Raw genomic sequence first — 72,089 nt, 5'->3', positions numbered from 1 at the left:
ATGTTGTAAAGCACTTTAGGTATAAGTGCTCTGTAATTATTCCTATTTATTATAGTCGAGGGTCTGATTCTACTCCTACTGAAGCTAATAGCAAAGTTCCTAGCCAAACACAATAAGCTCAAAATTGACACGCTAGGAAAAAATAGGGAAAAAATTAGCGTCTCTGGCTTATTTCCAATGATCAGAAGTAGTGGTAAAATTAAACTGATATAGTAGAGGCTTTGTAGAATAATGTTAAAGCAAAGTATGGAATCTGTTAGTTTGTTAGTTAATTTCCTTAGGGTCAGGAGAAGAATTTCAGGATTTTTTTCCCCCTTCTTGCAAATTGCTTGTGAACAAACACTGACTTTTACAAACTGTTTTCCAATTTTCTAATTTTAAAAAAGATTTTTAGCTTACAGATATTTGGTAATTTTTTTTCACAGCTCTTCTTTCAAGACATTGATATACATGGGTGGGATTGGTTCCATTCATACATTTATATTGCCTGACTCATTATAGTAAACAAACAGAAATAAATCTGGAGAGAAGTCTTTTTTCAAGAAATAGTAAATATGGGTTGACCTGATTTTTTTTATTTTTTTTCCTGATTGGTCATTAAGCTAAAATATCCATCATTCACTCAACTGTACACTGAATAACTTAAACTTCCATACAGAATAAGTTTTGCTTTGCAAGAAAACAAAATTTCATTATGTCATTAAAGAAATTTCCTCTAAAATATCTTGCAGCAAACAGGCACAAAAGTTTCTAAAAAAGACTTACTTGTATAAAAACGTACATTTGTGTGCAGAGAGACGTTACATTTAGATCTCCTTAACGAGGTTAAGGCAATCTTAAGTGGCCAGGCATGGAGGCATTCACAGGCCTTAAGTTGCTCTAAAAATGGTGCATCCAATCTAAAATTAGTTCACCTTTAGATCAATACAGGCTTAACCCAATCTACAACACTGAAAACCTGCAAGTGTTCACAGCATGGCCCTGGGACTGGCCAAGCCCAGCCACTCACCATAGCCTGGAACCACGCTGTTCTTACTTTTGTGACCCAGACTGGACAATTCTCCACCCCCTTCCTAGGATTATTTTTCCCATAGACCTGTCAACTTCCCCTTCCCCCCCATCCCAGCTGACTTAATTCTGGCTCATAGAAAATGCATAAGTGTTAACAGTGTGAGGGGTGGGGCGGGTAATTCAACACCATTGCCCCTGCTGCTGTTGGGTACTGGCTCCAGCTGGGCTGCAGCCTCATGCTCTGCCATCAGTGCAGAAATCTGGTGTGGGGGGGCACATGTCCCCCATCCTTCACACACATTGCTTATGCTCTGGCTGCCCTTATCTCTCCTGGAAAGCAGCAAATGCTTGCTTATGCTGCTCCTGGCTCAGATTTAGGCAGCTTAAACTAAGCCGCCTAAACCTGAGCTGGGCCTGGGAACGCATGTTCACACCCTTAGTTGTAATTTGTGAAAAAATGAAATTCAGTCAGTGTAAATGGCAAGGCAAATAAGAAGTGGTCCTGAGGAGGTATGCCAATTGCAGGACAGGGGATTTTCTGGTCAGTTGACAAGCTCACAACTAAAGGATATTTGGGTAAGTGAATTATATGAACTGTAAACACTTCACTGTTGACATCCTGTCAACATATCATTATAGTTGTGGCACATCTGTTTTATGCATGTTATTTCTCTGTTCACGATTATTTGATTGTTTATACATACATATTGAATTAGCATGGTAGCATTATCAACCTCTGTCTGCTATTCATTTATTTAGATATTTTTTTACTTCCATTAGGTATAGTGGGTAGTGTTTCAACCTGAATATTTCTCTTGGTTATGTTTAAATCAGGGAAAAAATGTTATTGTTGGTACAACTGTACATAGTAATAAGGTTCCTTAGTGCATGTTCTTTTGTTGAATGGCACCTTGCATATTAAACCTCTTTTCCTATTTCAAGTGAAGCCTTTAAGTGCCTAAAGTCCTGGGCCTGTGCATGCTAAGTGTAGTACTCGGTAGAGCAAAATGGGTTTCCTGATTGGCTGGCATGCCAGATATTCTCTGAACAACAGGAGCTTTGATGCACTATTCTGTTTGAAACATGTACATATACCCCTCATTAAAATCAATGGGAGATATAGGAATGCATCCAACTGGCTCCTAAGAGAAAATCAAGATATTTAAGATCCTAGGTATTTTTTAAGTATCCAGAACTGTAAAATTTAAGAGAAAATAATAGACAGTACAGATAACTGCATTTGTAGTTAAAGCTGTCCAATGCCTAATCTGGTTTTTGTTGCTTAAAATCTCTCCAAATTATTTTGCTGGTGTTTGGCTGACATTCACCTGCTGAATGTTTTCTGGAGGCATTTGCCATGGTATTTTTTATTATTTGTTTCTTGGGGGAGAAAAGAAATTCTCCCAGAAGAGAAGGGAGAATTACAGATAAAATGGTTCAACCATTGCTGACCCTATAGTCAGGGGAAAATAACTATTGCCTATGTTAAATAACTATTTCATTGATAAGTTCTAGCTTCATGCACATTTTGGGATAGGGAATTAAAATTTGGCAGGCATGACAAAAACATACCTTTCACTATCCCTATAGAAAATTGCTTAATTTTGATCTCTAAAAAGACTTGGTTCACACATGCTCCAAAGAAGCTTGTCAGAATTTGGCTATTATAGTATTGCCCACTACCAGTAAGAAAAGTGAAAATTAGCCAAAAAGCAGAGCAAGAGATTAGGCAGGGAGCATGGAGTAGGGAATAGAAAGCAGAGCAGCAGATCAGGATAAGGAAGAGGATTGGAGCAGCACTTGGGGAGGATATGGGGCTAACTAGTGGCACACCTGCACAAAGATTGACCTTCACTAGTCTAGAGGGTCCAATCTTATGGTAGGGATGGTGGTTAACAACTTATCCAATGAGTAGTTGCTTACTGACGTAAATAAAAATATTTAAAGTATTTTTTTGAGAATCTGGACATCCCCAAGTTCCATTAAATCCAAGGGATTGGCAGATACTTATCACCCTAAAAATTGGTCATTGATCTGCTTAATAATATGTAGCAAGCACTATGTGTATTCTTATTCAGCTAATAATAAAAATTGTAGTTACTCTGTTTAATTATGGGGTAATAACAATTCGCCATTTCAATGTGTTGTTTAATTTAAATGTTAGACTCATTTCTGGTTCTAAAGATTATGCAGAGCACTATTAAAAATCTACCTTACAACTGGATTACTTCTTTGGATACAGCTTCAAGTAGGAGTACAGGGAATGGTATTATATGCATTTGCTTTCCACAAATTAAGGCCATCTGGGTAAATTTCAAGCATGAAAATGTTATTACAACCTACGTATGTTTTCCTGTGTTTAAGATTGATGGCTAGTTTTCAGCAGAGGGGGCATTGCTGGTGTTTTTAGTATGTCTCATGTGTAATAAGTCTATAGTTATACCAGATAAATTGATCAAAAAAGAAAATACGACGGGAGCTCTAAGAGTTAAAAAAAAAAAAAAAAAATCCATTCTTTTCTTCTACCCTTCAGAGTAGACTAGTGAGCCAGCACTTCATCCTCTGGTGTTGCTCAGTTTCAATAGCTACTTCCTTTTTAACTCGTATTGAACTAAAGCGTTGATAAATTGAGGAGATTGAAACATTTTCCTTTAATCAATTTTAATAAATGAAGACATTTGACTGCATGAGTAGTGGATAGCCTAGGAAACTGGTAATAATGGGATGCTTAGCATTTCATCTCTGTTATTTGTTTGAATCCAGTGTTGGTCGATATTATAATAACCAGATATTGTTAGCCTTTGTTTGGTTATGCCTTCTGTGTATTGCTTGCATTGATGCACACGCAACATAGTTTTCAGCATCCACAATCACCATGGCATCTATTGACAGCACCGTTTACCTCTGTAAATAAGCCAAGTATTGGCTCAGTCTGGCAAGTACGCTTAGCTCTAGAGATGGGCCTAACCCTCATTCGGGGTTGAGGTACTCCTGGGAGACCCCGCACTATTTCTGCACATGTTATGCATGCTGTGCTAAGTTATCTGTTGTGAGCTCTTTAAAAAGAAGAACCTTTCCAATGCTGTCAATCTTTCAGCTCTGAGATGAACTGAGACATTTGAGTCTCCTTCTAAATATATAATTAAAAATAAACGAATGGGAAAATGAACTTGCATTCAAGTCATTTTAGATGTGAAAATAAAAGAGGTAATTCCATTACAAGAAAAACAGGACAGAAGCAATCTGTAAGTTTTCTTTCTTTAACTAAACAAAAGCACATTCATTCACATGCCAGTACTTTAAGCTATTCTGTTTGCCCATCCTTTTGCATAGTCATCTGTTAGTCTAGAAATCCAGTGCTATTAGGCAGTGTTATGGTGCCAGGGGAATGTTTTTTCAACGAATCCCTCTTTACTAACTTTTAGCTTCTCCTCTTGAAATGACATTACAGGCCACTCAGCAGAAGCTGCATCAATACAAGTAGGCACCATTTTCTGAAAGTATAGCGTCTAACCCTAGCTGGAGGAGCGTCAATCATTCATCTCCCATATTTGGATTTACCAATCACTCGGTAAAAAACCTCCTCAGCTTAATTGAAATGGAAATGCTTCCTGAATAAATGCTGAAATGTAGACAGCTTTGATATTGGAAAATAGTAATGGAAGAAGCCAGATCATGGTACTAATTTCAGAAAATACGCAAGCAGTCCTTCCCTTGGGTTCAGTGTTGTAGTATTACACAATTTCCCATGGGGCTATTGTTGTTCTGCAGCAGAAGAAGCTGGAAATGTTACATAACAGTCTTTTTCTGCTGGGAATCTGAAAGTAGCAATAGTTTAATTATCCCTTTGGGTTGTAATTTAGAGTATGTGCTGGTCTTAATGGAGATGGCAGTAGGCAGAGGAGGCGAACAGCCATTTCAGGTTGGTCCCCTCACTGTCCGTTCCATTCTCTGTTTATTAGCACATCAGACTAACAAAGTCTTCGATCGGCATACGTTTATATTTTTACAAATTGGCCCTGATAAGAGGTGAGATTTCAGTGTTATTTTTCAACTGAACAAGGGCAAAGGCGGCAAAGTTGTCAATGGGAGGACATGTTCATAATGGGAAGGCTGTTGCTTTTAATCTGTAACTCACAAAGCAGCCCTGCTTCCTATGAGTGGCACATCACTGTTCTCCCAAACATGTCTGGAATCCGGAATTTTTCAGGATATTCTTCTCAAGAACGATGGCTGAGATGAATGCCAGCTGACGGGTCTTTTGCTGATGATATACATGGACTCCTCTAAATGAAATGCAAATCATCTCAGCCATAAATATTCACAAGACAAACGAGGGCTCAGTGCTAGCACCACGCCATACCTCTGTTAACCAAGGATCAGCCTTGCACCTTTTATTTGGAAAGTTTTCCTAAAGATATTTGAAAAATAATTCACTACATATTTTTCCCTGACACATCTTTTGGTATATCTGGGATCCACACACTTTAGAGTTATCTTTTGGCTTCACCCGGTTCCTTTTCTGGGAGACAGCCGTGTATGATCAACATTGCAGCTTTATGCTGTAGGTTAGCCATTGGTGAAATCCTGGTCTCACTGGAGTCTGGAAGAGTTTTGGCATTGACTTCAGAGGAGCCAAGATTTTAACTGCATGTTTTTAAAACGCTGCTGCTGCTGCAATACCAAGCAACCCATAGTTTCTGTTATCAGATTAATATTCCTTATTCTTTTTTGGGCAGCATTCCTATGGGATGTTTCTCCAGCAAGTTTACAGTTCTAGTTCATAAAATCCCTCTCCCTTTGACTTAATAATGTTTACATTTATAAAATATCTCCGCTGGGTACTGTATCTCCAACAATATGAAATGCAACCAACAGTTTTGGTTTACAAAGTAATAAAAGGAGGGTGGTTCAAGTGTAGTAATGCAGAAAAAAATGGGAAGTGGGGAGGTATTAAGAAACGGGTGAGAGGAGTCCAGTTAAATGTCCTTTGGTTCTGCATAATTTGGGTTTGTCACTGTAAAAGGGCATATAATATCAGTTGGCCCTCAAACCAACAATTATTACTGTTGTTTTACATTTGCTGATACTTGTGTCCATAGCATGTAGGTATTCTTATTATGATCTCAGTATAATTCATATTCAGTCTTTGGTCTCATTGTGTGGGGTTGCATATTAAAACATGGTCTCTGTAACACCTCTGCTGAAGTGAAAGTGTATTATTTCATGAAATCTCCCAGAATATGAGGGGCTTGAATTTGGAAGCAGTATTATGCTCAGCATCTCTGTGGGATTGAGAGCACTGCAAACTCAAATCCTTGTATAAAACAGAAGTAAGGGACTGATAGAAGTCACCGTGGATCATCCAACAATTCTGTGTTTGTCCCATATGCTCTACGTTTCTTAATATTTACATAAGAAAGCAATGGCAAGACATTACTTCATAAACAAAGGGCTACATGTGTCAATAATATATGTGTATTATTAAAAAGCATGTACTAATGCACCACCCTTGAAATGTACCTTTTTCCCCTTCTGCTAAGGTCTCAGTTTGTTGGTTTTCAATCCATAATGCAAAGCAACCTAAATGGTTTAATTTTTTTTTTTTTTTTTTTTTGCTGCATTATTTCTTCTTGGGTTACTTTGTTCCCACAACTGGGCAATTAACATTTCCTTGGAGGCAGCCGTGGTCATTTTATGTAACTCATTGTGGGCTGCCTTTGTAATTTATGGTTTAACTTCTGTAAAACAATGCCTAATCAGTAAGACTATGGGCAATATATAAATCATTAGATAAATCAATATGAAAACCTAATAAAATCAAAGAGCTCATTAGAGTATTCAAAAAGAAATACTGCCTCAAATATTCCTGCAGAGAGATTAAATGGGAGATAGGCTTGAAACAGCAAATTTCCAGTCCAGGTCTAAACTTTCCTGGAATATGTGGAGCTCAGGGGAATCTTGATTTTGCTTCAGGGCCTGATCTAATGACAAATCCTCCTTTTTTCACTACAGCTAAAGACCTATACTGTTGGCATTAAGTCCCAGCTCTGTATTAGGAGTGTTGTGGAGTAACATCAACTCGTAAAAAGCTCCAAGATGCTCTATTGCTATAATGCCTCCTTGAATTCCCAGAGATCACAGCTACTGCATCTCTTGAAAAGTGTGCAGAACCTGCCCGGAAAATGTTTTGTACCCCCAGAATGTTTTCCATTTTGCTTATCATTTTTGTTTCTATCATGATGTTCTTAAAAATAGGAGAATATCAGATGATTCAAACGCTAAGGTAAGGCTTGAGATACCTGGATGCTTCTCCATAGTTTAATGGAATCAGATTTACAATTGTCTTGGAAAATTCCTAAGCTCTTGGTTTTGGTCAGTTTGCAACTTGCCAGCAGTATGGCCACTTTCTATTTCATTTCCGTTTCTGAAAGCAGCAGAAAAATGGTCAACACAGGGCACGTCTACATGTTCATCAATGCATTGTAATAACAGCACATTAAAGTTTAGCACCTGTGGGCATTTATACACGTACATTTTTGTGTCCAGACGCGCCAGAGATTCGGCATATCGGAGCAGACTCGATTAATCACTCTTCATGCAAGCTGATGCACATGGCTCGGTGTTGCTTGCAGTTGTATAAGTGACAAAATGTGCATCAGCATGCAGAAAATGGTGACTTTCTGTGTGTTTTAGTTCAAAAGCATGTCACCACCATTTTCTGTGCCACGATGTGCATTTTGCTGCTTATGCAACTGTAAGTGATGCAGTGCTGGGCACTGCTCAAAACGCCCAGTGCTGTGGTGCTTACATGTGTAAAAATACTCTGTAATAACAGGTGCTAACTTAATGTGCCATAATTGGTGCTACTGCACAGTAGTGCCAATGCATCTTTTTTTGTGACTAATGTGCTGTCGATTTAATTCTACTGTGCATTAGTGCATTAGCATGTTTGTGCCTGCTGTGCTAATGTGCAGTAGAATTAGACTACTGCGTATTTAGTGTCTCATGTAGACGTGTCCACAGTCCTTGAAACAAGTAGATAAAGAGAACATCAAAAGCAATTTGGATTTAAGTTGGCTGAAGAGTGTTGCTTCTTACTTTGCTTAAAATGGTTTGTCCATCACTAGTTTTCAAATCTGACTTTCAAGCTATATTGTGAAACCCTTAGTCATCTCTTAAGTCAAAGGGACCATTATTGCTAGTAAATGCTCACTTGTGTTAGGACTCTAGCACTTGAAGATATTCAGGAAATTTGAGAGATCTGTACACTGAGCATTTCACAGTATGTCTAGCTGTGTGAGTCATGAATCACCCCCCTGCATTTTATACCTTGTAGCCTACGTTGAAATTATCCATATTTTGCATCTTGTTAATGGAGTGGAGTACTTGCAGGAACTGTTCTGTGGGCTGCTTGTCTCTCCTTCTAGGTGATGCACAGTAAAGAGAGAAATGTAGAGTTTAAAAGGTCATAAATGAAGAACGGTGAGATATGCAGTTGCTTCTGGAAGACTTCCTGCATTTGAGGCCTGCACACCTAGGTATGCTTCAAATACAGTGCAGAAAAGGGAAGCCTAGGATGTGACTGGCAGTGGAATGAACCTCATATCCAGAAGTTCAGCAGGATTGCAAACAAGTTTTATCAGATGGATGGATGGAGGGCATGTGCTATAGGGTGACCCTATTTGTATTGCATCCAGTTTTGGGCACCACAATTCAAAAAGGATGTGGAGAAGCTTGAGAGAGTCCAGAGAAGAGCCCCCGCGTGTGATCAGAGGTCAGGAAAACAGACCTTACAACGACGGGCTGAGAGCCATGGGGCTCTTTAGCCTGGAAAAGCGCAGGCTCAGGGGTGATCTAATGGCCACCTATAAGTTTATCAGGGGTGACCACCAGGATCTGGGGGAACGTTTGTTCACCAGAGCGCCCCAAAGGATGATGAGGTCGAACAGGCATAAACTACTACAAGACCACTTCAGGCTGGACATAAGAAAGAACTTCTTTATTGTCCGAGCCCCCAAGGTCTGGAACAGCCTGCCATCGGAGGTGGTTCATGCACCTACGTTGAACACCTTCAAGAGAAATTTGGATGCTTATCTTGCTGGGATCCTATGACCCCAGCTGATTTCCTGCCCTTTGGGCGGGGGCCTGGACTTGATGATCTTCTGAGGTCCCTTCCAGCCCTAATGTCTATGAAATCTATAGGGTGCCCCTATTTGTCAGTGAAAGCATAGCCACATTTTCTTCTCAGAGCAGTGTCAATCCATATTACTACTGAAAATGGTGGAGCTGCTTTTGGGTAGATTTGGGGAAAGCAGCAGAAGAATCAAATCTTTTTCCTTTAAGTGCTGATCCCTGTCCCTTTTCTTAACCTGGAAATGCTCTACATTTTTGATTAATGTATTCACAGTCATTTTGTGTTTCTGTACAGTGTGAGCTTGGATATTAGCCAAGCTCAAACTGAACCTCTCTTGGCTTTGGAAAGACATAAAGCAGGCGCATGCATTCATTAAGACTGAACAGCCTTTCCTGAGGGAGAGATGGAATTGGACCATGTAGAGTTAAAACTGTCTGACCTGAATAGATATGAATGTCAAGTCTGCTTCATGTTCACCTCAAGTCAAAAGTGTAATGCAAGGTGATGCCATTTATAGATTTTTTTTAATTGAATCACTACTGTATATAGCTATCATTACGCACGTGGATAGTGTATCCTTGACTTGACACCAAGTATAGAATATCCATTTCATTGTTTCAGAGGAATATTTTGCACATTTTTTAAAGTCTGAGGTGGAGAACTAACAAGGAATTTTTTAAAAAATTGCTAAATGCTTTAACAGATATTCTGGTTCTTCCAAAAGAAAACCGCCTGGAAACTTTGTAGAATTTTTCAAATGTCTAATCATTTGGCAGCTGCATTGGGGAAAGGGTATCAAGCTATATGAAATCTGTTCAATAGTATTTTATTTTAATGGAAGTGTGAAAGAACTTTTAAATTCCACTCAGGAAACAGTCAAGACAATTGCGTAGGGTAACCAGAGCAGGGGTCTTTTTAAGGATTAGTTGGTAGACCATTAAAGGTATCATTTAAAGCCAGAAATATACACCAGGATCTGTGTAAAACTGTTTTCTAAGAAGTAACCATTGCCCTCAGTGTCAATTGAAGCCCTAAACTCTCATTTCATCTGCTGTGATCAATGGGATTCGAGGGTACATATCGTCTCTCTCAAAGATGTTTGGTATCCTGTAGTATCAGGCCTTGATGTTGTGCTGCTGGAACTTAAGTGCTCCAATGGACTAGCATAAGCTGTATGCATATGGCGATAAAAATGCCTTCTGTACAATAGGCCAGGATCTATAACGGTCTACCATTGAAATCCCACTTAAATGCTGCGCAAATGGGATCTGAGTGCTGTAAAGGCCTCAGTCTGACCCTTGGTAGAGAAATGAACTCTTTCCTGTGGAAGGAAAGGACTAGGAAGCTGGGACACATCACCAAATATATTTTTCTCCTTGTTTAATTTGGCGGTTGAAACTAAGTTTTGATTATTTAGAAAACTTACTTCAGCAGGAGCTAAGGCATGCTCTTGAAGAGGTGGAGGCAACCTTTTCCAGCTGCATGCTAGAATGACCCACCCAAGGTTTCAGAGATTTCATAGACATTAGGGCTGGGAAGGGCCTTGCGAGATGATTTGGTTCAACCCATTTCCCAAGGGCCAGGAAGTCAGCTGGGCTCAGAAGACCCCAGCAAGATAAGCATCCAAACGCATCTTAAATGTATCCATTTAAGAAGGTACAGCCTGTTGGCGCACCACATTGAATCTGGCCTGTGGGCAGTAGGTTGCTCTGGAGTATTTGGAACAGTAACGAAGTCTTAGTAATCACAGCCAAGTAGACTCTTGAATCCTGCTGCAATAGATACAGTGGAAAAAATGTAGCTAGGTATTACTATAACAACTTAATATACCCTCTGCTCTTCACCTTCGCGGAGAAGGGGATAAAATTGTCTCTGAAATCTGGAATATAGTAAGTGCTTGTTGGTTTGGATTCTGTTCTATGTAGTTCTCCAGTCATTCTTCTCAAAGAAGTATCTGAATCAAGTTCATGGATCATTACTGAGAACTGAATCCAATGCCTCCAGTATCTAAGCCTTTACTACTTGAGGGGTCTCCCTTACTGCATAGCTATTATAGTCTAATTTTGCCTGTAGCTCAGCCATTTGTAGGAGAGCATATAATATATTCTGAACAGTGAGTTAAATAAGCACATCTTCATCTCATGTGGCTCTCAATCACTTACCTCACATTATGTTTTAAACTGATGAGAATAAATCAGCATTGTGTAAAGGTAGAGATTATCTTTTGGTCCGGGTTTTCCAAGAGCGTCGATTGTGGGATTATGTGGTAGAGAAGGTAGTTTATTTGCATTAGTTAATATCAGAGAAGCTGGTGTGTTGATGTTGATTTGAAATACTCGCGGCAGTTGATTAATAGCTGCATTTTAATAAATGGGAGAATAAATAATAACGGTGAATAAATATGATGCAGTAGCATAGTCCGAGGAACTGTAAACACCACTAAGGCTGAGGGAGCTGCCAATTAAAATAGGTTTTTTTTAATTATACGTATGTTTAGGTCTTGTAGCTTAGTATTTAAATCATGGGACAAGGGAAAAGGGATTATGTAGTAGAAGCAAATACTCTCCTACTATTGCTGAATGTCTGATTTCTGATTTGTATGGTCAATGTTCTAGTGAAATGTGTCCTAACTGGCCTTCATTTAAGGTGTGGGATATCAATGAAGTCTGCACTTGCTGTGCTGTCTATTGCACTTTCCCAGGCGGTACGGACTCTTAAATGCCTTGTCTGGCATGCCTGTTCCTTTAGGAGCTTTCCCATCTAGTCCTCCTGAATGGGTGACTAGCCAGGTAGAACGGTGACCGAGTGCACCAGGACGTGCTAGCTGGGGACTCTGGAAAGTGCATCTAGCACAGGGGTGGGCAAAGTGCAGCCCACAGACCAGATGCAGCCCGCCAGGCCATTCTATCTGGCTCGCGGGGCCCCTAAAAATTTAGAAAATTAATGTTCATCTGCCCTGGGCTGCCTGTCATGTGGGTCTTGATGGCTTGCCAAAACTCAGTAAGTGGCCCTCCGCCCAAAATAATTGCCCACCCTGATCTAGCAGGAAATCTTGGCTTAAAGGGCAGCCTGGTATCCCCTGAAGGCTTACTGGAGCACTGCACAGGACCCTCTCGGTGTGAAGTTCCCAGGGTTCCCTGATGAATTCTGACCGGATCTTTTGTGCCTATGATCAGAAATTTACCTCGTCATGGCTGTAGCTCTTCCCCACCAGGTAGTGCTTAGGTAAAATTAACATAACTTAACCTTATGGCAACTCTTTGTTGAGTGCATGCAAATCTTCGTCTGCTTTCCCTCGGGGAGTCTGTTTGATATGCTTCACATTTGGCTGGATGTTTTGAGCCAAATTTTGCTGTGTTTTACCCATACAACGGTACTGAAGTCAATAGCATTATGCTTTTGTTTCCCTTCTTTGTGCATATCTGAAATTCCCTACAGGCAAGGAAGAAGAGGGGATGATGTGTCCTGTGTTTAAGAGATGAATTTAAACTGCTGTCTTGGAGCCACAATGGCTCATCTCCAATATGCAATAAAACTGAAGGCCAGAAAAGAATAAGCAAATAACGTTCTCTCTAAGCATCCTTCATTCCAGTTCTACCTTCCCCTTCAAATGTTTCTTTCTCTCTTAACCACAGTTCAACAGATTCAGTTTCTCAAAGAGAAAAAAAAATAAGAGAAAAACACTGTGTGCACTTTTCATCCTGCTTCTGTTCTTTGAGCAGGATAACCTGGGAAAGATGCCCATTTTTGTACTATAAAAGACATGACAGCAGTAAGGTTATCCAAAGAAAAAAGTTATCTAAACACAAATAATTCACTGCATTTAGTATCTATTTTCATCACCTTTAATGAACCCACAGTACTTCAGACTTTATGGATACAGTGTTTGAGCCTAGCAGTTCAGCCCTGAGAGACTCTGTTCTTCTAACTTGTGAAAGCTACGGGGAATTTTGAGTCATATTTTTGTGTTATTTTGAAGAGTACAACTGAGTTTTTTTTAAAGCCCTCTAAATGAGATATTAGTAGACGATTAAGCAAGAAAATGATTTTTTAAATGTTAAAGAACTGTGTATCGGGTTATCAACAGGCCTTTAAAAAGACTTCAAGTAATTTCTTCAGAAAACTCTGTAGACCACCTGCATTATTTAAACAGCTAATAATATCTCAACGTCTCTAAGGCTTTGAATAGACTTTGAGATTTCAAAGTCTATTCAAAGCCTTATATATATAAGCCACAACATACCTGCAGCTTATTCTGTAGGCTTCCTTAGCTATTTTGAGGATCAGGGGCCAAATTCACTGTTGGTATGAAAAAATGCATCTCTCTGAGTTTGGGAGTCAGTGCTGATTTTGGCTCCAGGCTGGAAACCTTGGAAACCATCTCTAGCAATCTCTTTGTAATGTTCTTTCAATTATCTATTTTCCTCCAATCTGTAATTGCCCATCTAAAATTTCTCTGAACTGCTAAAGATGTTTTGAAAAGTATAAAATGTTGCAGGAAATTGAAGAGGTTTTCCGTTTGTTGTTTCAAATGCAACTTTCTCCACTTTTGTGCAGCTGCAGAAATGTCATACTCATATGATTTCTACTTGTGGGGTCTGAACCTGGCACTTTCAGTACCAAATCCACAATCCCCTATGGCTTGAGCTAGAGGATAAAATTGCTACCACCTTGTAGCAAAGTCATTAATCCCTAATATGGACCATCTTGTTAGAGAGGGAACAAAGATCCTTGCTGTTGTAGCACAGGGCTCATAGGGGTGTTGAAAATCATTTTGCGAAAAAAAATTCTGTACTTCGAATAGAGATCGGTGGATCTTCTCGTCCTGGCTGCACTGCACCACTTACTCGTTCTAAAGGCCTCTTTAGAGAAAAGAATACAGCGTGATCTATGCTATATGCTTTTTCTACCTGGGAGCATTTACACGTGCAATTAATACAAATGAATATACTCCGGCTCAATTTGAGCCGGAATAAACTAATCCCAGTGTTCCTATCTACATGTGTGTTTAAGCACAGTAATCTGCTGCACTGTCAAATACCACTTGTGTCTGATTGGACTATCTGGCAGCACAGTAAATTAGTCTACTACATGCTAATTGCTGTGCAAGTGTAGACAGTGATACTTTACTGTGCAGCAAATTTGTCTGCTGCACAGTAAAGTGACTCATGTAGATATATATGCCCACTGAATTTTACTTTGCGTGTGCGCATCTACATTCAGAGCTCTCCCCTGACCACAGGATGCCTTTTTTAAAAATCCCTTAAGGTTATGCCTTTTCTTTGACTAAAAGAAGTCTATAGATGCTGTCTGGCAGCTGGCATAAGATGCAAATAGACATTCTAGTGCCTTGTGTTGATTGTTAAGGTCCCTTAAGCAGCACGATGCCGTCTCAGAGTGTATTTGTTGCCCTGTTGGCACAGCTTGGTGGTGGAGGACCCCCAGCAGTGCATGGGTATTGATGTGCTCTGGCAGCTTGGTGGCATCGACTACTGTCTAGGGCCAGAAATTTCAGGTGGACAGTTGGTGGAGAGCCTGGCAGTGGCAAAGATGAAAGAACTTATGATGTATGTACACGTGTGCCTTCACAAGTTCAAAAGGACTGTGGAAGGAACTCCTATGCCTCTCACTCAAAAAACCTAAGCTGTTCGTTAATGAGCGAGTTACTTGTGTCCTGAAATATATGAAAACAACAGAGGCAGAAAGGTTATGCATGAGCTTCTCTACTTTCCTGTCTATCGGCAAAGGTTAACAATTGTATTTATCTGGCTATTTCTCTACCTGCCCGAAATGGTAGGGCTATATATATATAAGCAGAAATCATCTCCACTCCTCATATACTGTAAATTTTTGGTGCTGGACAAATAATATGTACTCCATAACAATACATCCTGGAGCATATGAGTAATAGACAGTAGAACATATCAATACAATGGCAAACCAAGCCTACAAAATTATAACAAAAAGTATCAGTAGCAAGGAACAGTTACTACATACTCGTATCTGGCTGCTCTAATCCCGGGGAAATGTTGGGGTGTTTCGGATTTCACTGGTGATAACTGTCAGTAGCTGCTGACTTTTTAACAGCGATCACCGTAGTTGGTAAGTGACATTATTCCATCATACACGTTGAAGTAGAAGGACAACGATAACTAAGAGAAAGTGCTAGGTATATTTTGTTAAGTTTGCCTGGTGGTTTTGATCACACCAGACCCCAGTTATTAGAAAAACCTGTCATTAGAAGTAAAGCCTATTCTCTATAATTAAGGTTTTCATTTTCCTTGTGCTAATAGGTAAAGAGCTTTTTGCTGTGACACCTAGCTGTGAACTTCCTGTAATTATTTTACAGTGGGAATTGGTCTCCAGCAATTCATCAGGAAATATCCCGGGACACCTACTTCATCCTCAGGCAATGTATAGTTTGTGAGGAGGAAATAGCTGCTGATTTGCAGTTATAATTGAGGAAAATTACTTGAGAGGATTCTGACAGTACAGAAAATAGGCCAATTAGTTACCCAGCTCTGATCCTCCTGTGATTCATGATTACCTCCATTTAATTTTGCTGTCACTTACGAAGCAAGGTTAAGAATAGATTAGCTTCTTTTAGCCACCTCTTAGTTTGCTCCTTCCTAGACTTTTTTCCCTTCCCTGTTTTTAAATAGTACGATTTGTTTGAAAAATCAAATACCCTCAACAATGCATTTAATGTTTATGCATTGTAAAAGAAGAACTAATGATAAAAATCTTCTAACACAAAGATTTAAAAAATAGTAAGGAAAAAAAAAAGCCCCATCCAGCCAGCCAATTACACTTTCCTGACATTGGCTTGGAACACTTTCCAGTTACTACTATTAGCTCATGGGATATAAAGGGAAGAGTCACAGATCAGTAAATCTGCTGAGTGGTAAAGACTGGACCACACCCTGATGTAATGCCCAGTGGCTATAGTACTGTGGGAGTGCCACATTTTTATGTCAATGGACACAGCCGGTTAGCAGGCCACGCGGGGGACAGAACCTTCTTAAGAGCAGGCAGGTTCTCACCACTCTCTGCAAAATGCAGGGAAATCTGTAGAGATCTGAAGCAAGGAAGGAGTTTGATCCATGAATATATGTCTAGTACAAAATCCTTGGTTTTATGTCAATATAGGAAGAAGCAGCATGGTATATGTGGGGTGCCTCCACATTGTTGTGGAAGTGTTGAAGAAGAGAAAAGGAGGAGAACCACCAGGAGATGTGCAATCCACTCAACCACTAAGCCAGAGCCGAGGGAAAAAGGATCCACTCATCCTTTTCCTGGCTCCTACCAAGAGTTGGCAGCAGAGATAGGGAAGGGACAGCCTAGAGTAATGGCAGAACAGGTTAGGGACTACTTAAAGAGTTAGGTGCCTTCAGGTTTTCAGGTTGCAGTACTACAGAGAAGGACCAGGGAGTTATGGTAGACTATAAACTGAAAATGAGCCAAGAGTGTGCTTTTGCTTCAGAAAGCCAATACAATGGATTGTATTAGTAGGAGCATCACTTGCAGATCAAGGGAATTGGTTCTTCTGCTGTATTCAGTAGGGCTCACCTGGCATAACGTGTCTATTTTTGGGCCCCACACTTCAAAAAGGACGTAGACAGTTTGGAAAGACCCCAGCAGAGATCAACAAAAGTGATCAGGGGCCCAGGAGACACGAGTTATGAGGAAAGGCTGAAAGAACTAGGGTTATTTAGCCTGGCGAAGAGAAGATTAAGGAGGGATTTGGTAACAGTTTTCAAATACCTGCAGGGTAACTATAGAGAAGATGGAGATGGGCTTTCTCTGTGGCTGTGGGGGACAGGAATAGGAACGATGGACTCAAGCTGCAGCAGGGAAAAATTAGGCTAGAGATTAGGAAGAACTTTCTGATTATGAGGGTGGTCAGGCATCGGAACAAGCTACCTAGGAAACCTGTGGAATCTGCATCCTTGGAGACTTTCAAAACCAGGTTAGACAGACACTTGGCTGGGATGGTTTAGTCAGGGATGATCCTGCCGGGAGCAGGGGGCTGGACTAGATGACCCTATGATGTCCCTTCCAGCCCTGCTTTCCTATGGCCCTATGAACAGAGGTATCATTTTGTATGGCGCATTGAAGCCATTGGGTCAGTGCAACTATGGATGCCAGAATTCCTTGGTTGGCTTGTTAGTAATGCATTCTGCATTGAGACACATTGAGACATAGAAACTCCCTTTTGGAGGACGTAAAGGATGCAGAGGCCCATTTATGAGGCTGCTTAGCACCCTCATTACCAATCATGATGTCATGGAAGGACTTGAATGGGGAATGAGCACTGCACTGAATGGAAGAAACCCCTGTCTCTATCGGTTCCATTCACTCGCACTGTGCCAGGCTTTTTAAGTTTCATGAGCATCTCCCTGCATTATCGTTTTACTGTGCATAACAAGGTGCACATCCACTTCTGTGAGGAAAAAAAACCCAGCTAAACATTGATTATTTCCCAATAGGTAATTTTTTGGCTGGTAATGGCAAAGGGAGCTGTGGGTTTTACAAGATCTTGACAGAAGGAGTTGGGAGATGTATGCCAAAAATCACTAAGCCAGAGTCTTATATTTCAAATTCAGTTCACACCAAGACTGGAGGGGAAGTGGCAGATGGGTTGATGGCTTTGTTTTGCATATAGACTGGTCTAAAGCAGACAGCCAGAGGAAAGATGGATTGGGCAATGGGAACTTTAGCTCAATGTAGATGTGACCAGAGGTTGAAGTAAAGGAAAAGCAGTTCCATGCAGAACTGCTCTTTGTGATTTCACTTCTTGGTGATTTCTGAACTCCTCATGTTTTGAGTTTACAATATTAATATTCGGTTTATAACTGGGGCCATTGGTGCTTATATATCTCATGTGATTTTCATTGGCTTATTCTATATACTATATAATAAAAGTTAAAGAGTAGAACAAAAACAACTTGCAGTTTGGAGCAAGTTAATAGTATTTCATTAACAAACTGTAAATAGTAACAGCATAAGCTAGATGTGAAGCTGCTTTCACAGGCCATAAATGCTTAATGTTTATTACCAATAAAAGTCAAAGGAGCATTTAGTAAAGCAGTTTACCAAACAAACATTAAATACTTTAATGCATTAGCTTCAGTGGACAGAATCAGGTTATTTAATTAACAATGAGTAATCCGTTAGGGCTTTATTCACCACAAATGATCTGCAGCTTTTCACATTAAAAGAGCCCATGAAAGCTGAATAGTGGTGGAGGAGCAGCTCATATTCAGTGGGTGCCTGCCTCAGAAAGCCACAACGGGTGAAGAGTTCATTTTAACTATTACCTCTATCCGGATTCAACATGCTCCCAAGGGGCCTTGGCAAATCCAGGGCTGGATTTTTGGTTGCTGATGGTTAGGATGTCAATTCATTTGCGGATCTGGAATATCTAGTGTGGGAATCCTGGCTAACTGCTTGCGATAATGTTTCAGAAACTGCGGTTATTGGAGTGCCAGCTATGTTCTCTGACTTTGGCTTTATAATTCTGCATGGTGCCTCGCTTATAATGCCACTGTCAACAATAATCACGTAGGCAAATGACCAATCAAAGGCTTATCTAGATAGCTGATAGTTAGAATGCTTACCCTGATGGTAGAACTTCCCTAACTAAAAGCAGTGACTTGAAATAACTCAGAAGAAATCTTAGCCTTTTCGAAGTCAAAGGCAAAATTTCCATTGATTTCATAGGGGTCAGAATTTCACCCATGGATTAAGTCTGGTGCAAAAGTTTTCCCTAAATATTTGCTTTTGCTGTGACTAGATGAGCACACAGATGCCACTAAAATAATGAATAAGAGTAACTATCTGGGACTTCTGTATATACCCCATGAAGGAGAGCCAAATGAAGATGAAACCCTGGCTTCAATGAAGCCATGGGAGGTTTGCTGTTGACTTTACTACAGGATTTCACTCCACATTTAATGAGAGTGGAGAATTACACCTATAGCCTTGTTGCTTACAGATTCACTATGAAAGCAAATGTATTTTGTGACATATTGTAGCTCTGATGACTATGAAGGATCCAGTATTGAGACCACTTAGACATATGCTTGTGTTTACATGTGTGAGTACTCTCCTGTAAGTCACTGGCCTAAATTTTAAAAGATGGGGAAGCGGGGTCAATGTTTGTTGGAACCGAGTTGCTTTTCATGCAAAGCCCATGTACTCTTTAATGTATATTTCTACTGGAAGACACTACGTTCTAAAACTTTTAATATAAATTGGGTGATAGGATGCGAGATAAACAGATAAATCAAGAAGCATTAAGTATGGCTTCTGAGTTTGGGGTTTTATTTCACAGACTCTCATTTGACAGTACTTTATGATCATAATAATCATGTGGCTAATGTTCTGTAATTCAATTACTGCTCTGTTGTGAACATTCACAATTATGTAGCAGATCTGAAACACAGTGGGACAAACTAGCAATATTCATATTTCAGTTAGTTACAGCCTATTGCATAATTACTACAGATAAGTTAACATTCAAACCATAACAACATAAGGAATGAATTACGGCAATAATTATAGGGCTAATATAGCCTCTTGAAATGAAGAAAGGTATAAAACTGAAATTATAGCAGGACGAGAGATTATTTACCAGTTCTGGAAACAAGTACATTATTTATTCAAAAATATCAGGTGTTGGGAAATGTTACAGTAATGCCATTTGCCTCTCCAGATCTTCGTTTTTATGAAATTATGTATAAACCTTATTTGAAAACTTTTTAAAAATTACTGATCAAGAAATTTTTCTTAGAACTCGAACTTGTTAGTAAAGATCATGCAGTGAAATGTTTTTGTAATACATTTTGTGAGAAATAATGATTTAGAGTGAGCTAAAATAGAATTTGCTTCTATTTTAAAGATTCTAATTAGTTTTGAGCCTGATAAATTGATAGGCAACAAGCCATAAAATGTCAAAATGTCTTTATTATGAGGCGTCTAATTAAATACTTTATTTACACAGGAAACTTTCTGATCTCAAATGATGGATAGTCATCTTTTTAACTAAACCCAAATGCATTGAACTTGCTTGAACAGCTTAAATTGACACTTTATTCGCTTAATTGTGACACTTAGCTAAGTTTCACCACTTTTCCATTTTCCCCTTAATTATTTGGCCTATTTCTCAGAAGATAGAAATTGGGATAACTCCATTAACATCAATGGAGTTATTCTGCTTTAAACCAGCTCTTCTTTAAATCTGAAAAACTGACTGCTTATGAATTTCTCTCATCATAATATGCCTCTGACGAGCCAAAGTGTTTCTATGGTGAATAGAATGTGATTTATGTAATTTGGTAAAACATGCTTAGCTTTGTTTGATTCCTATGTGTTAAATTGTTATTACTGGTATATGACCATGGTAAACCTTGGGTGAAACTGGAAATGTGCAGAATTGATTGGATGGCTTGGCATTATTTTCCCCTCACTTCTTGTAATACTACATGGTCCTGTTCACAAATAAGCTAAAGGTGTGGGCAAGTTACAAATGAATGTGGCAGTAGGTTCTCCATTTACTGTAAGATGATTTTTGTCTCAAATTTGCCCTGATTCAGAAACTGTCTTTGTTTCCTTAACAATATTTCATAAATGTGATTCCCTAACAGAATCCATTTCAAGACCTTTTACAATATCTTACCTGGCTTATTGTTGACCATAACTCTTAGCTGATATCGAAAATGATAGGGATTTTCAGTGGGGCTGCCCACTGTGCTGTGGTCTCGCTTTCTTGAGAGATCTTTGAAGAAACACCTTCAGCAATATCTGTGCTTTTTTCATTCCCTTCCCCTCCAGTGTGCTTATTTCACTTATGTCAAAAGAAATTGCATTATTGATACTCTAGTTTATCAAGGAATGAATAAAGCCCATTTTAAAATCAATATTTCAGAATATAATTGTGATGGCCTAGCTGGCAATGACTTAGCCCAGGTGTTTTGAAAGGGATTGGAGGCCTTGGGATCCCTTTCCTCACCAGTCAGGCCCAAGAGACTCACCCTCCATGTCCCCTGATTGGCCCCTTGGGTCACCTGGAGGGGGATAACAGGGGCAGCGCAGCTGACTCAGGAGAGACCAGTGAGGGACCACAAGGAAGGAGTCTCAAAGAGCTGGTTCAGCTGGGTGGGAGCAGTTGCCCCACAAGCACCTGAAGGAGTGGGACCTGCAGGCAGCAGTTGGACTCTCAGCAGTGTGGTGCGCAGCCAGCAGGAGAGGCTCCCCCCTGGGCTCCAGGATCCCCTACTAGAGGGTACGGCCAGCAGGAGAAGTTCCCCAGCTCCAGCAAGGATCTGAGCAGTGACCTGAGGGATTTCCAGCTCTGCTTCCAGCTCCTCCACTAAGAGGCCAGGCAGCTCAATGTGAGGCTGGGGCTCCTGTAAGGTCAAGACCCCTCGCAGCCTGCTGTAGTACTGTATAAACCAGGTTTATACTGGTTGTGTTCCCACTACTGTTTGCTCATTAAAAGGTATATGGTTAAGTCCCCGTTGGTGGTCTGGCTCTGCTCTGTAGCGGGAGGAGAGTCCCTACACCTCCCACAGTGCTTGTGCACCTGCTTTGAGCCCTTCAATTGGAGAGTGGGTACTCTTGTAGTACTGCCCAGGTTACATAATCAAACTAGAAAAATGTTGTTTCATCAATGTTATAAACATTCTGGCTAAAAATTCACCCGAAGAAACAGCATGCACACACAAGCTTGCCTAAACTCACCCCCCCACACACAAGCTTGCTTACACTCACACCAATGCCCACACACATAATGAAACTAATTGAACAGCTGTTTGTGGTGACCCAGTGTGGTGTGCTGTCTCCTCAACTTTGAATGCTTACTTTTTACCTAAGGAATGGGAAGATGGCAAGGTAATTAACAGCAGGAAAGCAATGTATAGCAAGTATAGTATATTTACTAACCACAAAATTATGGCACAATGCATTATAATAGTTAGCAGACGAATGAATTGCTTCGTAGAATCAGCAATTTGGACATAGACACAGCTTTAAAAGGTTTTTCTACATACCTTGAAGTAGCAGGGGTGGCTCGTGATCGCTGGGGCACATGGAGTGTCCCACGAGAGTGTGGGGGCCCTCCATGTGCTCAGCGGTGAACCCAGAAGTGGACTGGAAGTACTTATGGTCCTCTTCCGGGTTTGCTGGGGTCCTGCCTCCCTGGCTTGGTGATTGGGACCCCAGGCGTCCCCTCAGACACAGGAGGCACCAGTCACCGAGCTGGGGGAGGTGCGGGGGACCCCACCAGTGTGCTCCCTGGCAGAACCAGAAGTGGACCAGAAGTACTTCTGGTTCACTTCTGGGGCTGCTGCTGAGTGCACAGTGGAGCCCGCTGTGCTCCTATGGGATGCTCCATCTGCCCCAGCATAGCAGAATTCATGGTACCTAGAGGTATGTAGAAAAAACATTTAAAGCTATCTGTCTGAATCTCTGAATCTTTCTGAATCTCTCCAAATTGATTCGGAGGGTTCTGATTGAATTGGCGTGATTAAAGGGTCCTCTGATTCAGTTCGGATTCGGAGATTTGGCCACTGAATCAGGCCGAATCTCCGTCAAATTGAATCAGGGACAGAAGCTTCACACAGCCCTAGTATCCAGGTTATAGCTGTATTGGTCTAGAGGCAAAACGAATCTGAACTCATGGTAAAAGTGATATCTTTTATTAGACCAAGTAGCTTTTGCAAAAAAAATTCTTTAACTGGAAGTTTGCCGAAAAGCTTGCAATTAAAGAATTTTGTTTGCAGAAATCTAGTTGCTTTAATAAAAGATATCACCTCTACCATGCATCCTGATTTCTTTCATTTCGTTAGTTCACTTTTACATGCAAAGTGATTGGAGTCATATAGATATAACCTGTTCTTTTTGTGGAAAGAGGTAGCACATTTACAAATACTAAAAATTGGCCTTAAACAACCACAGACCCATTCCTTCACCCCCAAAATGCCCCCCTGTCCCCCACTCAGCCAAAACTTCAACTAAAGCCATTGTGGTATTAGCCTTGATTAAGGATGCAGGACTGAACTTTTTGGATGAACCTTGTTTTCCCAGTTCTTCACTAATGAAAAAGCCAAAATACATTAGACCTATTCGCAATATGAAGTCATGAGTAAGAAGCAGAAAGACCAGAAAGCCACCGTTTTGAGACACGTATGTGACATGCCACTTCCTGAAGAAGTTCTGCTTATGTACAGGTTCTGGATAACCATATACAAACTGTCCTGCCTCAAGAACTGTAGCAATTGCTGTAGATTGGTTACCTGGTTGTTCCACAACATGGACGAGGCTTTTTCCAATGTCTGCCTTTCTGGTCCATGCAAATTTGGTATTCTACATCCATAATTATTACCCTGTGCAGATCTACTGACTTAATCATTTCTCTTTGGTAAGTTAATTACTTGCACTGTGACTTCATGTTTTTCAAGATTTAATAAAAAGTTAAAGCCATATAACATTGCTGCAGTACCTGAATTTTAAGGAAGGTGTAACATTATTATGGTTCGTTATTACTCTATTTAATTTTTAATTCTAGCCTAAATGTTGGAAATTGAACGTCTTGTCTTTTAGTATGCCCCCCACTGACAATAAAATTTCAGGTGCATGGGCATGAAGGAATAAAGTAATATTTTTATTTAATAGTAATCTCTGAAGATACTCATCCTTGGCCCCAACATGTACACACTTATACATGAATAATGTGTGGGCCACCGCATTATTCATATGCATAATGTTTGCAGGGTCTTAAGTTTTCTTCTTTGAGGGGTTTCCTCCCAATATTTGTAAAGTCTTCCCCATTTCGTCTTTTTTGGAAGTCCCAGCCTTCTGCTCATGGCTAATTCAAGGTCAGACCAGAATTCACAATTTATTAGCAGAAATAAATTCAGCTTCTTTGATGAACCTTACTGAGACACAGATCTGCTATGCTGTGAAACTCAGTACCTCAAAAATTAAAACCAAAAAAAGTCCACTCCGAGTACTCCTTCCATATACACCTACTAGCCAACTTCATAATTCACCACATGTATTTTAAATGGCAAGGCCTGGCTTCCTCCTTACCCGAGTAGCTGGATCGCACAGACCAGTGGTGCTCAGCTTTTCTGGCCCTGCAGGGCTGGTCTGCAGGATCTGTGCTGGTACTAGAAATGTAATATGAAAGTTGATGTAGATTCTCAGAAAATAAAAAACTTAGTGAGACTAAACCTTAATGAAACACCTTTATCATGCCATGAATGATAGACTCTTTCATCCAGATGTGTTACTCATATAAATGACTTCTATCTCTTGATACTCCACATATATTGCAATATTACCTGGGTATGGGGCCTGGCAAAACATAAGTTTAAGGGCCAATCCTATGTTTGAGTTATAATAGTTCATCGCTTGGATTATGTTAATTGTTTTTTCACCCTCTATTTGTACAGGCGAATTTATGTGCACGTAAAAAAGTCAACATAGGTCTGGGATCCATAGCTAAGTCATATTGTTCTGGTTATAGTTGCCTCAGCAGATGTCATTTAAACTCAGATTTAGCAGTGTTGGTCCTTCTGGAGCAATGAAAGTAATAATAAGGAACCAAATACACTAAAAGCTATGTAGCATGTATTTAGAACAAACCCGGTTCAAAGAAAAATACATCTTAAAAGCAATAGGCATTATTACAAACCTGTTCAATGTTATTACATACATTACAAATGGCAACCAGGTTTCAAAGTGTACATAAAATATGTGTTCCTAATTATTTTCTTGGAGAGTATGTTTAAAGAACTTGTTGATATGTAGCATTCTTGATGTGTCATGATTGACACGCAATTCGGAGTTTACAAGGCCATCAGTCAGAAAGATGAGAAGAGAATTTTTATTTTGAACAAAGACTTTGAAAGTCTAATGTGAAAGTTATCTGTGGCGGGTTTTTTTTGAACTCTTTGAAGAGCAGGTTTTAATCTTGTATGTACATGTGACTTGCATGAAAATTCATCATAGCTCATTGGACAAAAACCCTTGCAATATATTTTTCTCAGTTTTTAAAAAGATCTTGCTCCAGGAACAAAGATTTTTTTTTTACCAAAATAAGATTTGATAGGTTTTGAGTGAAACGGTTTGTACTGTGTTCATTTCCACTAATGTGCATGTGCAGTCATCATACTACATTTACTGCCCACGCTAAACATATGGCAGTGATGTTCGCTGTTAAGGCACATGAGTGTCTGGCACAGGAGTATAATTTTCATGCTGATAAGTAGGTGGATATTCTATAATGAAGCAACCTGCCTTACTTAAATTCCTACAGGCACCACAAATGAGGAAATCAATTTCTTGATGGATACTTTTAATATTGCACAGTCTCCAAAGTTCTTTCACAGAATGGGGTCAGTATCATTACAATTGCGAGATAGCTATAGCTAATCTATAAAAGATGTTTCATTATGGTTTAAATTTATATATGGGTGAACATTTTGTTTCTTGGAGATGTCTTATTTGGGATGTATGCGGGCCCTGAATTGTTTAAGAATGGTTTTTATTCACATGGATTCAAAGCTTTGCAATCCATTTGCATGCACAAATTTTAGATCCCTTTGGTAAAAAAAAAAAAAAAATTAGATATGCAAGTATTTTTAGACCCACATGTAGGCTCTTTGAAATCTTAACCACAGCACTTTTCTTGCAAGGAGTAGTTAATACTTATATCACTGTCACTAAACTAATATCATCAAAGTTTGACAGGCAATCAGGATTATTTTGTTAAAAGCTTATTTTGTGGACTAGGAAGAATCCTTTTGCTATTCTCTTTGTTAGGACCTGTCTGATTAAAAGTTTGTTGCACAGTCATTGTTCCATGGGCAATGTGTGCAGTGCTTTCTGAGTGACAGATTAAAGAATCTCTGTATTTTAAATACATTTCTTTTCTTGACAATGTGAATCACATAATCCCCCTCTTATCCATTTTAATAAGCTGTGCTTTATGCTGATCTCGTGACTGAACATTTGATAAGGATTATAAAAATGTGTTTCGTTTAAGTTAAATCACCAGCATTGCTCTTTGAATCATACTTCAATAAAATATATGGTGATAGACATATTTCCTTTCCCAGGCCATTTTAGAAAGCACTGATCTCTCATCTAAGTCAACTGTACCTTTGCTCCCAGTTATATTACACCTTGTTAGAATTAGACCTATTGTGACAGCCCTTGTGAATAGATGCTCTAAATGTTTGGCTTCCTAGGATGTAGGAGCTGTATAAAGGAGCAGTATATTTGCATACAGAGTAGTAGCTATTGACAATAAGAGAGCCTTTTCTAGTTAGCTTTCAGGATGAGTCTTGGAGCTGGAGTGGAGCTACACTCATCTTCAGTCTCCTGTCAATGATGCATGTTGGAGCTACCCTATTACAGCTTTAATTAGTGTCAGGTGCTTTGGGAGCAGGGAATGGCAACTGGCACTCCAGTAGTTCTTTCTTCTACTGTTTGTGTCCAAAAGTTCCAGGCCCCTTGTCTGTGGCTGTCTGGGTTAGTCCTTTGCACTGTGGCACAAGACCAGATTTTATCCTTGATTGGAACCCTCTAGGGGGTTACACCATAGCTGATTTTGGCCCATGGACTGTAAACTTGTTGTAGCCATAGGGCACATCTATATGTGCCGCTTAAAGATGCTTTACCCTGATTTAAAGCACATTAAGGGCACGCGTCTACAAGTGCACACCCTTCATGTGCCTTAAAAATGGCAATTTTAGGCTATTTGTGCCTATCTTTGATACCTGCAAAAACAGGTATCAAATTAAGGTGCAGATAGCTAAAGCAGATTAATGCACACATAGACACGCTATATGGACTGACATGGGACCAACTTTAGTTCCACATCAGTCTGCGCACATGGTGTTAATGCACTTTAATGTGTGCATGTGTAGACGCGAGCGTAAATTGCCTTAATGCGCATTAAGCTAATGCACATTGAATTTAGGTGTGCCTAAATGCATGTGTAGACATGCCCATTGTGATGTATTTAGCTAAGAGAATAAAGAGATCTTCCTACCATAAGCATCTCCTTATTTGTTTCTACTCTTCAATCCAGTTTGTACATACTGCTCTCTGGGGGGTAAGATTTCTCTGCAGTGAAATTTATAAGTTTGGTTTCCAGGTTTCTTGTGCAATCCGTCTTCAGGCAGAGAGTACTGAAATGCAACCTTGAAGAACTCACGAATTCAGCCAGGAAAATGAATCTACAAGTTCCAAGCTAGGAATGTCATACATAATATACTTAATTAATCCACCAAATATAGAGGGACAGAAGCCCCACCACTCAGAAACCCGTTCCTGGAATTGTAGGATGCCATCAGTGCCGTAGCAATGAAGTTTGGTGCCTGGGGAAGAGCCCACAGTGGCAACCCATTCTCACCCCATGCACAGATCTGGGGGGCACATGACCCCCATGCTTGCCCAGGAGTGCATGCAGCTGTGGGAGCTGGCCTTCCCCTGTCACTGCGCCCTCCCAAATGAGCCACTTGCGGCTCTGTCCCACACCCTGCCCTGGCTGGGCAGCACTTGTTGGTGCCTCTTCACTTTGGCACCCAGAACAATTGCCCTGCTGGCCCCGCCCCCCGCTACAGCACTGGATGTCCTAGCAGTAGGATGTCATAGCAGTAGTTTCATACCTTCCTTCAGGTGACAGGATAGCTAAATAGAATGGCTAGAAATCAATGCAGCAACAATGCATTTAACAACAAAGAGCCAGAGCTCCCCGTAAGGAAGACAGCGATAGAAGAAAAGAGATCTGGACCAGTATTCCCCTATTCATGTGTGCTTTTTCTCAAGCAAGCACCGTGTTCTGTGGAACTGCAAATGATTGACATAGGAGCAAAGGTTTTGGGATGAAATCTTGAGCCTGTCTGAAGACCATATTTATCTCACAAAGCACTGCATGGATCCAGCATTTATAGTGATGCCCTGTACAACCCATAATTAATAAGGAATAAACCTGTCATATAAGCTCCTGCCAGTCAGTCAAAAGTAATGTTTATTAGGTCTTTTAAATGTGTGTGTGATTGCTCAATAACATAGAGTGCTTAATTCTGTTTGAGAGAGAAACCTGTTACAGGAATATAGGACCCCAAGGAAATGTATTGAAAGATGTTTCCGGTGTAATGCAGTAAGCAAAAATCACTTCGTTCCAAGCAGCCCTGTCTCAGAACGTGATGCCTTTGGGGAACTTGCTGGCTTCTTTTCACCTTAGCGTTTATAAGCTGTGATGCTTTATTCTGCTAGGGCTCAAAGCATCACAAACAAACAAACGAAACCCCTACACCGAGCAGTGCAAGAGACAAATGTCAAAGCGGGTGCCTAATTCTAGCTCACTGCCAGAGCAAGCTGACTTTTCGCACCACTAGCCTTCTTCCAAAGGCCCATCAGCTGTGCCAGAAACCTCGGTAATGTATAATGCTGGTAGGGGAAAGATCTAAGCATGTCCGTGGAAGTCTCTTGACAAGTAATAGATCTGCCATGGCTGATTGCCGGATAGATTAGAAAAGTGCAAAAAAATAGCAAACAGAGAAAAGGAGGAGTCAAAAACGACAAAGCCGTGTTTAGGGAAAGAAAGATGTGGGGTGTGTTGTGAGCCATATCCTCACCTGCTGGAGGTCACGGTGGAGTCATGAAGTTCAATAGATTTTAGTCATGTGGTGTCATTCTGCAGAAATAATGATTCGGATATGACTCTGCAACAATATGATTTTGCAGACTACAGGATGCTGAGAAAAGGAATTTTGATTAATCAAGTTCAGAGGCAGGTGCACACAAGCCACACTTTGCTATTACTATGCATTTATTTATTACACCACCCTATTTCTGGTTTACACCCTTATATAATGACATTCCCAGCTTTTCTAATGGCAAGCAAACCCCTGGTTGGAACTGAAATATTGGATCCCAATACTGCATCTCACTGCATACAGAAAAATAGTTCAAGTAATTTTTAGAGGTTTCTAACTGTATGTATAGCTTTCCCTTCCTACCAAGACTTGTGAACTTGGACTAAGGCCAACTAAGAGAATCGACCTTCTATAACAGATACTGGTAATATCAATAATATTTTAAAATAATCCTGCACTTTTTGAAGATTTTATATAAAATTTACAGTATATACAGGATATGTGATATATTGGGTAATAAACAAGCACTGCTGTCGAATGACTTCACTCTGGCCCAACCCGAGCAAATGCAAACTTCAGGCTTCCAATAAACATAAAACCAGTTGAAAAATGTCTTGAGATTTTTCAGACTAAGATACGTTGAGGGCCTCCTTCTGACTAAGCGTGCAGTGCCTGTGTGTTGTCTGTTTGCACTTGTGCATGTCTCTCTGCGTTTTATATGTATAAAGTTATGTGTACGGCTGTATAAACATTTTGCAGTCTTTCCACTACAAAAAGCAGGTTGAATAGGAGTGCATCTTGCCTTCACCGCAGTGAATAGAACAGTGCCTATAATATGGTGTTAATAAAGAAAATAATGATGTGAAAGACATCCCTATTATATTGCTTCCATCAGTGACAGAGTACTTCACTATTCTCCTGCTAGCAGTGTTGCGGTAAGTCTGTTGCTGCATTTTCCTATGTTGCTGACTTTTTTTCCTGCAGTGATTAATAAAAGCTATCCTTAAAGTTCATGGGAGACCAAAAAACAAAATGGGACTGCTGCTACCCAGGAAGTCATTTTGCAATGGATAAAAGGTCAGGGTACCTTTTTGTCAGTAGATACTCCTGTTGGGAATATTTATCATCTATAAAGCACTGCATCGGCAACCTTTGTGAGTACTTTATCAATAACAAAGAACTGAATAATTCTACCATTTTTGTAAGCCACTTATCTATATTTAAACAGTATTGAAAAGAGAATCTATGTGCTGAGAGCTATGGAGTTAAGTTGCAGGCTGTAAGTGTTGTCTCTTATGGCCATAGAATAACTTAGTTGCTGCATTTTTTTTTAACACTCCATATACTGTGTGCATAATCTCCATGGTTTAACACATCCCTAATTAATTCCATTGTGCTCAGAGATGCCATTATGTTAATTTCAGTGTTTTTCCATCATTAGTAGTATATATAGCAATTATTCCCACGCAGTCTGTTATCAAAATACAGTACACCATTTACAGAAAGAGTGAGCCAGTGCAATGTAAGGGGCAAACTAAGGAACTGTGATTCAGGCCATTCCTATTTTTTACTTTGCGTCATTGTGAACTTGGGGGTATGTCTGCTACTCTCTGGGCACATCTACATGAGACGCTTACTGTGCGGTTGACTAATTAGTGGCACAGTAAATGTCTTGGTGTCTACATGTGTTTCTCCATTAGGCTGGAATAACCTAATTTACTCTGTGGCAGGAGTAAATTAGTTTATTCCACCCTAATAGGGGTATTTACAAGTACTATCCTGCTGTAGATTAAAAAACTCTGCAGCAGCGCACGTGTAGATGCTGCCCAGCTGGCTAGGGCACTAGGGTGCTTCAGTGTAGGGGCTGCCTGCCAGCTAGCCCTGTGCTGAAGCTCCCTTATGCCCCAATTGGCCCTTCTGCAGCAGACTGAGCTGGCGGGAGCAGCTCTGGGCTGGCAGGCTGATCCCAGGAGCAAAAAACCCTAGAGCAATAAACTCTGTAGTTTATTCAAGCACCATAATAGAACTTGTAGATACACCCTCTGAACCATAATGTGCCCATCCACAAAATGAGTGCCATAGTACCTTTTTCCATCCAAACACTGTATTGCTTTAAGTTCTTCAGATGCAGGTACTTATGGGTGCAAAATGTTATTTATACTCCTCTCTGATTGGATGGAGGATTCTTTACAAAAGAGTTTCTCTTATTCAATTTATTAAGTTACTCTTTCTGATGTATATAATATTTTTCCCTCTCCTGGCTTGAATATATTTCTTAGACAACAGATTTAAACTTTATGTCAGGGTAGAGACATTACAGTTTTACTAGTATAAGCGATTGGAAACTGGTCTATACCCTTAACAGAACAGAAGTTTAGGACAGAAAACCAGTCTAGTTCCATAAAAGAACAGAAGTTTCGTACACACAGATGGGTTGAAAAATGGCAGAACCCCCTCTAAGATTTGCCCTTGACACCAAAGAGCGAATGTGTGTTCTGTTCACTGCCGCTCTAAATTATGCCGCATAAATTAGATCTATTCTGGCTCAGGCCTTTTCAGTGTCTGTACCTAACCTATATGAACATTTGGGGCTGTATGATCTCTTTCAAGTGCAAAGTTCACACTATGGCAATAAAAACTGCAAAATAGGTATTTGTGGGGTTTTTCCCCAAACTTACCAGGAGGCAGAGGGGCAACTTACTGCCTACTAGGGAATGAAGAGTGGTTTATGTCTCTGAAAACCTAGAAAATACCTATTCCTTAATGGGAATCAACCCATCTTGGCAGCAATCCTGCCCAATAGTTCGATGCAGAAGGCAGGACATAGTTATACCTGTCTAAACTAACTCATTCAGAGAGGCATTAGGTTTTGTAGGCTACAGCCTACTTCATCATAAGCTATATTACATGTGTACACATACACGCATCATTTTGTATTTGAAATCCTGTATAAACTTAACAGAGAAAGTGCTTTACCTCACTACTGAGAAACATCTGTCTTAGGATAAGAAAAAGCAGTTTGGTTTCCAGTATGCAGCAATATTACACAGTAGCTTGAGGGCAGGAAGTGAGGAAATATAACATACTCAAATAAAGCCACAAGATAATTTTGGGTAAGCAGAAGGTAATTAGAAGTGGAGTTTGGCCAGGACAGATATACAAGTGGGGATATATATCACATACTGAGAACTCCATGATCTTGGTTAATAATACAAACATTCAAGGACATGAGTGTTACCATTCATTTGAAATAGGGCCTCCAGCAATTTCTCATACCTTTATGTAATACTGACTTGGTTTTTAACATTTTAAAAAATATTCCCATTGAGGCTTGACACAGGTCCACATCTAACATGGTGAAAAAGAATTAGGTTTACCATGAAGATCTTTGGCAATAACCAGCTCTCTAATCTTTGTAGGGACCCAGAGCACAAAGGGGTGCGGTGATAACTCTTATATCAGTAGAACTTGAGATAGCAAGGGATCGCCCAGCTTTGGGTTGATGAAAGGATTGCTTCCCAGATGAGACCTATTTGAATTTCGCTTAAGGCAGTCAGAAGTCTTTGAACCAACATTTTGAGGAATGTAATTAATCAGGTGGCAGAGCTGAACCAAGTTTCCTAAAGGGTGAAAAGTTTGATGGGAAAGGAAAAGTGATAGGATAGATTTAATGCTATGGAATCTGTGAGGGATTTTTTTGGGATGAAATCCAAGAAAGTTTACTGGCAAGGGCAGCCAATTCAAAGGAGTGTTGGGGGGGCTTTATTGAGAAAAATACTTGAACTCTGATGAATGTGTTTTGGAAGTCAAAATATGTGTTTGTGCGGAGGGAGGTGTACACTGGAAGACTAATTAAAAGACTATTTGTATTATTAATGATCTGATTAAACAAAAATGAACACTCAACTAATTCTAGTTGAGTTCTAGTTTGTAATTCTAAGATTAATTACACCGGGTAACTTAATTAGCTGGCACTGAATAAACCTGCAAGACTGACTGGCTTTTTGAAACTTTTATCAGAAGGAAGGCTGACGTGGAATGCAGATCTTATTAATGAGGTACATTGCTACAACCTTTTTAATTTAGGCCTCAGACTGATGGATTCAAGAACTGCATGAACAGGAATTATCAAAAACTTATAAGGAGCCCATTTTCCTTAACGAGACCAAGTTGTGCTAGCACTATGCACCATGACATTTTTTGGCTAATACGATTGGTCTGATAGTAGGTATGAAAGGACAGTTGTGAGGATAAACCATTAGTGTCCATAAACATCTACATTTGATTTTGATGCCTTCTGGCTGATGGGAAAGCCAAGCGATATTTCATTGCTTATTTTAATTGAAGGTTTTTCTAAATTCTTTTTTTAACTGTCGAGTACTTTGGTTGACTGCACTACATTTTCACATCTGCATCTAAATCTTTAGTTAATGTTCCAAATAGGAGTGGCCTTCCTTTCACATGAGAGACCATCAGATGCAAGACCTATGGGGCAAGACCTTGACACTTGAAGGGACAGTCCAACAGATACTTCCCTACAATGTAGAGGGGAGCCCGCATGGTGTGTGCTTTATGTGGGAATTGGGACATATGAAGAAAGTTTGCCCCACATGAATTTGTTCTTTGGGGGAACTCATAGTTGGCTGAGGTCACTGTATGCAGAAGTATACTGTTTGTAAAGCTGCAAAGGAAATCCTATCGGGTTTAGTCAACTGGAGATATTTTATTGCCCACACTCTAATACGGTGGAAGAAGAAGTTCTACGATTGGCAACATCTGTGGGGATACTCTGGTCCATTGAACAGATACAAGATGGAGGGGTGCCATGCAAGTTTGCCCTAGGGTCAACCAAGTTGTGTGTGATAGCTTTGGCTGAAATGTGGGCTACTCTTGCTGGAATTACAAAGGAAAACAAGTGCTGAAAGGGGGTGAGTTTGAATTCCAATTCAGCGTCTGCTGTCGAGAACAGGAGAAGGATGTGGCCCATTTATTACATAATAAATCCATATTGGCATGGTATCTAAGGTAGTGGCTACGGGAATTATGATGTATGCCTGGTTTCTCCAGCTCAAGTATTCTGAAACATTTATGTGAGCATCAAGACTTAAGTGACTGAACAAATCACCAGGCAGTGTATCTTGTTAAATGTGCTATCTAAATATGATTTAAGAAAGTGGGTGGTTGATTCCTTCTTCTTAATTAGTCTTTTAAGATGGGAGAAATATTCAAGTGAGCACATGAGGGAGACATTGATAGCTTAGTCAAAAAAAAACCCAGCTTGCTTTGTTGCCAAATAGAAAACTGAAGTTGCAGGAGGCAGCTGAGTCCTCTTCTACTTTGAGCCAAGAGTTGGAGGAGAGCTTAAAGTTGAAGGATTTCTGTGAAAACCACTGGAGCAGTCAATTTTTCACCCTCCATTGGAAGCAGGTCTAGTATTTTAGATTTTTTTCCCCACTGTTCCATTCAAAAGAATGACACTATTTTAATTTTACGGAAATGTGTCTTAAATATTTAATCTGGAGAGATCCAGTGATTACATTAGGAGAGAACTAAGCATATTCTATAGCCTTTTTAGAACCAGTACCTTGGCAGAATAACAAATACATCTCATTTTCTGTTCAAATAGCATAATTTCTCTCCCCCTCTTTTGTATGTATGTCATATTATATTTGATATTAAGTTATTTTCATCTTTTTCCTGTTTCTAAGGAGAAGAACATTATGAGCGCAACAGACAGAACATTAATGAATATAAATTCGCTGCCACCGACTAAGCACTTGTAGTGAATTATAATGCTTTACATGCAATATTAAGTTAGGGTTGCCGAAATTACATTGAAGTGGCTCGTTGCTAATGTTTGAATCTAACAGCCAGGGTCTGTGCTAAAGCAATGGCCAGCTGCACTTATTATCACAATTTGGGCTTTCAGTTGATAAAATCCTATCATAAGAGGCTTTTAAGGAAAACAGCAAGAGCAAAATTCAATAAAAAGGTGATTTTTTGGGAAATGATGATCGCCTCCTGAAGTGCAGCACCACTATCTTTTTGCATTAGAAGGAGAAATTATAGCCTCTAATGTAGAAATTCTTTAAAAAATGTAAGGGCTGTTGATCACTGATAAGCAGACCAGGTCAGGCTGGAGACCATTGCCCAAATTTCACTCTGAATCTAAATCCAGGTTTTTGCCAACTGAAAAGTTTGGTTAACTTTCCTCCTGTGTTATTTCCATTGTTTTTGTGCATATTTGCACAGCCGGATTCTAATTGGGTCTAAAAGTAAGTGCAGAAAGAATACTGCTAGAGAAGCTATTTTTACAGTATTTCCAGGCTGTCTTGAACAGACAGTGGTAGACACCTTGCAAGATTTCTAATAGATTTTTTTTTATTTAAGGAGTCTGAAATGAGATTAAAAAACCCTCTTTTTTGGAAGTGTTTAAGAGTACTGTCTGTTGCAATTTGCACAATTATAAAGATGTGAAAAAGCCACAAAGGCTCAGTTGGGTCCCAAATAATCATGTTTACTAAATATATGTCAACATGCAAGGCCTAACCACATATATCCTGCTACTAAAATTCATTTTCATTGGCTTATATGTCAAGTATGTAGGGGAATCTCCATCCCTGTAGAATTTTAAGACTAGAATAGCCAAAGCCTTGGCTGCTGGGGATGATCTAGACTGGGGATAGTCTTGCTTTGAGCGGGGGGTTGGACTAGACGACCTCTGGACGTCCCTTCCAGTCATTTTCTGTGATTCCAGTAGCGATGCATAGGGGTGCATGGGGTGCACATGCACCCTCTAAGAGCACTGGTGCACCAGTCGCCCATGTGTGATTCTATGTACCATGGTAAGCACCACCACCAGAGGGGTCAAAAACTCTTTAAAGGGAGACTCATTTATTCCTCTGCTGAACTTCCAAATCTGTTAAATGTGTGCTCATAACTAATATAGGGCAAAAACTGCAAAAAAGCTTTCAGCAAATCAAAAGGTCAGAATTCCAAATGAATATGAAACACCCAGATTTTTCCCCAGTAGGTTTTCTGCTACTCCTTATGTGATTGAGTTTATCTGTCACTGATATTTACAGAAAACTAACCTCAAAGTCACATGATAGATCATTTACAGTAACCATGTATTAAAAGCATTATTCTTCCTAGTGGGGCAAGTGTCTGTATACATGTATTAGCACATAGAGAATGACAATCTTGTTTAACATATATCTGACTCCCCCCCACCATACTTGCTCCATAATTTCCTCATAGTTTTTTCATTTGCTGAGTTTTGTTGAAATTCGATTATAAGCTCTTCTTGAAAGGAATGGTCGTATATGAACATGAGTCACCAGGGTGAATGAACATGAATCACCAATGTGAAAAGGTAATAAGTAAAGCTAACCGCACCCTTTCTTGCATAAGTAGGTGCATCACAAACAGGTCTAGGGAGGTGATCCTTCCCCTCTATGTGGCATTGGTGAGGCCGCAGATGGAGTCCTGCATCCAGTTTTGGGCACTGCACTTCTGGAGGGATGTGGATGGCCTGGAGAGGGTTCAGACGAGGGCAGCTTGTCTGGTTAAAGGCCTACAGAAAACCCCTATGGTGGACCGATTGGGAGACCTGAACCTCTTCAGCCTCCACAAGAAGAGTCTGAGAGGTGATCTTGTGGCCGCCTACAAACTCATGGGGGGGAGCAGCAAGAAATAGGGGATACTACTACAAGGGTGCCTGTCAGGGTAACTAGAAATAATGGCCACAAACTGGAAGAGAGGAAATTTAGACTGGACATCAGGAAAAAATTCTTTACAGTGAGGGTTGCCAAAATATGGAATAAGCTTCCAAGGGAGGTGGTGCTGTCCCGTTCCTCGCAGGTATTTAAAAGGGGATTGGACAGACACCTGGCTGGGGTCATCTGACCCCAGCACTCATTCCTGCCCAGGGCAGGGGGTTGGGCTCGATGATCTAATAGGTTCCTTCCCATCCTAACATCTATGAAACTATAAAACTATATGCTGTTCATATAGAGCCCAGAGGAAGGGGGGCTCTGAGTCGATGGGGCCACAGGGGCATTGCTTATAATACAAATAACATTACACTGGAAGTGCTTGTGTACTCGGGAGACACAAACTTTATCATGTGATCTACTGGCACAATTACAACCAACTCAGCTCATATTCTTAATCCTCAGGTTCAATTCATAGCATTAAAAAAATTACAGAACGGCTCAATTTTAAGCAAGTTTAAGGAGCTAGTAAAAATCACCTTGATGGAAAGGGAACCTCAGCCTCATAAAACAGAGGTATAATACATACACCCCCTCATCTGTAAAACATGGGTTAATCTGAACTGCGCTCTTTCTCTCATTATACCCTTGGATTCTGTCATAGGAAATTTATAGCAATTTCAGGGGCTTTGGAAACCTCACACCAATCCAAATGAATCAAATATAAGAATCCTAGGTCTGTGCAAGTTGCCTGGAATAGATGCAGCATAAGAAATAATGAAATAAAATAGCCTTTCCCACAAAGAAAGGCCCATTTCATAACAGTCAAGAGACTGGAGAGCGCAAACAAGGAAAAAACTGACCAATTTCAGATAACATGTCAGAAATACAAAGTCAAATCATATATCCCAATCTGATTTAATATTTTGTTCGACACACATGATTGCTTGGTCTTGCTTGTCAACGTTTCAAAATGCATTTTCAAATGCTTTGGCAGGGGACAGATGTAACATTAAACTATTTCAAAAGTAGAGGGAACTTGCCACTTGCATGTCAGGTGAACTAACATAGCCTTGTCATCTGTCTCCTCCTATACCAGTATAGAAAAGTTAAACTGCTGCAAATTTAAACTGGAATGAAATGGGTTTTGAAGTTACAGTAGTTTGGCTTCCACTTAGATCTCTCCAATGCCTTCATTAACATTGAGGCAACGGGTTCATAAGCACATAACCATGGGGCAAGCTAATGTATGAATCTAGAGCATGTCAGCTACTCTGGTAACGGCATGTATGCCTGCTTTGACCCCGCAGTAACTGTGAGGTGTTTACCCTTCTGTGAAAGTACTCTGTCAGTTAGAGGGAATAGTTGATTCTCCAAATGGGCACCTGACTCTATGTTAACTTGTTCATGTACTAATATCTGGATTTAACACAAAGGTAACTGAAAACAGAATTTGGTGCACAGTGGATGGGTCTACGTGAGAGGCTTAATCCAAAGTAGCCTAATAACACTGCACAGTAGCATACTGGGCAAAAGCCATGCTAATATGCTATTGCGTGATAGTATTAGGGCATTGCACAGTAAGCATCACAAAAAAAAACTGTGCGCCAGCACTACTGTGCAGTAATTGTAGTTAACTGCAGATTTAGTTAATATTTCATTAAGCAAGTACTAAACTAAATGTGCAGTAATTACTAAACTAAACTAAAGGTGCACATTAATGACCGTGTAGATGCGCCCAGTCTGTAATTTCTGTACTGTCTATAAGATGTGCCAGAGTTTGTGCAATGCTTTGTGTTTTATAGTGAACCACGATGCCATATAGAGGGAAGAAGACTATAGAACAGACCTCTGCTATTCTGTAGTATTCGCAGTTGAGATTGGAAACAAAAGTGGAAGCAACAAAAAGAAATGCTTAACACTTACATAGTGCTGTACATTTTCAGATTGCTCCTCATTCACAGCCCTAAGAGGTCTGGATAGTTTGGATTAGATCTGAATAATGATCCGAGCTCTTAGATTCTCAGCTGCACCAAATCACAGTATCAAAGGTTTTGATTGTGTGTATGGAGTGTGGTGGTGGTTACTTGAAAAACCATGGAAACAACCTTGCTTCAATGAAACCATCGGTCCTTTTTATTTTCCTATTTAGTTTTAGTAAACTGGATAGAATCTTCCCCACCATAAATTTTAATAGGGTAGTCCTGCAAAGCATCAAAATGCCATGATGTATTTTCTAAATATTTAACAAGATTCTCTTGCTCAATTATTTAGATCGCATCCCGAGTTCTCTTGCAATAGTTTTTAAGTTTTACGTGGGTTTTATACAATGTAAAATGTGAAGAAAATTCTGTAAATCTGTTTATATACTGACACTGGGAATTGTAACAAGCATTACGATCAGACTTCCAGATTAAAACTGAAGATCCCTTTCATCTGCTAAATCAGATAGAAGTACCAGAAATTACAAGAAGCAACCTGCAATGTTTTATTAATGATTTGACTTTGCTTTGCTAACAATGTTTTAACTTTGTTTTTCTTCCAACAAACATTTTTCTAGTTGGAGTTTCTTCCTCTCTTCCCCCTCGATATTTTGTTGGCTGCTTCTTTAGTTAAGACACCAATTATAGTCTGGTTGGTTTATAGCGGAAGTAGTACTGAAGTATTTCAGTCACTGATTTTATGTCTTGTGTTTCAGACCCTATAATATGCCATGTAGACGTGTAATCAAAACACATGCTTGTGGAAGGACAGAGAAAAGGAAAATACCTGTATGATGAAATGAATTCATTTTCCCATTCAATCAGTAGAGCGTTTGAGCCAGCATGAAGATGGGACAAAATATGACCTCTCTCTCTCTCATAATCACCAGCAATTTGTGAGAAATGTCAGCACCTCACCTTAATTTTTGGGGGCCCTGAGTCTGTCCTGTCTTAGCGAATCTGTTGCTGCTAAGCATCCTAAACCCTGCAGTAGCCTACCACCTGACCTGGAGAGACCTCTAGGCTCAGGTGGGGCAGAGAAGCTGCATGGACTCTGGTCCGCTTTCTTTGTGTACAGCATACACCTTTGGCCAGTGTTTGCATTCGTTCTCTCTGCCAGCTGACCCTGCAGCGACTATTTCAGAGCAAATGATGAATGACTCACAGTCTGTGCTTGTTTGTGCTGGTTTCACCTGGCATTTTAGACAATAAACATGAATTTTAATTCCAAATGGATTTCGTAAGTCTAAGCTTTCTGTGAAATCTACACTAATCGCTGAGAGTTCGCAGAGGTTTTTACTTTTACCTCCCCCCCCCCGCCCCGGCAATAAAATCTGCCAAAAATGTGTGGCTAATCCTGTGAGTTTAGCATTAATTATATACATAAACAGTGGATTCATTGGCTTCCCTTATTTATTCAATTATGCACTAAGAGGACTTGGTTATCGTGAGGTAATGAGATCTTGTGATGTTACATGATTCATCTTACAGATTAATTACTTGAATTCTAGTATAAAAAAGAAGAGAAAAGGATAGCACTGGCATAAAAGCCTGGATTGGCTTTGGGGTTTATTTTCTGTCTGATGATAATTATTTTCTAGAGAAAAGACAGTGTGTTTATATTCCCCTAGTTCCTGAGTACTGAAACAGCATTGGGGAGTTTAACCTCTGTCTTCTTTAGTTACTTTAAATATGCAAGTCGCACTTCATTTGAAGCCCCCTGTAGAGTCTGAGGAAGTCACAAGAATGGTAAATCAGATGAATATGTACCGTATTTACTCAAATACAAGGCAAAGATTTTTCTCAGTCAGCATGGGGAAAAATGCTCCTTGTCTTACATTTGCATACAAGGAAACTTCATTAAATACATTGTCTACCATTAAACTGCTGCTAAAAGTAGCATGTGCTCGGTAATGGAAACCAGCTATAAAGTTGATTAAATGCAGTGAACCCTGAGCATGGCTATAAAACATACCGAGCAAACATACTGATTTTTTTTTTTTAATTTTGTGTCTCTAGTCAAATCAGTTTCAAATTCTATCAACTGAGCAGAACTCAATCGTTCAAGTCTGCATGGTGCTACACTTCAGCCTGGGGCCTCAGGTGCCCCCAGATCCATGGCAGGCATCCTACGTGCCAATGCCAGGCCCGGAGACCTTGGAGTTCAGGTGCCCCCTAGTTTTACTTGCCCTTAGCCAAAAGGCTGAAGGAGCAAGCTAGAGAGAAAGCCCAAGAGCAATCCCCCATGTCATAAATTGTATAGCTGAGATCCTCACATTGGGTGCATATTATAGACTCTTGTGGGATCAGTCTGCCCACAGTGCAAGGGACAGGGCTTCACCCTATAATACACTCAGTCATTCAAGCCTGAGAAGAAGGGTATCTCCGCTGTCAGATAAATAAAACCACTCAGGCTGAAACCATGATCATGGCATCTCCTCTATCATACCGATAGAAACCTACCATCAGAAGAGATTCAAGTAACTGAATAAGATCTATGGTAGTGCCCATGGTGCACAGTCCCTCTTAGCACTGACTTTTTCAAGTCATAGTGAGCCACTATACTGAATACATTTCAGCTTCCTCTTTACTCCCACAGCTGGGTTGTGCCTTTCTTTCCCATTTCCAGTGATTCCTGTTTATTCATCAGCCTTATGTGTCTGGCAAACATCACGAAACCAGGGAAACTCAGGCAGAGATAGAATTGCCCCAGTGTCTGGGAACTCCTCGCTCTTCCTTTTCTCTCACTTCCCCCAGCATCCCTTTATTCTGAGGTTTTAAGGGAGTAATATGTGGGAGGAGTGTATTGATTCCTTGGATTGGGTGGCCACGAATTAGGTCTGGCTGCTTTTAAACAGGATCAAAACCTGGGAGTTTCTAGTTCTGCTGGATTGGCAAGGGTTGGGGCTCTGTCAGCTTTGGGCCAGGGTTGAGGTTTGTAACTTTCTGTTCCCAGTGAGGCTGTGACCCAAGCTACCTGCAGGCCAGGCCCAGAGGTAGGCTTGAATTTCCCACGTTGTTTCTTTTGATGGTCCTTGGCTTCAGTCAAGCTGTGTGGTTGGGGTCAGCTGTAGTCAGTAGTCAACCTGGTGCCCTTTTAAGTTTGTCCTGCAGTTGCTGTCTCAGCAGGCTGTATAATTCATCCTAGAAGTTTAGGGATGAGTGTATGGTGGCTGGGTCTGCAGCACCCCTGCCCCTCCTCACTTCCTACAGCCTTTTTGTGGGAAGAAGACAGGACAACCTGTCTTCACTTGCTGCACAGAATCACCCACCTGGCACTTCTCCACGAGTGGCAAAGGGCCCCTTGTACCACAAGCAGCTTCATGATGTGTGGTGAACCCCCAGTCGTAAGATAGTTCTGGTGTGGACCCTGGACCTAACCCTTTGGGGCATCCCAACTCCCAGACTGGTCTTGGCTGGGGCGAAGTTTCTCTAAAGGGACTCAACCTATGAACTGTAGTTGTTGACATACTCTTTATATTGTGTTTAAGATTTTGTTCTTTTGCTTTTTTTTTGTTTGTGTTTTGATAATACATTTGTATTTGTTGGTTTATACTGCTTGCGAGAATGGGGATTTGTCTGTGTGGGATAACTCAGTCAAACTTAGTGTTCCCAAATTTCCGGGTGGGGACTCAATCCACTGGTATAACTCATCGAGTACCCTGGAATGTGAACCCAGCATGTCCTGCTGCCAACCTGCACCTAGCAAAGGGTTGCACCAATAACCCAGGAATATCTTTTCTTAGAATTCCAGCTCTACCCCCTCCCTCTGAAAGCAAACTGGACTGCCGTATGTTCCTCTAGTATTATTTTATTTTGTGGTGCATAAACTGCAGAAATCCAGAATGCCTCTAGTTAGTCACTTTGATCCCCACTGTCTGTCACTGGTGCTGGAACATTTCAGCAGTGAGTTCCAGACTTTAAAACATCATACATCCAATTAGAATGCTTCTTTATTCCCTAGTATGTTACTGTTTGCAATGTGATCAATAAAATCAGTTTTCATTACTGGAAAACAGTAATCCAGGACCATAAAATCACATTCTACTCTAATTTCTTGACATTTTTAGGAGGACTCTTACACCAGATAGTTGTTTATTATTTATAAATTGCTTCTGGTCCTGGTCAACTTAAATTATCTTTATTTATTAGAAGCATTTGATTTGCTGTACCAGACACCTTCTATTTTTTATTATTAAAAATAAATAAGAAATAAATTGCAGCTACAAAGAATATTTTTTCCACTCTCAACAAATAAACTCTTCTCTACTCATTTAAAGCCCAGCCAGCCTGTTGCCTCATGGAAATGGTGGCACAGGTTATGTATTCCCTGCTGCATCTCCAAAAGATCCGGGCCCTGGCACAGCAAGGGGTTGAGGTTCTTTTAACAAGAAACAGGTACCCACTAATCTCATTCAAGGTCGGTATCTGTTAAAAATATGATGTTATCGGTCTTTCATACCAAACAATCACAGGGGGACTAGAGAGCACCCAGTGGCCACCCCAGGTGAGCGCACTGTAAATTGGAGGTACCATCTCAAACCTGGCTGCAAACAAATTTGAAGTTTATGCAGATCAGTTCAGACAGATGTGATCCGCTCCTTGTGACAGGTAATACAGCTGAAGCTCTGAAAGGCCCTAATGAAGTCCATCATAGCACTCCAGTCTGGAGGTGACAAAGGCATGGGCATTTTTACCATCATCGTACTTTTTATTGTCCCTCAACATGGAGGCCAGCAATGCTCAGCTCATCTCTGTCTTAAAGCTCTTCCCCTTTGCTTGATTGCAGACCTCAGCAGCAGAGTTTAATGGCACTCTTTGCAACTTTTCTTAAAATTAATACTTTAAAAACAATAGGAGAAGAATAACTAAGGCAACATGTCTGGCATGGGGGCCATTTGCTTCTCTGGCTAGAACAAAAATCCAGGATGTTTAAAAATATAAACCAATTTCTACCTGTTATTTTTCACTCTAAGACAGTAAGGCAGCTTGTAAAGACCATCAAATGCCTGATGTGAGCTCTAATGAGTTTTAACCTGCTTTTTGCACAAAAAGCTTTGCTGCCTTCCTGTGCTCGTTGAAAAATGTGGTATTTACCAATGCACAGATTGCTTCAGAACAACTCCATAAGATCCCTGTGGACACAGGCACCACTAATGCTCTAGCATCTGAATCATCTTATTACTACACTTTTTATAAACTTAGCTTCCTTTTTGCTGCCTGGTTCATTCTGGAGGCGAGTAAATCTGTATCTGCATCAACATTTAGGCTACCACTTAAGGCAATGTTTTTCTATGACAGTTGCTTGCAGTGTCACAGGACTTTCTTGTGATCAGGCATCCCAGTAAGATGCATGAAATTCAACACAATGTTGCATTTTTAAAATGCTGGTAGATTGATTTACTACTTACTTACGTCCACGCTATTATCACCTTTCAGACACTGCCTACCACAGTGCTAGTAAAGTAGTGCTTAGGGAGTCATTTTTTCAGCGGTCAAAATGTTGTACTTAAGAATCCAGTTTTCACCCAACCTGTGAAGCAGCTTCTTAAAAGGCAGAACTTGAAAAATATATTTGCAAGCAGATATTAAACTAATGCACTATTTCTTCTAAGCACTATATTTTTCTATTTAGAAAGTGTTAGGTAGCAAGACCCAGTGTTTCAGAAAGTAATAGCAATTTTTTTTTGCGGTGGGGGTGGGAACCTTTTTGCATGTAATGAATGGGAACCCACATAGCAGCGGGGAACATGGCTCTGGAGCTTCCTGTGGTTTAGACCTAGTTGTGCATGAATGTTATGGGGGGGGATGTACATAATCAAACACCAGCTAAACAACATATTTACCTGTATTCATGCGCTTCTACTGCTTCATTAGCAAGATATGGGAATCTTTCAGAGTTAAAAGTAAGCTGACTATGCCAGTGACTAGGCTGTTTTTAATTGCTACATTTTTTTAATATCATGTTAAGGAGCAGTGGTGCTCTTATATGTACTTGAGAAGAGGAGGATGCCACTTAGTTTATATTCTCTTACACTGTGCCTGTGATTACTTGTATTAACCAAGTATGTGTTTTGAAATACCTAAAACTATATAGGAGTTAAAATTTAAACGACATAAGAATTGCAGAGTTTGGTTTCCTATAGAGAAATTAATGCACTATTTTCTAATATCAAAGGTATTATTTTTATGTATCAAATTATATACCGTACATGTTGTGCATGATGTCTGGAAATGATCTCTGTTTGGTATTGGAGAGCGTTAAAATCCACGTGAATGCTGCTGGTACAGTGGGATACCTCTAGCCTCCTCCCTTTGCCTCATTCAGGTTGTAGGTAATGGCTGCATTTTCACAGTTGGACATAGCCATGTCCTGCACCATGTTTGTAGAGGCCACGGAGATGTAAGAATGGAGCTTGTGTTCAGCTGGTGGATATTTTCTTGACAACAGTTGTTGGCTGTCTCAGGACAGCAGACCCTAGGCTGCTCAGAGGTGTAAGACAGTCAGAAGCTATGCCCCTTCTCTTCCCCTTCCACCCACCACAACAGACTTACCAGCTGGAGGCAGCTGTGTCCAGCGTGGTGAGGACTGCTGCCTGCTTAGTCTATGGCCAAATCTCCGAAGTGGTGCTGGCTCTTCAGATCCAATTCAACTGAATCGAACCAGGACAGTGATTCGGATCACTGAATTGAATCACTGTCCCTGCAAATCGGCTGAATCCACTTCACACAGGCCTAATACCTGATGATGATGCCTATAGATTGTCTTTACTGAAGCAGGTACCCTGCTGAAATTCTTCATGCTTGAACATGGCAAATACTGATGCCTGTAACTTCTTCACTACAGTACAGTATTTCTGAGCTACATCCAATTCAGAAATGACCTTGAGAATGGTGGTTCATGGTGACTGGCGGTAGTTCATGCTTAGAGTTAAGCAGACCAGATTATCTGAGTTGTTCTGTTTCAACCTTATTATCTCGCAGTGTGTTAAGATTATTAATACAGTTTTAATTGTAGCTTTCAAGTTCCAGCATAGTATAAAGCCACCTTTTCCCTGTGAAGTCCTCATTCCCTACAGACCTTCCTGCACTTTGGCCCTCTGCATACCATAAGCTGCTCCGGTTAAATTAAAGATGTAGAAGAGAGACAACATGCTTAGAATTAATATCAGAACCCAACTGGACAGAACAGAATTTTAAAAAGTCACCTTGAAAGCAAACCGGGGAAAAGCCGAGGCTACATCATCCAAAACAGACTCATTTTACTGTCACCAGCTGCTTGCATGTTCACTTCTGGTCATTTGTGTCTGCCTTTTGCACCTTTGCGCAAACCTTGAGTGTGAGCTGCCCTTGGCTAGGCTGCCAGAATTCCTAGCTAGGGCTTTCCCTTGCTTAATAAGCCAGTTTAGCTTATTGGATAAGGCAGAGCCGAGTTTCTTCCCATCTCCGAGTGATTCAACATGCAGTCTCCCTCTGCTTTAAGTCCATTTATGACTGCTCTTCCCCTTCACCTCCGCTGTGGCCTGCTCTGGAGGTCCTATGGGAGTATAGGCTGGCTTACATTTGAGTCCCCCCACCCCCCCCCAATGACACCTGTGCAGTTGTACTTTTTTTTCAGGAGGCTTGCATAAGCATTACTGACTGGAACAGTAAATGTTGCCATGCAGGAAGGAGTACAGTGCACCGCTCTCTCTATTTTGCTGTCTTGGTTCTGCGATGTAAGCGAGAGTAAAAAGCAGGAATAGCACATATTTGTCACTACAGTCAATAGGCATGATGCTGAATGTACACAAGGACAGAATGACTTTCCCTAGTAAAATCAAATTGCAGTATTGTCCACCTGTGACGATTTTCTGCAGCTGAACAGATCTTAGATTTCCCAGGACCTCATTGTCTAATTCTGGGGAAAAATCCCACAAAACGATGGTCAGGTTCATCCTGAACGTAATAACTTTATGAAGGATAAGAGTGTGAATGTGTTTTTATATGATCCCCAACCCCCGCCCCACTTTTTTCTAATTTTTTTTTTCATATAGTCAGAAATTCATTCTCAAGGTCACCTCTTCAATTCTGCAAAGCAGATTTAGGCAAAATTCTCCTTGAAGCGAAGGTAAGCACTGTGACCAGAGCATTTGCCCCCAAGCCTAACCAACTACATTTAGATTTTTGCTAAAATATACCATATTGTCTCACATATACCTCAGCACATAATCCACACCTCACTTCTGAAAGGGAGAATGAAGAATAAAAATCTTTTTTTTTGTCATTGTAACTGAGTAGCAGCAGCTGAGCCTGTTCATTGTGAATCACTGTCAACTTTCAGTTTTACCCACTAAACTGCAGAACCCGCTCTTACCATATTTCTTGCATATAATATACCCTCTGATTTCCAGCAGCTGTTTTTTTAGGGAAAAGTTGTGCTATATGTGAGAAAATATGGTATATACTGAATTGGTATTGAAATATAATTTGAGAATGCCAGAGGTGTAACAGCGTTGTGGATGGCAGCCAGGCCTGGAGTAGTGTCAGTGGTTTGCACTGGTGGTGGTGTGGCGAGGACCAGGTCAGCAGCACAGCTGCTGCTGTTTTTGTACCCTGGAGAGTCAACAGCTGGGATTGCACCCCCCTTCCTCCCCACACTCCATTAATTAAATACAGGCTTTTGATATCAGGTTAGTGCCATCCTGGGTGGGCTTCAATGTATAAAATAGCTTGCCTGCTTGCTATATTTTGCAGAATTAGAGTCTTTATGAGAAAGTGTTGTCTAGTGTGTAATGTGAAACATTAAAAAAATCCTGGCTCTGCCATTAGCTCGCTGTATGACCATGGATACATATCTAAAAAAATGAAAACCCTTACTTTTCAGTATTTTAGTGCCTGCATCTCAGTAGAGGGAAGTAACATTTACCCACTGGATTTCATAGGGAGTGTGGAGGCTTAATTTAGTAATGATTGTAATCTAGGACTCTGGGATAGAAAACGCTGTAGGAGTACAGTTTCTTTTTTTTAAATGTAAGAAACACATGTACCGCATGTTACAAAGTCATTTTGCAAAGTATCATTTAACCAGACAAACGGTAAAACTTTATTCAGTTATGAAAAACAAAAGCTCTCTCATTTACCTTTCTTTCTTCACGTGTTTACTTGTAGCAGAGATCTGTTTTTCTTTTTTAACCATTAATTATTTATGCTCCTTATTTTAGTTATTGCTAAAACACTGCAATCTTGTTATTCCCCTATGTCAAAGTGGAAAAAATCTCCCCCACTCAGCAAGCAATACAGGCTGTGCTGTTTATTTGAAGATGAATAGAAAGGAGGGAGAAAGAAGTGTGGGGGGGGAGGGTAGGGAGATGATGGCTGGAGAAAAGGACAGATATGAGACTTAAAAGTAACTATAAAATGTTACCTCTTATATAAAAGTGTGTATATATGTCTTGGGTCAGATCCAGCTCACCTTTTGCACTTTACTAGTCCCTTTGATGTCAAAGGCACTAGCTCTAGATCTCGTAAATAAGGTAAGAATTCTTTGTCTCTTTGCGTGATGAAATATAATTTACTGCTTCCAGAGGCTCCATCAATTCTGTACGTCCTTGGGCCGTTTGATATTTTAGGACGCTTACAAGACCAATAAGCAACTTGTATTTTCACTGCTGGCCCATCTGTATCTATAACCTACACAAACTATATCCAAGGACTCCTGTTGAATATGTGTTCTGCTCTGTTGCTATTTACCTCTGATTGCTTGTAATATTATAGATTTATTGTAGATATGAGCACAAGTTGCAAGACAAGATATTGATTCAGAATACCTGGTAATAGAACAGTAATTGCTTTGCTTTAAAATTAAGTGACCATACTCATTTTAGAACCTATAGTATTTCATCATTTCTAGTGGGGTCTCTTGATATGAAATAGAATAGAATCCACACCCAATTACCCTCACAGAAACAATAGTTCATGTTATATTTCACAAACAAATGACAATCATGAAGGCTGTTCTTACTTACGAGAAATGCATCCGAGTTGAATAAATGCCACCTTTCCGGGGGGGAAGCAGCGGGAGGAGGGGAATAGAGCGTAATGAAAAAAATGTACCCGTTGAAGTATATAGATGGGCATATTGATAGATATTAAGAGAATCTGTATTTATCCTTCCTTCATATGAGAATGCTTTCTTCTTATGACAAGCTAAGAAAATTGCTAGGAATTAAATATGCTTTATGGTTTTTATGAATATAACTGCAATACAAAAGCAATATTCCTTAGCTAATAATATTTTTCTTTCAATTAACATATTTAACAAGTAGACAAAAACTAAGCACCTCTTCCCATACTGATTTACTCTGCTGTGCTGGAAATGGGATCTGATGCATTTTTCTGCTTTCAAAGATTAAATTCCCGGTGGCACATCAACTGCATATTTTCCGAATTGTGCAATCATTTGCATTTTTTAAAACATCTGTTTATGAATAACTTTGTGATAATAATTACTATTTACAAAGTTTTAATCAGGGATGTGAGATTTTAAATGAAGAACACTGGAGGGAGCAGATTTTTACCTTCTGGTCATTACTGCAGCAATCTATTCTTCTACAGTCTGTCAGGGTTTTTTTTCGTCCTTATTTTATGCCCATTTTTAGTTTGTATGTTTGTACCTTTTATTTACCTCTGATCTCATCTGTATGTTTTTGTCACCTCTGATTAACAGCATGGAAAACTGAGGGTGAGGTTATTTTTTAGTAACATAGGTAACAAGAAGCTTTCTCTTTTGTTTTTTAGGGGTGTTGCTAAGTCTGTATTTTTTTTTCTTTTTTGTTCTGTGCAGGGTGTTCTTTTCCTTTTTCCCTGTATCAGAGAGAGATTAGGTCTGTCAGCAGCCTAATAAGCCAGACAACAATGAATATATTTAGAGGAACATGGGAACCTTGTGTGACTGTTAGACAGAATATAGGCATGCTTTGAATAGGGACTGGTGCAGGCTATTGGCGCACCCCAAGCTAAGAGAAGGGGGACGAGACTTTGGTCAGAAGACAATTCAGTGATTCAGGGTCCCATTAGCCATTAGTTGGGTGTAAACATCTTAAGAGGGATCGAATGAGATGCTTGTCTTTCAAAGGAGGAAACAATAACCTACTGATCTTAAGTGTTTTTCTTCCCCAGCTCCATTGGGCTAAGCAGCAGAACTGAGGAAAACCTTAGAAAAGACGCCCTGAGCCAATGGTGCACAAACAAGTGGAAAATCTCATTAGATTTTAACACGTTGGAAAAGCTGCAGCTTTTACAGTGTAACCATTTCCTCCTAACACCCTCAAGCTTTTTAATCAATTAAACACCATAAGCCTGACACTGATTCATGCTAAGGCCCTTTTAAACTGCCGTGGCGGTGCAAGAGAGCCAGCACTGAGTATGGGGACCCTCGTATCAATGAGAAGCAGGCCCCGTGTTCTCAAATCATATTCCTCTAATGAGGCATTCAGATAACAAGAATACCTTGGCTACCTCGCACATTTTTAAACTCGTATATAGCAGGAAGCTGAAATTTGGGAAATAAGAATGGGGAAAAATGAGAAGATAACTTGCCTTTTGGCTTCACTTTCACTAGGAAAATTCCTTTGTACATCCCATGTGTTTGCTAACACTTGCTATCAGCCACATGGTAACATTTTGGCAAATCAATTGTAATTTTAACATGTTAGATACCTGAAATGAATGCTACTCATAACTAATACATGCTAAAACTACTGCTTCTCTGCAAAAAAGGCATCCATTTTTTAACCCTGAGTTGCCTAACACAAGGCAGATATCTGAATGACTGTTTTAGTGAAGACAAAGCACTGGTGTGTGTTTGGTTTGGTTTTTTTCACCTCTGTGAAGTTAGAGAAAGTCAAAGCTGTATTCTCTGCTTCGGTTTTGCCTGAGCTTGCCACATTAAGCCAGGAGAGGTAGTTAGCTGTGTTAGTCTGAAGTCCAGGCAGAAGGCAGGGTAGAGGTGCACCTTCAAGGGGTGACCAAATCAGAGATGCCTAGCCTGTATTCATAGATAGAACACTGTGTGTGTGTGTGTGTGTGTGTGTGTGTGTTGCATGCATTTCTGTGTTTAAATTAGGATAGGGAAGGTCAAAGCAACAACTTGAATTTGGAGCAGAAGGCGGTACAGTGTGTGATGACTTTTAGTTCCTGCGGGAATTCATTCTGCTGTCTTGGACTCGCCCCCCATGAGAATTCTCCGTCTGGTGCACAAACCTTTCAGTTCAAAATGTAATTCAAAACCCGGGCTGGTCTGTATTTTTCCATCAAGATGATATATACTTTTTAAATGGAATATGCAATTTCCACAAAAATTCAGTATTACTGTTTTGTTTGTTTGGGGGGTGGGGGGAAACAGGGACGTGAGCATTGTTTTTTTTTGTTGTTCTTCCACTGGGGAAATTCAACCAGAATTGAAACGTTGCATCTTGTTGAAGTACACCAACCTATTCTGTTTTGATTCAGCTTGACAGTCATTTGCATCTGTCTGACTTGCTGGAGGGAGGGGGGTGGCGCTAATCAGGCGCAGGTCTAGAAGGATGCAGTGACACATTACACTCCCTTTTCAGATCACACTGAAGGAGCATCAGTGACCCTAACGGCCATCCCAGTCTGTGCTAATTGCTTAGGGGGCCACACCTGGCTGGGGCCTCCACTGGAAGCCTTACCCCAGATAATGATTCTGTCTGGGCCCCCGGCAGAGAAAGCAGCTTCTCCATTTAGCTTCAGCTATGGCAGCAGACTCCAGGCCAGCCAACAGTTGCCAATGGAGGTCTGTCCTACTAAACCTCTGTGATCTGGTACTCCTGATTTCCTAATTCCCGACCCCACTTTGGCTCTGTTAACTCTGGCTTTGGGTTTCCCCTTCAAACTCTTTCCTATTTTCCTTTCCTTTTTTGGACTTCTGCCTCAGATCTGATTATTTGGTTTCTAACTACTGAACTTTTGACTGGGCTTGTGACTCAGACCTTGCCCCTAGATTTTCTCTTGGATCTGGAAACCTCACCTCTTGTTCCTGCACCCTTGACCTGGCCTGTGGTTGGGTTTCTTGCCCTCTCCCAGTACTCTGACCATGAGGCCAGGTTACCTGTGCTCCAATCCCTTACAGGGAGTAAGAGCTAGGGATTTTCTTTATGTCCTCAAAGCAGGTAAGAGTTTTTCCCCTCCATGCTCAGCAGCACATCCCTTTCCCTCCCATTTCCTACCTCTGCCACTACTGCTACTGTCTTCAGCTGACCTTGGGGGTGGGGGAACTCCAGAGCCGTTCCTGCCCTACCCCCACCAGGCTGCGCAGAGGGCAGTGGAGGATGGGGGAAGAGCAGAATGAGGGGGGAAGGAGTTGTACCACTGAGTATGTAGGAGAAAGAAGGTGATGCCAAGAGCTGGGCTGGGGAAGGGTGGGATCTTACCTGTTTTGGGAACTTAGTCCCCAGCAGTTTCTCCTATATCGTCTGCCATCCTGTGTGGAAGGGAGCCTGGAGGCAGGGAGGGCAGCCACGTCAGCAGCACTGGTCACTGCTCCTGCACCTTCCTTTTTACAGAATCCTGGATCAAGTTACAGAATTAGCCCATGGAAACTGTAGTTTGAATGCTTTATTTCCTTGATGCTGTTTTGTGTTAGCGGTGGATTTATGACCTTGTTCTGGGCAGACCCAAATCCTCAGGCTGACCATGACTTCTCCATTCAATAGACAAATTTTATTAATACACTGTAATACACAGATAAGAATAATGCAGGCAAGGCCAACAAACTAACCCTTCTGCTTCTATATCTATCAGTCCTAGGGCTGTCACAGAGGGAAGGTGCATCTGACCGGTATGCAAGCTTCACCCTGAGGTTCTCTCTTGAATGTCAGATATCAACAGACTGGAGATCAAGGGTCAAGCCCACCTCTTCCCCCACACCCAGGGGCTGAGTAAAACAGGCTTCTGGTGTGACTTCTGTCCATGGTGGCTTCAGGTTCCTCTCTTGGGAACATTTTGCTGATTTGAAATCCCTTCTTTAGTATTCTTTTTCTTCTCTGATGACTTCATTCCTGGGCATCGTTGATTAGTTTCCCCGTGCTTGTTGCACTGTCCGTGTTCTGTCTTGTCAGCATATCCCTTTTTTCTCACAAACCCATCACATGCACACATCTTAATTTGGTTATTGACTGGCCTCTGATTTGGTCAATCCATCACAGCTGGAAATCCCAAGGGCTCTGCAGTTGGGCACTGTGACCTAATGCCTCCTTAGCTCATATTATGGAATAGTGTGGTACATGTCTTCAATTTCCCAGCCTGTGTGTCTTCTGGCTTCAGCCACAGTGGGCCTTGAAGGAAAATTTGTCACAAACAGGCTTTTAGAAACCAATTAACCCTTGCCATTCCCTTGGGCTATTGTTCCAATGCAACATCTTCTTTACCTACATGCTAATTCCCAAAAGCAAACCTCTGAATACCATTTTCTAGCCAACAGTCTGACCACTGTGTGTGGGAGGGAGCCTGGAGGCAGGGGCTGCATCCACCTCAGCAGCAATGGTCATTCTTTCTGCACCTGCCTCGTTGCAGAATCCTGGATCAGGTTGTGGAATTGCCCCGTGGAAACTGTAGTTTGAATGCTCTACTCCCTTCATGCTGTTTTGTCCTCAGATAGACTCTGTCTACTGTGGTGCAGTGCAGGCTCCCCTCTGACCAAGCCATGTGAGGTATTATGGCTGCAATGTGTCATCAGAGATGTAGTGGGGCCAGGCAGTCTGGTCATTAGGATAAAATGACCACAAGGCAAAACAGAACTCTGAAGAGGCAGTGAAGGACCAAAGGGAGATGCAGTTTAATGCTCAGCTGACTCAGAATGAACTGTTTTACCATCCCCAAAGTCTTTATTTTTGGTACATTTTCATTTGTTAAAAAAGAAAAATCCTTGAGGTTTTCTTTTCCTCAGTTTGGAATGAAACAAATACCTAAATGTTGGCATTTCCCACAGGAGAGGAATTTCAATACTCATTGATCTGTCTTTGGAAAAATAGCTACACTCCAAATCCTGTAGTAGAAGCCTTATGCCTTGCAGATATTACTTCCTGTCTTTTTACAGATGATCCCATTGTTCTGCAGAGAAGAACTGTATGGAAAACCTAGTAGTATTATTGCTCTCTTATTTTTCAGTTTTGTTGTACATTGTAGTCCCTAGCATTTGAGCTTCAGTAACTTTACTTCCTTTTTTTCTGGCATGGCAATTGTGATCGGAGAAAGCCCTAGGCTAAGAGCTGCTAACAGCAAGAACACTTTTAAGGCCACTCCTGGTGTAGGCAGGTATCCACCATGGCATATCTCTACATTATCCCCGCCTCAGATGTTTTGTTTTTTATTCAGCTTCATCAGAAACTGAGTTTCACTCCTGGAAGCCTTCCTCTGCAATCTAAATATGCCGTCTTTCAGCTCCTCTTGTCCTGAGACGATGGGGAGTCCTGTCAATGCCAGTGGAATCAAGCATTTTTGGAGACAGCAAGAAAGCCCTTGATAGTAATAATAATAATAAAAGAACAACTAGGAGGAGAAATAAATTGAGACAGGAGTAGAAGGAGGAGCAGGGGGCAAAAAAGATACAAAAGATAAAGGGGAGAGAACAGACAGGATCAAAAGGGAGGAGAGATGAAAAGGAAGAGCAGAACCATAGGGGAGACAGCTATGGAAATACTACAACAGCACCAATGAGATTAGGGACTTTGTACAAAGTTGAGAGAAGAAACCTTCTTTAATTGACTTTCCTTATCTGTTGAGAAAGCACAAAGAAAAACAAAGACCAAGAAAAGAGCATACTCAGATGGGACTGAGAGCATGTAAGCTGAGTTGTAATCTGGATAATTCAGCTGCCAATGGCCATATGGTCCATTGTCTAATGGAAGGACAGGAAGGTAGTAGTCTTCTGCCTCTTCTCATTGCAGCCATTCTGTAGATGACTGCCTTTTATTCTGATAGGACTATGCTTGGCCATAGCAACCCATCCACCTCTTATAGAAATAAGATGGGACCAGTTGTACAATGCATGTCTCACGCCGGTGTTTCAATCACGTTCTGCCAGTCAGTTCTGCCTAAAGAACACATTTTTCCTCTTAAAATCTATGGGAAAGATGTGCTTCTGTGTATTACCTTTAAATTTAAGAAGGTAGATAGGTTTCTAGTTTGTTGGCTTGAGGTGGTATTTAACTTCCCTGAACCTGCATTAACAATTACGGGGTAGCATGTCATTTGTTTTATGTCTTATCTATGGCATCCAGTTGAATTCTCAAACCCTTGGCCCTAGCCCCCTCAAGCGCTTGATCAGCTAGCCAGAACTGGAAATAATAAGTGCTTCTGTTTTTATAGGCAGAACATATGTGATATTATGTAACACAAATTTACCATAGTGATTTTCAGATCCCAAAGGAAAGGCTGAATGACGTAACATAATAAGATGTTTTCCACATGAGTTTTAAAGCTCTTTTTAAAAAGTCACTGCACTGTCATTACTCGTGAGCCAGTGTACAAAGGGGGCTGAGAGAAGTTCTGAGATTGGTCCTGACCTGCAAATAGCTAAGTCCCTCTATATTAAAAAAACAAGATTGTTCCATATGTCCAATATACTGTTTTATAAGAAAATATTTCTTTTTTTAGCAGCATTTGTTTTGTATCCACTTCCCGAAGGTGACTGGCATGGCACTTGTGATTCATCACAATGTGACATGACAAGAAAAGCATCCTGGAGATAAAATGTGGTTATCAGAAAAAAATATGGGCTTTTTTCTGCAATAAAACTATTTAAGGGCATACTCTATAGATGTAAATGCGTGTAACTCCTACTGAGACTAAATGTCAATTTTGCTTGTACATGAAAGGAAGAATACAAGCCCCCTAATTTGTCAGTATAAAAAGCAATTGTTGCTGCATTGGTGTAACATCCCATGACAAGATTTACGGAAGGATGCTGGCTATCAGCTGACTCCCCTCCCTTGGTCACAGGCTAGTGATTGACTTCCAATATGATTTCACTATATTTCCAGTGTTACTGATAAGCCTGGAGCCAGACCCTGATGTCGGTAGGTTTTAAAAAGAACATCTTTGTTGTGTGTGGGAGGACTAAGTGAGGCAGGACTGACTGAACACCGAGTGCACAGTTTTGACTGGGCTCAGAGTACATTCATCTTCCTTGTGGCATTACTATCTATAGGATGTAATCAGCATTACTGTGTTTTAGAGCTCCTGTGCTGGTAACAGAGATTCTCTTCTGGCTTAAATGGTAGGGGCCTGTGCCCTGTAGAGATGAAGAGTAAATCCCTGTTTTTCTTACGAAGGTGGACTTGCTAAGTGTCATAGTTTGGCATGTTTTCCATCTCTTTGAATGGCCTAGGAATCTTTCTTTCTTTCTTTTTTTTTTAAATGGGGAAAATTCTTCTGTAGATCATATACAAGCATCTGAATCTGAATCCTTCCTGCACTTTGAGGCACCAATTATGGCATGAACAAGTCTTGGCCAGCCCTTTTCTTTGTGGTGGATACTTTGCTGTGATTGTACAGCATGGATGTTGGCCTCAGTAGGCTGTTGGCCTATTGCCCAACCTCCAATCTGGAGGGGCACTAGACCGCTTTTCTTCCAGTGCCTTTGACTTCTTTGGATTGTGTGGCTGTATAAGGAGTTAGAACTTGCTCTGGCATCCCTTATTAGGCATCTAGAATATGAAATAAAAAAATTGACCTCAGTTGTACTGTCTTGACAGGTCACACTGGTCAGGAAGTACTATTTCAATGCAATGATAGAGGGAATGTCAGTTTTAGAATTACTAATGAGATTTTTGCTCTCCTTTCATCCCCTTCGTACTGTAAAAAATACCTTAAAACCCTGTGGCTTGAGGGTGCAGACATAGCACAAGATGGATGCAAAACTGTCCTATAAAGATGGTTGCAAGCCCTGATGCAAAGAAATGTGCCAAGGATAGGGATGGAGAAGAATACAGGTCTCCATTTTGTCAGTTTGCAATTTTTGCTGTACGCATTTAACATCTCATGGCAAGATTTACTGAAGGAAAGTTGGGGGTTGGGGAGGAAGTGGGAGGCAAGGGTCAATTAAGTGTCTTCAGGGCACAATGGTGAAGAGCCCATAGGTAGTATTGTGGCCCCAAGTAGGCTGATGTAATTTAGTTCCTTCATCCTCCAGGCATGCTTAAGTTACAGACTGAAAGAACAGAGCTGCAATCAATGCAGCTGGAAAGGAGGGCAAGCGCAAAGGCAGCCTGCCTAATTTTCATGCGCCATCTGGTGGATTGTACTTGTCACTGTAGTTGGTTGCACAAATTACTGTTGATGCAGGTTGACCCGTGGCTCTGTCCAGACTGCATTTGCTGAAGGGAAGATTTTGTGATAATGTCAAAGAAGTGAAAACTGCCATCTTCCTATTCATGTAGGCCAGGGGTTGTCAGCCGGGAGTATGCATACCCCGAGGGGTACTGGAGAAGGCCCTAGGAGGTGCACATGGGCCGGCGGGGACCGAGTGCTGCCAGGCACCATCCCACACTCCTGCGCAGGTGCTGCCCACCCATCTGGATGCAGGGGCTGGGGGAAGCTCACGTGCAGCAGCTGCTGCCACTCCGCATGTGGCCATATGCCACCCTTCTCCCTCGCTCTGCATCTGGCTGTTGGGGGTACACTGGTCGGTGTCTGGCTGCTGGGGGCACACTGATCCAAAAAGGTTGAAAACCCCTGATATAGGCCATATACGAGTTTGCATCTCTAAACAGCTTTGCACCTGTTTTACGCTTTGGTATAGCTGAATGTTTCCTTTATTTTCTTTTTTTAGTTTTCATTCTTAACTGTACCAATGAGGGCACTGGGATCTTAGCAAGCTAATGCATCCCCCAGGGGAAGAGTCTTTGAATGGGAGCTGTGTGAAGCAGACGAGGCAGCTTTGCATGTAGCAATGGCTGCTTTGGGAATACACTGAGGGCTGTAGTTGGTGGAAGTGGTTAGCTGAGCCATTTTAAAGTAAGTTGAATCTGAAGTGCACTCAGTGGTTTAAAAAGTGTGCACACAGTGGTTAGAGATACTGCAGCTGTGACCATGGGAAAAAAGGCAGTGCTTACCAACAGTTTCCATACAGGAATATTTCTGATACCACTGCTGTTTCCTGTTCCAAGTGCAACAAATTTTAGCATCTCAGATATAATCCTGTGGCATTTCTCTGAAATTATAACAGAGAAACAGTATTCTGGAGATAATTGTTGGTAAATGCTAATTTTAAGACTTAAGACTGCCCTCTGTAATTAGATGCATAGGGTCAGATGCTGCTCTTAGTTTCTCCATGCAACCCACTGACAACAGAAGGAATGGAGGGAGCCAAGGGAACTTAAAATTTGTTGGGTTTTTTTGTTTTGTTTGTAAAGAAACAGTGATTTTCAGGATTAGCTTTCATATATTTTCACAAAGAAGCTTCCATTGTTATTGGTGTCCCTGGGTATTGCTTCATTTAAAACACAATGATTTTATGATCCATATAAAGATGCCATTTTCTACACTTCCCCTTATCTTGCCTCTCTGGTTTGCTGGTATTAATTAGTGTCCAGGACTGGAGTTCTGGGTTTTCCTGGCTGTTACATTGAATAAGGTCTTGTTTTACTCTTTTTATGATAACTTCTGAAGCTGAATTCTACAATGCATCTATCTCTCTCATTCTCTTAGGATTCGTGTTGTCCTCTCTTTAATCTGAAAAGTGTTTTGTGTCATGCAATATATAAAGAGATGAATTTAGACAGCTATGTAGCCTGCTTTCCCATATATTAATGATTTTAAGCAATGAGGACCTAGTGTAAATCCCATTAGAGTCAACAGGAGTCTCTCCATTGATTTCACTTTCATTGATAGGCTTTAGAGAGCTGATGCAAAATACACTAAAATAATCTTAGAAATGACCCCGAGGACTAGCCCTGCACACAGGACAGGCAGTATGTGGCCAGAGCAAAATGAATAGAATTGTGCAGCGGTGTCCTTGGCCACACCTGAGAATGTAAAGCTCTCCATTATTTGCTATATCTTAAGACTAAAGCTTCTGAAAAGACAAATTGCCCCTGTATAGAGGTGTGCTGGGGCAAAATATGATTGGGTCCCCAAATTTAATTGTCTGTAATTATGCCAAAAATAGATTGAGAGGGAGAAACTAGGAAAAAAACCTTTAGCTACTTTCCAACAACTATTTTTCTGGAATGAAGCATTGATTTGAGACAAACAGCACTTTGGTTCAAGAAAGTCTAGCAATGGTGAAGTTGTGTAAGAAGATCATTTACAAAGGTGACCATATAAAAATATTACCACTTCGCTGCAAAAAGTTGTGTTTACTAGTGAAAACAGTGCCATATTCTTAGGAAGAAATATTCATAGCATTAGATCTGGAGCATCATGTGTGAAAACTTGCACAGAAAAATATGTGGCATTTCATCCTGCTTCAATCCTACCTTTCAGACCAGCTGGCATCCCTGAAATTCGCAGATCGCGGTAGCTTCTTTAATTGTTTTCCAATTCATTTTCAGATTTTTAAACATAATCCCAGGCCATTCAATTAACAACACTCCACAGTACACACACTCTGCCATCCATCTGCTCAAGGTTGTCTTTAAATGACACCGTCTTGTATTTGGTGTTCGTAGCTATCAAACATGCCTACAATATAATCCACCTTCTGTTCCAGGCTAGAAAACAGATTTCACCATTTTTTATTCTAACAACTATGCATCTCTCAGCAATTTTATCACTGAAGAATTGTCCTTGGTGAGTGTGCATGTTGGGGAATTAAAGCTATTTTCACAGATTAATAGACTAATAGATTTTAAAGCCACATGGGAGTGTTTTTATTGTGTAGTCTGAGCCCATGGATAACACATGCCATAAGACTTCCTGGTATTAGTTCCTGATTCAAGATCAATAACTATATTTGAAATAGAGTGTCATCTCTTAAAAGAGCCTTTAGTGTTGATTTGAGCAGTTCTAATAATGGTGACTCTGCTATAATCCTTGGTAAATTGTGCCAGTATTAAAACATTTGTACTTTGCTACATGTGCTCGCACACACGTTGTGCATTATACAGCTAGTGTTTTGCTTATTTTATGAGGGAATATATAATAGAGAGAATGTGTGCTAGTAGAAGGGAGTTAAGGGCCAGATAGTTTCAGGGAAGTCAAAGCAGGGACTGAATCAGGACAAGGAAGGGGGAGAAGGTATTAGTAAAGATGAAAAATATGAAATTGTAGTAAAGGGATTTACTAGGTGATTCATGTCAACTGCATGCCAATCGCTAATGCCAATCTTGATAGGCTCTGTGCTGGTATTCACATGAAGGGGCTTCATAAAAGTGCTGCAAAGCCATGATTTCCTTAGGCTGGCTCTCCATAACATGAGCTAAGGTGGCATTTGGTCACAGTGCCCAACTGCAGAGCCCTTGGGAAGAGAGTCAAGAAAGAAAAAAGTCTGGCTACGTCTTCTTCCCTTTGTTGACTTGGTTTACTTCGTTCTGGTGCTTGGCTAACTTGTGGTGGGTGTAGAAACAGAGGCTTATTTCCCAGACATGTTACCACTGGACAATATACCTGCTAGGTGCTAATGCCTTAGCCCATATTACTGAATCATACCGAAGTTTATTGATAAATCTCTGCTTGTGTTTACCCTTTATAATTATATTGTATTGGAAATATTATTTATTTTAATATGGCTCATGTGCTTAATGGGAACCAATAGCCCTTTTCAGAATGAGATCCACAGTTGCCACTGCTGTATTTAGACTGTTGCCGCTGCTGTATTTAGACTGTTTGCTCCAATGTTTTGTTGTTTTGAAGTATCCCCATCCTTCAAAAAAACCCTGGGCCAATTGTACAAACCTTCAACAACCCCTTGCCCACTAAAATCAATGGAATTCCTTGTGTGAGTAAGGCTGCTTTGGTGAATAACGGGTTGCCAGATAAAGGCCCTAACCCTTTCTTTTAATTAACTTCAAAGAGAGACTATATACAGGAAAGATCCAGCTGAGCAGTGAGCAGTCAATAAGGCATGTTTTTGTAATTCCTTCCTTCCTTCCTTCCTTTGTGGGTCCTATTATGTGTAAGGTTTAAGTGAAAGAGTCTTGCTGTCTATATCCCCCGCCCTGGCTGTTTTCCTACTCGGTTTGATAACTGTGTAAATGTCATAGCTTCTCATCGTCTCCTTTTCGCCATTTCTGCTCTTGTCTTACTCAACTTTGTTTTGTTAATTGCTCTTAAGAGAAAACCTAGAACATATGGAAATAGAAACTATTCCGGTCTGGGATAAAATTCCACTTTTGAAGTTAATGAATACTCCAGAATCATTTCAAGTCGGAATTAGAAACAGAAGTTTCTAATTTCAAGGTTAAAGTCTGTAGAGCGTATGTCCTAAATACAGAGTTCTAGGGATGTGGACAATGAGCTTTCTTTTTAAAAAGTCCCTGTTTGTTCATCTTTATTTCTATTACTATTCTTCAAATTTGAAGATAAAGGCTGGGAGGCAGGGGCCAAGGAGTGTAAGTTGGGGATCAGTGGATGCATAAAGCAGTTATTAAAGTGGTGTGCACATTTCTGTGAAGACCCACCAGTAGCATCACAGGCTGAATGATCAAAGGCATTGGGATCTGGTGGGAGGCAGGGAGTTTTTTAGAGTTGCCACTGCTTGCACATGATGGACGTGTCCACACATGCAAACAGGTGCGCTTGCAGCACCTCAAATAGAAGCAGTGCAAATTTGAGCCGGGGCTTTTTGCCTCAGTGCATGTGCTCAGACGTGCACTTTGGTGTGGAGCAAATTGTGCCACTTGGGGCAAAATAACCCTGCCTGGCTTCTCCCGGATCTGCAGCCAGGGGGAGCCGGAGCCATGAGCCAGCACCTGTGCTGTCCCCAGCAGTATAAAAAGCCACCCTGGCAAGTAACTCAGGGCTACTCTGCTCTCTGGAGCTTCTGGGGCCCAGCCAATCGGTACCTGGGGACACTACCCCTTGTGCCAGCTGGACTGCTGAAGCAGGCCTGAGAGTTCCCTGCATTCTCGATCCACTGCAGCAGTCTGGCAGTGGGGGCTGCTGCCTGGCTGTGACCTGCTGTGCACCTGCCAGACCCAGATGGGGACTGCACAGCCAGCAGAGGAATCTGTCCCTCTGGGCCAGCTGCCAGTGGACTGTGGTTGCAGGGTTGGCCTCTGTGTGGCGCTACTGCCATGTGTGCCCCCTCCCTGGCCATCTGGGCAGCTATCACCCAGAAGATGTTCCAGGTGTGGTGGCCTGCTTTGAACTGTCAAAGTCCTCCTGGCCCCTTTTGGCCAGGAGGTCAGCCACAGCCAGATGGGTCCAAGGTACCAGCTCTGAGCCGGCAGGGTCCTGCCATTGGCCTCCCTAGCAGGAATTCTGGTGTTTCCTACTGGAAAACTGAAAAATCCCTGATAAAAAAAACCTCAAAGTCACTCTGTAAAATACCCTCAAATCCATGTTCCTCCACAAGTAAAACAAAAGAGAGTGAGACAGAGACAGTGATCAGTTGGACAATGTTTTATTGATACATCTACAGTGTTAAAGCAAGTCTCTTGTCATAGTAATAAAATGAACTCCAAATACAGGTTTCATTAATTCATTAATATATATTTTGCTGCCCTCCCAACAGGGGATTTGGCCCCCACACAAGGGCTATGGCCCTCCACACATGGGATTTGGCTCCCCAACATGGGATTCAGCCCTCCAACAGAGGGTCTGGCACCACATGAAGGCTGTGGCCCCCCAACATGGCTACGGCCCCCACACAAGGGGTACAACCCCCAAACAGGGGCCAAATGGCCCCTTCAGGGGCTATCACCCCCCCTGCAAGGCCCACATGCTCCACCCCCCCCCCCGATTCCTGCCCCACCTGGCCCCATCCCCCACCAGCTGCTGCAACCCACCCCCAGCTTCATCCTCCACTCCCCCAGACCCCCCAATGGCTGCCCCACCAACCTCACCCCCCAACTTGCACTCCAAGGCCCCCATGGCTGCCCTCACAACCCCAGGCACCGTCACTTAAAAAAAAAGCAAACGGAAAAAACCCAGAAAAATATGGAAAAAAAAGTCTCTGCTTACTTTAGAAGTGGGGGGTAGGGCTCCAGGGCCTCCTGGAAGAGCTCGCCAGGCAGCACAGGACAGCAGCACTGTCCCTCTTCATGGCAGTGTACAGGCAGGGCCCCAGTCAGTCAGACGGCAGCTCCAACTGCTGGTAAGTGCCGGGGTATTTTTGTTTTTTTTTAACTATGGGGTGGGGGGTCAGGGATTGGGGAGCTGGGGCAGGGCAGGGGTGAGGGCCCTTGGGGGGGCTGGTGGAGGGTGGGGCCAGCCAGGGCAGGGGTCAGGGACCTCGGGGGCGGGGGCTGGTAGGGGGTGGGGCCAGCCAGGGCAGGGGTTGGCAAGGCTGGCAGAGTGGGCAGGGCCATCAGGGTTCCCCCCATGGTCCCCTCCCCACTCCTCCACCTCCCAACCCCTTACTCACTGGCACTGGAGCCCTGGTGCTGAACATGTGGCCTGGCCAGCTGTGTGTTTCAGCACCAGGGTGAGGGGCCAACTACAGATGCTCTGGCAGCCAGAGCGTCTCCATGGAGGACCCAGCCTCCGGATCCTCAGTGCACAGTCCAGGACCGTGCCCTGCTCCACCTTTTTAAACTTCAATTTTTTTATCCAGGGGTCTAATTTTCTCTCCACAATGCATTTTTTCATTCCTGCAAGTGCCTTTTGTCCCACCTCAAAGGGGTTTGATATGGGGCAAGAGGTATGTGTGTGCTCGTCTGGATGTGCCCGATAACAGCAGAACTGCTGCAACCTGCAGTCTTGAGTCTGTAAAGGACATCTGATTGATACTAATGGCATAATGTTTGCGGTTTTCTCAGTGTTGCATGAAGCCTGAGGTTGGGGAAATGTTCCTTTCCTAGACTTTAGACAATGCACTTGGCTTCTTTTAATTGTTTGCAAATTATCCACAGTTTTGTTGGCTATGAATATATTCGACTAACACTTTGTTTTAATATATTTCCAGGTGTGGGGTGTGTGCTGTCTTTTTTCCTATTTATAGTTACAGCATGTGATTGATCACATAGGGAAATGATCTTTCCCCAAATGTTTGAGAACAAAGTCTGTTCTCGAGATTGTTTATAGATGGTCAGAGAAGAAAAAGACTTAACATGACTAGATCAAGAGAGTACATGGAACTGAAGGAAATGTTCCCCCAAACTTTTAATCCAGCTCTAGGAAGACTAGAGTCATCTTCCTCCTTCTTGACAGTTTTGATCAGCACAAACAAGTCAACGTAGTTAATAACTGGTTCATAAACTAAGAAATGATACCAAGTGTGGCATGGACATTGTTCTTTAGGGAAGAAAGAAATACGCTAATACTAATTATGCCATGACTGAAACCTCAGTGAACTTAGTAGGAGATACTTTAATTGTTCTCTTTGATTTAGTTCTACATCAGACTTTTTGAATGCATTTTATTAACTCTTTTCTAGCTTCGTGTTTACTTGGGATTCATGGCCATTACAACTTGCATCCATTTTCTAGCACAAATCCAAATGTAAATCCTTTCATTTTAGCACATGCAATGACATGCAGGGAGTGGAATGAATCTCTTCCAAAAGTCCTGTTTCAGAGACGACTGTCTTGGAAAAGATGTTCAGATGGAGCATTTCTCTTATTCGAAAGATCCTTGGCAACCCCTTTTTTGTCTGTTCTGCATGCATTCCAGAGCTTCAGTCAAAAAGATGTTGGTGGCCTAGCCTTTGTTTTCACTGAAGTTTTTTAACCTGCAGCAGAAACTGTTTTCAGGAAAACCTTTGTGATGGATGATCTTCCTGGGCATATGCCCTTTGCTGGAGGACATACAAACATTATCATGGTTGTAGACATAGCAGATGATTCAGGAATATGTCTCATTCAGTCTGTTAGAATCTGCATGATACGCACTTTTTATATACTTCTTACATCCCTGACATGCAGGCCTGGAGGGGAGAGGTTTTACAAGCCATTTAATGCAAGTAAATGTTTATTTTAATCTATTTTCTCTAGTCCATTTATTTCTAAGCAGTTGTGTCAGAGTATTCCTTGGCTTTTATACATACTGCCTGGCCTTTGCAGTTTTCTTAGCTCATCCCTTTCCAAATATCTCTCAGCGTCTCAAACAAAAAGTTTCTAGTCCTTCTTCTGGAGATAATTTGTTACCTTCCCTCAAATTCTTCCTCTGACATGTGTTTTGCTCTACCAGCTTGTTGCATCATGTTCACAAGCCCCTTGCTAACTCGATGTGCTTTATCTCTTGGTCTCAGAAAGGAATGAATCTTCTGGCAACTTTATTCATTTAACATTCACATTAATTTTCCTCATATAAATTTTGACAGACCTTAAGTCTCCTAGTATTAAGTCACCTGGTACAATTGTAAGCTCTCTTTTTTTTTTTTGCCTTGACTGACTTACCATCTTCAATAGCTGTAAATGTACAGGCTGCTACTTTAAAGATGACTTTGGCTCAGACGGCCCATCCCAAGTTTTTAGAATAAATCCAAAGATATGATTGTTCTTTGCCCTTAAATTATTTTAAAGTGATCTAAAGGGGCTTCTCTCTGAGAATCTTTGTATTCCACTGTAGATATAGTTTTGTCAAAATTGTAAGTTTTCTGAACATGTTGGATAAGATTTTTTTAAAGCTGTTGAATCAATGTTTGGGCTTTTAAGTGCCTGATTTCCAAAAGTGCTGCATATGTAGAATTTTTTAACTTAACGGGTTCTTAACCCTTTTGAAAATCATGCCACATTTTGGAAGCCTGTGTGTGGCAGGAAGTTTGATTTTGGGATCACGCATTAGATCTCATTGCATCTTATTTCTGGTGCAGGGGGAGCCGCAGTCGAGGGGCGCTCAACCATGGAGGTTCCCCGCTCACCTCTGGGGCTGGGAGGTTATGGCAGCTGTGATACCCTAGACCCAGGGATTTCACACATCTTTGGGGCAGCCATGCCAGAGTCCTGACACATAGTGTCCTCAGCTGCAGGTCTCTGTGTCCCTGTGCTGCTGGGACCCAGAGTTGGTATCTTCTGGGACCGAGTCCTCTCAGCTGTGAGACTCTCAGCCCCGGCTGGGCAAGGTGAACCCCTGTGGCCTGCACGGGACAGAGCTCCCAGCTGCAGGGGAGACTTTGCTATATTTGCAAGTTGAAGCTCAGTAGCAACCAGCTATAAAGTTAGCACACATTTTTGAGCTCTAACTTTGTAGCTGGTTGGAGCTTTTTATGGCATGATAACTACTTCGTACTTGTTGCTGGTCTCAGGGTAATTGCACAATACCTATAAGATGTAGAGGGGACTTAAATTGGGTCCTATTTTGAGTATCTCATTTTTAAAACCTGTTTAGAAGATTGTTGTTGGAGGTATAGCTTTGTTGTTTTGTTTTTTTTTGTTTTTTATTTTCTAAAGACAGGCATTGGGGTCCCATGCTCCAGTAAATCCACTGTTGAACTTCTTCATTGAGTTTGAACCTTTGATTTCAGTTCTTTAAGCCTTATAGAGGGATTTGCTTGGTGGAGACCTTTTATTTTGATATAATGTGGGACCTTTGTAACTTTGTCACTGATAAATAGTGATAATTTTCCCAGCCTTCTGGCAGGCCCATCTGCATAACAGTTCATAAAGATTTGGCCTCTTCTCAGTGATATTTACTCACTGTTGATGAGACTTAAAATAAAAAAATTCAGTGCTTACTTTAGATGGCAGTTTCTGCTAAACTGGGACTCTCAGCTACTTGAGGAACATAGTTGGTCATGGAATGAAATAACTTCAGTACCTTAAAAGGATATTTATCAGTGTTCCTTTAAGCAAACCCAGATACAATGCCAATATAATTACTGTTTGTATTGTGTAGGAATTGAGTAATATCTCTTTAAGTCATTGGTAGCCTCCCTGTCTTCTGCGATATAAAATGCTGGATTAATAATGCAAGCTGCCAAAACAAACTCTCACCGGTGACCCCACCTACAGGCTTACATCCTCCTCTCAAGTTGCAGTCCCTCTTCTGCAATTCAATTTCTGTCAGTCTTCTGATTCTTGCATCTATACTGACAGCCCACTTGGCTCATGACTTCTGGTTTGTGGCAAGTTGTACTAGACACTTGCAGAGCATCAGTATATATTACTGTGCCTTTTGTGTGTGCTGACTCTTTGAGTATTGTATTCTGAGTGTAACGTGGAGAGCAAAGACACAGGTGATGAGTGTTAGCTCATAGGAATGTAGGGATGGAAGGGACCTCACAAGGTCATCTAGTCCCCGACTAAATCATCCCAGCAAAGCTGTCAAACCTGCTCCTGAAAATTTCTAAGGATAGAGATTCCACAGTTTCTCTAAATAGCCACTTTCAATGCCTGAAAATTCCTCCTAATCTCAGTATTAAATTTCCCGTCAAAGCCTAAGATCATTCTTCCAAGCATTGCAGCCACAGAGACAAGCCCATCTCCATCTCTCTTCAGGTATTTGTAGACTGTTCTTAAATCCCACCTTGGTCTTTTCTTCTCCAGACTAAATAACACTAGTTCTTTCAGCCTTTCTCAATAAATTTTGCTTCCCAGATCCATAATAATTTTTCATCACTGCACTGGACTCTTTCCAAACTTTCCACATCCTTCTTGAAGTGTGAGGCCCAAAACTGGACACAGTACTCCAAAGGAAGCCTCACCAGTGCTGAATAGAGCAGAAGGAACTTTTCCCTTGATTTTCAAGTGACACTCCTGTTAATACAACCCAGGATACTGTTGACATTTTTTGCAACAAGAGCACCCTGTTTGCTCATACTCATCTTGCAGTCTACCGTAATCACTATTGTCCCTTTCTGCTGTACTGCAGCGTAGCCCATCATTTTCCCAGTCTGGATTTGCACATGCACTTATTCCATCCCAAGTGAAGAAGTTTTCACTTGTCCTTGTTGAATCTCATCTGACTGATGAGACTATATTTTCCAGACTATCTAGGACATTCTGGATCCTGATCCTACTCTCCAGAGTGTTTTCAACTCCACCCAATTTAGCATCATCCACAAACTTGCTAAGCATGCACTGAATCCAATCATCTAAATCATTACTGAAGATTACACCTTATTAAACAATACTGGACCCAAGACGACCCTTGGGAAACCCCACTTGATGCCTTCTCCCAACTAGACATTGAGCCATCAATGACTACTCATTGAACAAAATGATTCAACCAGCTATGTATCAGTTTAGAGCTTTCTTCTAGTCTGTATTTCCATAGATTGTTAATGAAAAGGTTTCATAGTTTCATAGTAGCTAGAGTCGGAAGGGACCTAGGTAGATCATCTAGTCCGACCCCCTGCCTTGGCAGGAAAGAGCACCGGGGTCAGATGACCCCGGCAAGGTGCTCATCTAACTTCCTTTTAAAAATCCCCAGGCTAGGAGCCTGCACCACTTCCCCTGGAAGCCGGTTCCAGGCCCTAGCCGCCCTGACTGTGAAGTAGCGCCTCCTAATATCTAATCTAAACCTACCCTCCGCCAGCTTGTGACCGTTATTCCTGGTCACTCCTGGCAGCGCACGGGGGAACAGGGACTCCCCCAATACCTGCTGATCCCCCCTGACCAGTTTGTAGTAGGCCACAAGGTCTCCCCTTAACCTTCTCTTGTGGAGGCTAAACAGGTTCAGGTCCCGTAGCCTCTCCTCATAAGGCCTGCCCTGCTGACCCCTGATCATACGAGTGGCCTCCTCTGGACTCTTTCCATATCGTCCACGTCCCTCTTGAAGTGTGGCGCCCAGAACTGGACGCAGTACTCCAGCTGCGGCCTGACCAGTGCCGCATAGAGGGGGAGGATCACCTCCCTGGACCTGCTCGAGATGCATCTGTGGATGCATGACAGGGTACGGTTGGCCTTCTTGACTGCCTCCCCACACTGCCGGCCCATGTTCATCGTGGAGTCAATGACGACTCCAAGATCCTTTTCCGTCTCCGTGCTGGCAAGAGGGGAGTTCCCCAACCTGTAAGTGTGGTGCCGGTTCTTCCTCCCCATGTGCAACACCTTGCACTTATCAGTGTTAAACCCCATCCTATTCTCATCCGCCCACCGTTGCAACCTGTCAAGGTCAGCTTGTAGCCTATTGCACCCTTCTAGTGCACCCACATCCCCCCACATCTTCGTGTCATCAGCAAACTTGAACAGGGTGCTTTCTACCCCCTCATCCAAGTCACTGATGAAGATGTTGAACAGTGCGGGCCCGAGGACCGAGCCCTGTGGAACCCCACTGCCCACGTCCTCCCAGGTCGAGAAGAACCCATCCACTACCACCCTCTGGGTGCGGCCCTCCAACCAGTTGGCGACCCATTTGACCGTGTGGGCATCGACACCACAGTCTCCCAGCTTTTTGATGAGGACAGGGTGAGAGACAGTGTCGAAAGCCTTCCGGAAGTCCAGAAAGACTACATCCACAGCAACCCCTGCGTCTAATGATTTGGTGACCTGATCGTAAAAGGCCACCAGGTTGGTCTGACAAGACCTGCCACTGATGAACCCATGTTGGTTGCCCCTGAGCATGCATTCCCCCGCAAGGCCCTCCTGGATGTGTGCCAGGATAATTTTTTCAAAGAGCTTACCCGGGATTGAAGGTAAGACTAACTGGCCTGTAATTTCCCGGGTCCTCTTTTTTTCCCTTTTTGAAGATAGGGACCACATTGGCCCTCTTCCAGTCCTCCGGCACCTCACCAGAGCACCACAAGTGCTCATAGAGCCGCGCCAGGGGTCCCGCAATGACCTCGGCCAGTTCCTGTAGAACCCTAGGGTGAAGATCGTCCGGACCAGCGGACTTGAACATGTCCAGCCTCTCCAGAAGTACCCTAACTAACTCCTCGCTAACCCCTGGCCCAGGCGTGTCTCTCCCGGGGCCCGAGGGGGGCCCAGCAGGGAGGTGGCTGAACTGGTCCCTACTTAGGAAGACAGAGGCAAAGAAATCGTTAAATATGTTAGCTTTGTCATCTGGCGTGATGACTAAGTTGCCCATCGTGTCCTGCAGGGGCCCCACATTACCCGGGACCCTCTTTTTACCCCCTATGTATTTGAAGAAGGACTTCTTATTGTCCTTAATCCGGGAAGCTAGTCCTATCTCCATCTCTGCCTTGGCCCTCCTGACTGCCCCCCTACATCCTCGGGCGACTGTAACATAGTCCTTCTTGGTGATGACCCCATCTCTCCATTGGGTGTATGCCTCCCTTTTAGCAAGGAGACATTCCCGGATGCTCTTAGTGAGCCATGGGGGTTTATGTGCCCTCCTGCTCCCTTTGACCCTTGTTGGGATTACCTCCCTTTGGGCATGGAGGATCGTCTCCTTAAGGAGCAACCACTCACCTTCGACATCTGATTCCCTTCCCCTCTGGGTCCTCAGCGCTTCCCCAACGATCCTCCTTAGATTGTTGAAGTCAGCCCTCCTAAAGTCTAGGGCTGTAGCCTTGCTGCAGCCCTTTGCCACCTTACGCTGGATGGTGAATTCCAGCAAGCGATGATCACTGTCTCCCAGGTGGCCCATCACCCGCAGCCCCCTCACCAGGTCATCACCCGTGGCCAGCACCAGGTCCAACAAGGTGTCTCCCCTGGTGGGGCTGTGCACCTCCTGGGTTAGATGGAGGTCCTGCGCTCTGGCTAAGAACCGACGTGAGCGGTCAGACCTGGCTGACTGCTCCTCCCAGCAGATGTCTGGGAAGTTCAGGTCCCCCATGATGACCACATCCTTAGCTCTCACTGCCTCCGTGAGCTGACCTAAGAATTCCTGGTCGAGCTCTTCTCCTTGGTTGGGAGGTCTATAGTAGACTCCCACCATTAAGTCTCTCTCCCCTGGACTGCCTTTTACTCTAACCCAGAGCACCTCAGAGTGCCCCCCCTCTACCCCCTTGCTAATTAACGAGGAGGTATATTCCTCCTTGATGTAGAGTGCTACTCCTCCACCTTTCCTTCCTATCCTGTCCCTCCTGTATAGCCTATAGCCCTTGACACTCACTGCCCAGTCATGCGATGAGTCCCACCACGTTTCTGTGATCCCCACTATGTCAGGGCTGGTGACAGCTAGGAGGAGGGCGAGTTCCTCCTGCTTCTTCCCCATACTTCGAGCATTCATGTAGAGGCATTTGAGGCCTCCAACGGTTGTGCCCACTGACCCCCTAGTCTCAGCAATGCCCCGTCCCCCATCACTTACCTGTTTCTCCCTTTTGACCATTGGTCTGGGCTTGCTGGCTGTTGCTGGGCCTGGTAGTTCATTGTCTCCTCCGTCCTCATCTTCCCCCTCCCCCGATGAGCCTAGTTTAAAGCCCGCCGAAGGAGGTTCACCAACCTGGAAGAGAACACACGCTTACCTTTAGGGGAAAGGTGGAGCCCATCCCATCCCAGCATGTCTCTCATCACGATGTGCCGGTCATGGCTGAGGAAGCCAAAGCCCGCCTCGAAGCACCGTTCCTGTAGCCTCCAGTTGGTCTCCGCTATGCACATCTCGTGGCGTCTGCCTCAACCGCTCACTGGCAGGATGGAAGAGAAGACCGCCTGTGCGGTTGTAGAAGATGGTATCAAAAGTCAAGGTATATCACATCCACTGCTTTCGCCCCATACACAGCGCCTGTCACTTACCTTATAGAAGGAAATGAGGTTGGTCAGGTGACCTGCTTTTAGTCTAGATGCTTTGCAGTAGATCCTTGAGGACCTGCTCCATGACCTTTCTATCTATAGAGGTCAGGGTGACTAGTCTATAACTTCCCAGACCATCCTACTGGCCTTTTCTTAAAGATGGGCACTATATTTTCCCTTTTCCACTCATCTGGAATCCTGCTCCAGGAGTGACTGTCACCATTCTGGTGTTGTGGGGAATCTATACACTTAGGCTAGGGATAGAAGTTACACAGTTTAAGTGATCAGAAACTGGTTTAAAGCTGTAACAGAACAGAAGTTCAGCGCACATAAACCAGTTTCAAAATGCTGAAGCTGGTTTAAGATAAACCTGGTTGAATGTAGTATCAGACTTAACTGATTTGGGTCAAACCAATTTAGGAGACTTCTGTCCCAGACCCCTTCCTGGTTCAAGTTAAATCACAGAACCCCAGCATCCTAGCACGCTTTCCAGCTCTGGGCTGGGCTGTGTTGTCTGCTCCAGAGAGCGGGGCTGGCTCCATGCCTCTTCTCTGTAGCTGGAGCAGTGAGGACTGGCTGACAGGGGTGGGGGGACAAGCTGGGTTGGGGATGCAGCCCAGTCTACAGGGGCGGGGGTGGGGAGGGACTGCCCTCCCCCAGGCAAACCCTGGCTGGGGTCTGGGGCCAGGAAGGGGGTTAAATTCCCCTTTCCCCACTCAAACTTACTGCTGGCTGTAACTTTGGACTACAAATCCCAGAAGCACCTGGAAGAGGAAGTGATGAGCAACACTGAAGAGTCCTGCTGTTGTGATCCTGGAGAGCAAATCCCAGATACCTCAGGGGCAGCAGGAACAAGAAATGAGCACACAGCCAGAGAGCTGTGCTCT

The sequence above is a fragment of the Crocodylus siamensis genome, chromosome 8 (genome assembly GCF_052110815.1).
Source record: "Crocodylus siamensis isolate JL-2025a chromosome 8, ASM5211081v1, whole genome shotgun sequence".
Lineage (NCBI taxonomy): Eukaryota > Metazoa > Chordata > Crocodylia > Crocodylidae > Crocodylus > Crocodylus siamensis.
This window is presented reverse-complemented; position numbering follows the sequence as displayed.